Source organism: Peromyscus maniculatus, chromosome 12 (genome assembly GCF_049852395.1).
Source record: "Peromyscus maniculatus bairdii isolate BWxNUB_F1_BW_parent chromosome 12, HU_Pman_BW_mat_3.1, whole genome shotgun sequence".
Classification (NCBI taxonomy): domain Eukaryota; kingdom Metazoa; phylum Chordata; class Mammalia; order Rodentia; family Cricetidae; genus Peromyscus; species Peromyscus maniculatus.
The window spans coordinates 6029399-6101487 of NC_134863.1; positions in this window are offsets into that span (position 1 = coordinate 6029399).

Sequence of the window (72089 nt, forward strand, 5' to 3'; positions counted from 1 at the left end):
TCTTTCTAGTGAATTTTGTGAGGGCTAAAGTGAGTTACTATGTCATGGGGAAGGAAGGCCAGAGGCACAGAGGGATAGGCAGCTGGTTAGTTAGGAGAACATAGAACACTCAGCACTGAGGCTGGTGAATAACATGTCAGAGGTTAGGTAAGCTGGAGAGTGGAACTTGGGATTCACTTCCTAGGACAGGCAGAAGAAAGGATCCCCAAGCTCCCATGGAAAGCCATGAATAGAGCAGTAACCAAGCCAGAACTCAGGAATTTTAGTAAGGAGAAGAAAGGTAAGGGAGCTCTGGACACAGGAAGTCAAGAGAGAGAGACTGAAGCTGCAGTTGGGAAGCTGGGTTCCTGGGTCTCTCTAAGACACTGGTTAGGAAACAGAGCAACTATGTTCACATAGCTCTGGTCCTGATGCATGAAAATTACACAACTCATCCAGAGAAGCGGATCTCACCTCAGTCTGCAGAATGAAAAACAGTTCACCCAGATCCATGCTACACTGAGCAGAGGCCAGGGACCTACAAGGCACAGATTTGGGTGAAAACAAACTCCTATGTTTAAAGTTTAGACTCAGGACAGGTTTTACCTCAGAACTGTCTTCAGAGTGGGACAGACAGAATGCAGACATATGTAAAAAACAGAGAGAAGTTTACTAGGGCAGGAAAGTGAAGGTCAGGTATCTTTGTTGAAGGTCAAAGTGCAGGGAGCTATCAAGTGAACTACTGCACAAATATGGGGTGCATAATTTCTAAGAACATAGGGAGTGTATAGAAGAGATGCATACCTCATCTTCTGTACTCTGTGTGTTCAAACACGGTCACTAAACTCAGGAAACTTAACACACTACCTCCAGGATTCTTGTTGGGAGACTAAGATTCTGAGCTTCTCTTTCTCTATCCTGCAGGTCTGCCCAAGGCTACACCTTCAGTCACCCTGTTTCCACCACCATCTGAGGAGCTCAAGAACAAAAAGGGCACACTGTTGTGTCTGATAACTGACTTTTACCCAGGTGTTGTGACAGTGGCCTGGGAGGCAGATGGTACACCTATTACCCAGGGTGTAGTGACCAGTGTACCAGAGAGACAATACAGTTACAAGTACAGGGCTAGCAGCTACCTGACCTTGAGAGAAGAAGAACTGAAATCTATAAGCAGTGTCAGCTGCCTGGTCACCCATGAAGGGATCACTGTGGAAAAGAGTTTGTCTCTTAGAGTGTTTTTCTAGGCCTTTCAAAGTTCATCTTACTCACAGAGGCTTGGATTCGAATCATGCACAAGTATACATTACTGCTCTTACCTGCCATAGCTCTTCTCCTCGCTCCTGAAATGCACAATAAAATGTCCATTCGCAACTTGTAATTCTACTCTAACTCATTTGTTTTAGTGTATATTTCCCTGAGATTCAGAGTAGAGTGGGGATGTCCTGGTAGTCTGTACTCTCACGCAGGGTTATAACCTGCATCATCAGTAAAATCAGGCTGAAGATAGAGTGTATGTTGGGTTCATGAAGGCTGTAGTACGGTTGCAGTCAGCCTTGATGTGAATATGAACTAAGGCAAACAAGACATGATTTCCAGCCCAAATATTAACTAAGGCATTCAGTGTTGAATGTGAGAAACTATGAGGTTTCCACTTCACATTTTGATTCTGGGGATTGTCGTACAACATCAGGGCTGATGGTTCTAGGCATTACTAAATATCTGGGTACCCTACAGAGAAGAAGATGTCTCTAGAATCTCCATCCCACCAGATCTCATTCTTTCCCTAGCTCAAAGCATAATAGTTCAGGGTGCACCTGTATCCTGAAATTATCACAGGCCCCTACTAGGGGACGAGGTCAAACCCCTAGCAATGCAGACCTTGTTCAATACCATTGTTCTATAGTCCTCAGGACTTAGGGACACATGACCATGGTCTGTAATAAGTTTATTCTTGAGGAATCAGCCTGGAGACATGCCCTAAAAGATTAGGGAGTATTCAAAACAGTGAGTAAGGCAAAGCTACATCCTCCTAGCCACACCAATTCAAACCTTAGTTTCTGCATTAAAAGGACATTAAGGGGATTATGTTGTACAGCAACTGACTTTAGTTCATGGTGGAGATTCATAGTTGAAGTTGTGTCCTTGGCCATATTGGATTCAATGAAAGTTCCACCCTCACTCCCCAGCTACTTCCTAGAGGTACACATTTTCATCACTTTGTAGTAAGATTTTTGTTTTTATTGCTGTTATTTTTTTGAGAGAGAGGGTCTCTCTATACAGCCTTGGCTTCCCTGGAACTCAGTCCATACACCTTGCTTGATTCCAGCTCACAGAGTTCTACCTGCCTCTGCCCCCAAAGTGCTAGATCACAGCTGAGCACCACCATGCTCTGCTTGTTGTAGTTTAATTTCTGAGAACACTGAACTAACGATTCAGGAGCAAAGGTAGAGATAGTAAAGTTCTATTCCCATCAACTAGTGGTTGCATAATTTTTGCAGTGTTGGTTAATGAACTCAGGTTCATGCTAGGCATATTTTCTACGCTGAACTACCTCCCCAAACTCTTTTTCTAATGATGGTTACTTTTTATTTTTTACTGCTGCGTAGTCATTGTTCAATGGTGACAGGTTTCACAAAAATATTTTCATTCAAGTTCACCATTTGCTTTGACCATATACACCACCCTGTGCCTCATCTTTTCCCTAATTCCTGAACACAACATACTTTTGTTCTCCTTCGCTGAATAATGCTTCATTTTGTATGCAAAACACTTTTACTTTACCTTCTTATCTATGTCTGGGCTAATCCTACACTCTGGCCATTGTGATTACTCTTGCATAAACAAGAATGTGCATCCTCTCAGTAGTCCTCTGTCTGTGTGCATAAGAGGCCCTAAAGACCCCACATGAAAAGTGTTGGAACTATAAGCACCATATACTAGGCACGAAATCATCATACAAAAATCACTAGCCTTCCTGTTCACCATTAATTCTCAGGCTTAACAAGGAATCAGGGAAACAATTCTATTCCTAATAGCTTCCATGTAGTAAAATAATTCCTAGAAGTAAACCTAATAAGTGCAACAACAAAAACAAAAACACTATTCACATGTGGTCCTCATCAACCTTGGTCTCCCATTCCTTGTTCTCCCTCTCTCTTCTTGATCCAGCTGGGATCTCCTGCTCTCCCAAATTCTCCCTCCCTCGACCCTTGCCCTTCACCACCCCCACTCATGTCCAGGCTGTCCATGCAGATCTCATCCATTTCTCCATCATTGTGTGATCCTTATGTCCCTCCTGGCATCCTTCTTTCCAGGCAGCCTCCCTGGTGTTGTGAGCAGCAATCTAGTCATCCCTGTTCCACATCTAGTATCCTCCTATGAGTGAGTACATAGCATGTTTGTCTTTCTGAGTCTGGGTTACCTCACTCAGAGTGCTGGAGAGGCCCACAGAGATCCACGGAGATGCTCCCACATTAGACAGCTGGCAATGGTCGAGAGACAGCCCGTCCTGACCTACTCTTGTGATAGGATGGCCAAACACCCTAATTGTCCTGCTAGAAACCCCATCTAATGACTGAGGGAACCAGATTCAGAGAACCACAGCGGGGCCCTGGGTGGAGCTCCGGGAGTCCAATTGGCGCGAAAGAGTAGGGTTTATATGAGCGAGAATTGTTGAGATCAGGGTTGGATAAAGCACAGGGACAGGTAGCCAAACTAATGGAAACACATGAACTATGAACCGGTGGCTGGGGGGTCCCCAGCTGGATCAGGCCTTCTGAATTGGTGGAACAGTTGATTGGCTTGGTCTGTTTGAGGGGCATCCAAGCAGTGGGACCAGGTCCTGTGCTCAGTGAATGAGTTGGCTGTTTGAAGCCTGGGGCTTATGCAGGGAAGCTTGGCTCAGTCTGGGAGTGGGGACTGGACCTGCCTGGACTGAATCTACCAGGTTAAACTCAATCCTCAGGGGAGTCTTTGCCCTGGAGGGGATGTGAATGGGGGGTGAGCTGGGGGATACAGAGCGGGGCGGGAGGTGGGAGAAGGGAGAATCTGTGGTTGATGTGTGGAATTAAATTATATTGTAAAGTGAAGTAATATAAATTTTAAAAAATAGAGACCATAAAAAATAAAAAAATCATTTTAAATGTACAATAGAATAGTCTTTTCCAAATAATAATAATAATAATGATAAAATCTATAGGTGTAGTAAGAGAAAAAAACTAAAACACTGAAAAAAAACTTTCATTTCTTTATGAGATAGATTTTTGCTTTGTAGCCTAGTTTGACCTTGAACTTCTTCATTCAAGCTCCTTGGTGCAAGAAAAACAGCCGGTATTACCATATTTTCAACTCTTTTTAAAATAAAACTGTGAAAGAGTAACTCCTTGCTTAAGGATATTGATATTTACTTTTAATCTATTTTTAATTGACAGTTTGTATGTACTGTCATCTTACAAATTTTCTCTCTGTCTGCTCTCCAAACTACTCCAAATGACCTCATTCTTTCTAACTAAGCCCCTTCCTGGCTGCATGCCAGTCCTTTCCATATATATGTATGTATATTTTTTATTTTTGTTTATTTCTATTAAGAAATTTTTATTTATTTTACATATCAACCACAGATCTTGCTCTTATCCCTACTCCTGCTGCCCTCCATAATCTCACCCCCATCCCACTCCCCATCCCTTCCTCCAAAAAGGTAAGGTCTCCCATGGGGAGTCAGCAAACCTTGTCAATTTATTTGAGGCAGGCACAAGACCCTCTCTCTGCTGGATCAAGGCTGTCTATGTCTGGTTCATAAGCTGGCTTTGTGGAACCTGTTACCTATGGTGGGACACCTTGCACAGCTTTTTTAGTTTTTTCAAGTCTCCTCCAGGCAGTTCCAGCAGCTGTGATTTCATGATTTCAATGGCCATGTGATATTCATAAAACAGGGCTCCATCACACCCTCTCTATTCTTAAACTCCCACAGTTCTTCTACCTCCATTCCCACAGTGCTCCTTGAATTTCAGAGCAGGGCACTAAGATGAATTGTTTGGGTGCCAAGCAGTCCGAAGTCACTCATTCTCAGCAGTTTATCCAGTAATAAGTCCTGGCATTGACCATCATGAACTGGGGCAAATAAGGCTCTTCTGACCAAGATTGAGAGTGGTACTGGTCTATAGGGAAAGCTTAACATGTCTCCTTGGCAGAACATCCATAGTATGAGGGGAAGGGTGATTGGAGAACATGGTATGGAGATGTGGGCTTCTGAGTCTCTTAGTTCTGTGCAAACAGGAAGAGATTCTCATTCTAGAGATGGACAGATGATAATGGTCCTGATATTCCTCCTTTCTAGGCCCAGTCTCTTCATTTTACCTCCTCTCCTCTCCTCTCCTCTCCTCTCCTCTCCTCTCCTCTCCTCTCCTCTCCTCTCCTCTCCTCTCCTCTCCTCTCCTCTCCTCTCCTCTCCTCTCCTCTCCCCTCCTCTCCTCTGGTCTCCTCTTTTCTCCTCTCCTCTCCTCTTTCCTTCTCTTTTCCTCCTTCCCCCATTCTCTCTCTCCCTCCTTCTCTCCTTCTCTCCTTCTCTCCTTCCCTCCCTCCCTCCCTCCCTCCCTCCCTCCCTCCCTTCCTTCCTTTACTTTGGAAAGATCTCTTTAATTTGCCACAGCTTAATAACGAACTGATGAAAAATCTTGCCATGTTCTGCTTCTAAGTCCAAGCATTACAAGACTATATGATGATGCTCAGCTTTTTTTAATTGCTACAAATTTAAAGAGAAAAATAATTAATTCTCTGAAACTTTGATTAAAATAATTAATGTTCTACAAATCTTTCCTGCATTAGGTCACACCACTGTCTTCTCTCCCCTCTGTCCCACCTATAGACCCTTACTACCACACCTCTGCATCTTCCCAGCACAGAGTTTAACTCATTCCTTGGGGACACCCTCATGGTCACATAGGCATGCCTCACATCACTTATCACAAGATTCTTATTATTTTATTTGAATATGACCCCTAACAACATCTCCCCTTTTGATGCTCCTGATATACGAATTTTCTGTTTTTATGATGTGTTAAAACCTTAATAGAGACACAAAGCAGCTCTGATCTCAGAGGGTTAGTCCTAAGTGCCCAGTGGTCAGATGTCTTTTGGTTGTCAATGTGGTAGAGCATGATTTTTGAATTCAACATTGGCTTATGCCCAGATTCACAGTGGGATGTTATAGGGTAGGAGGCTGTATACTCCTGAGACATCTGGGTTCTGTTCTTCCCCAGTCTTGGCAGAAACACTCCAAATAAAGTAAGAGAAGTGATTGAACTGAGGATATTAATATATTGCAGAGAAAATAAGAAGCAGACAATGCTGTGGGATAATCTGTATGTTAAATTGCTCAGATTGGTCAATAAATAAAACACTGATTGGCCAGTGGCCAGGCAGGAAGTATAGGTGGGACTAAGAGAGAGGAGAATTGGAACAGGAAGGCAGAGGGAGACACTGCCAGTCACCGCCATGACAAGCAGCATGTGAAGATGCTGGTAAGCCATGGGCAACGTGGCAAGGTATAGATTTATGGAAATGGATTAATTTAAGCTATAATAACAGTTAGCAAGAAGCCTGCTATGGCCATACAGTTTGTAGGCAATATAAGTCTCTGTGTGTTTATTTTATAAGTGGGTTGTCAAACTGCCGGGGCTGAAAACTCCAGCTACAGGACAAAGAAGTGCTTCCCATGAGAAAACAGGCCCTTATACTGTTCCCAGGACAAGCTTGACACCTCAACTGCCATGTAGCTTGTGATTCCTAAGTCAAAAAGTGGGCATTCTATTTCCTACAACTGGAATTCTTGGGGGTAGAGGAAGTCCTGATAGGAACTAGTGACAGGGAAGTGTTGACAGAAGAAACTGTCCTGATATGTCAGATCTCCCCAGAGCCTTCAGGATGACATTTGAGCAGCATCAGTCCCAGAATAAAATAAACCTTGATGTATGAAAACTTTTGGGATCAAGGTCCAGGGCCTGTCAAGTGTTCAGCACAGCAACTGCACAGGTTCAATGCAGAAAGGGCCCCAACACTGATAGGAGAAAACAAACATGATCTACCATATCTAACAAAAAAGCTATCTCCAGTTGACAACTGCTTGCAAAGAAGAAAGTAATTTTCACCAATGGAGTCTCACTGGAGGGTATATAACCCACATGCAGGGTTGGCCTTGTGTCCAGCAGTAGATGGCCAACAGGAAACAAACTCACTGGTGATTTTCAGGATATTTCATCTCATATTGATTTGGCTATTCCTTATCTCATAGGTCCTTTGCTTTGTTTGTGTTTTATGATTTCTGATTATGTGTTTTTATGACTTTTGTGTGTGTTGTGCTTTTTAATTGATTTCTTTAAAAAAATCAGTTTTATTTGCCTCTTTGTGTAGATGTAACCAACCATCTTATTAAATAAGAAACACAGAACCAATGTAAAAGAGAAAGCCGAGAGGTTAGAGCTCAGAGCTAAAATCTTACCCTTCCTCCTGCGAGCTCCTAGCTCCCCGAAAGAGAGCTATTTCTTGTGTGTTTGTCTTTTCATAGTCTTTTGTTCTGCCTTCTCATTGGTTATGAACACAAACATGTGACTGCCTCATCACTGTCTGTAGGTACAGCCCCCCACGTCTTAAAGCCATATGTCTCCAATGCTTGCTGTATCCCTGAACACACAGAGATCTACCTAGCTCTTCTACCAAGTGTTGGGATTAAAGGTGTGTGCCACCATCACCACAGTCTTGCTATGGCTCTAATAGCTCTGACCCACGAGCAACTTTATTTATTTACATACAATCAAAATCTCATTTCAGTATAATTAGAATACCACCACATTTCCCCTTTTCTATTTTAATAAAAAGAAAAAAAGCAAAAGGTCATAACTAACAAAAGAAAAACTATATACAAAAGTAAAATAACTACATACAATATATACAAGTACAAATACCTAAATGATGTCTAGTCCATTTGTATTTTACAAATCAGAGAAAATAATTCCCTTATCTATCCTATTTTGGTAAGTCCAAAATGTATCTAATTCACTTTCTATCTTAACTATTCTTCAACTATAGCTAACTAATCTTTAACTATAGCTAACTAATCTTCAACTTCCTCAGAGACCCAAGAAGGAAATAATATTAGCTAACAAAAATAAAACCAGGAAGTGCATGCAAGCAACTTCCGAAAAATTTGTGAGTTGACAGAAATAGCCAGCTGCCTGGATAGTCACCTGAGGTTTCTCCGCAGTGTTGGGGAATTATCTTCAGGCTTAGCGTATCTGACAGACACATTTGTGAAGCAGGATTTACATAAGGTCAACAGTTCAACCTCACATTGGGTGAGCAGTCCATGTACTAGAAACACGTGAATTCTACTAGCATCATGTCATGATTCAGGATTTTAAATTCTGGAAATTGTTGATGTTTTTTTTAATTCAGCTGTTCATTCTTCTTGGCTGTGTATATATGGCTTCATCTCAGCATCCCCTTCTTCTCCACATCCCTCTATTAAATGCCAGTCTATTATTGAGAGGTGTGAGCTTTCAGCTGCTGTACCATTTCACAACAGAAGCCATCGGCCCACTGCCTGTTCAGGTGCCTTCGAAGTAAAGTACCTTTTCCAGATTGAAAAGGCCACTTTAGGGATGGTGCCATATTGTCCTGGTCTCAGAAGATACCTTTAGATAAAGCCATAACCACACTTGTTTTGGCATAAAACAGTAGTCCTTTGTTTCATGTTCAGTCTATCCATTTTGTCCTATTGATTCAAGGATACTTTGTTGTCCAGTGGCTAACTTTTGCCACAATGAAAGTTGATTCCATATGCAGTTTCTTCAATGCCCATATTTTCTCTGAAGTAGATTGGTACTGCCAGGAGCCGACATATCTCAAAAAAAAAACTTTTCTAAGTTATTAAAACATTTTAAATGCCATATTCTGTAGATCTCTGAAGGGTTTGAAGATGACCTTCTAAAACATCTCTGCTCAATTTTTAAAACATATCTAACATGACTACAAGTTCTATTGTAATGTCTAACTACTAACTTTCATTTCTTTATATCCTAATGGTTGGTAATAATAACATTCAAGGATCAGAAAATTGCTTTGCATTGTTAAATGAATGGTATAAATACAATGAGAAATACACATATAGCATTTTCTAACAATATCAATTTCAAATTTGTATACAATATAAAACAATCCAATCCAATGTAAATTATTTAAAACTAGTAATTGTCTTTTTTTCTTTCTTTCTTTTTTTTTAAACAAGAACATTAAATCTAATCTCCTTTGCTTAGCCTTTTTCCTAACCCCTGACAACAACTTGTAACCAACCCCTCTAAACAATGAAAATTATCCCAGACCCAAAACCCATTAAAAAGACCAAAAAAACCACCCACCTTACACGACCTCTTTGGGAATGTGCGCGTCGTATTCTTAAAATTGCTTCCTGCTGGGTATGGGCAAAGTTTTCTTTATCCTGAGAGAAAAATTTTAGGTTAATTGTCAAATTCTAGGAAAGGTAACTATATCCTTCAATATCCAGTGTGTGTATAATGCCAAAGTTCAGGGTTTATCTCAAGTCCTTATTCAAGTAGTCTTTGAGACTGGATCATCTCAGCTAGTCATCTCAAAATTGCTCTGAGCACCTTGTAGTTCAAAGCTGATCTGTGGATGATGTTTGTCAGCTTCATGATATTATTATTGTCCACGTGGAATTGTTGTTGTTGTGGGGCCCCATCTTCTTTCTGTAAAAGCAAATCTTTCTCTGTCTTTTTCTTGTAAGGGTATTGAAAAGAAACAGTCTTTTAAATCAATAACTATGAGAGGCCATCCTTTTGGTAACAGAGCAGGCAAAGGAATCCCAGATTGGTGAGAGCCCATTGGTTGAATTACTTTGTTAATTGCTCTAAGGTCTGTTACCATTCTCCATTTACCAGATTTCTTTTTAATAACAAATACAGGAGAATTCCAAGGGCTGGTTGATTCTTCAATATGCTGAACATTTAACTGTTCTTCTACCCGCTCTTCTAAAGCCTGGAGTTTCTCTCTTGTTATAGGCCATTGCTGAACCCATACAGGTTTGTCTGTTAACCATTTTAAAGGTAGAGCTGTTGATGTCTTTGGAAGATTATCAGTTGTTGTGCCCTGTTCTTGTATAATATGGATGGCTGGTGACCACTCATTAGAACAATATCTTCTAATATTTCTCTCAGAAACATGTGTTTGTTTATGATTTGTTTCTGAGATTGGAGGGATGTTATCTGAGTATTCCATTGTTGCAACAAGTCTCGACCACACAGGTTCATAGTTATGTTAGCCACATATGGTTTTAATTTTCCTCTCTGTCCTTCTGGACCTATACATTCGAGCCATCTTGCACTCTGTTTCACCTGAGATAATGTCCCAATTCCTAACTGTTGAACATTTACCTCCTGAAGAGGCCAAGTTGGATGCCAAAATTCTGATGCAATTATGGTAACATCCACACCTGTGTCTACCAGACCAGACAACAAAACACCATTTATTTATATCGTTAATTTTGGTCTTTGTTCATTAATAGAAGTTTGCCAAAAATTTTTTTATGTTTTCTCCTGAATTTTCTATTTCTCTGTTTCATCATCCTGACCAGCATGATTTATTCCAATAGGCATTTGGTTATTTAATCGCTCTGAGCAGGGATTTCCTTTATGGCTGCAGGAAAGGTTTGAACTGGATTTGCTATGGGGGCCTGCATGAGGCCTCTCTAAAAGTTTTCCGAAGACTGAGGCAAAGGATTACCCTGTCTGTACTTTGTTGATTTACATTCGTTGGTCCAATGTTTTCCCTTACCACACCTTCTGCATACTCCAGAAGGAAGGGTCATTCTGTTGCCATTTTTCCTTGAAGAAAAATTGTTTGTAGGAATCACCTGTTTACAGTCCCTTTTCAAATGTCCTTGCTTTCCACATCCAAAACATCTAACATTTCTCAAACCTTTTGAAATTGCTTCTCCTACCCATATATCTTCATGCTCATCAACCTCAACATTAACTGTGTCTCTAATCCAATCTTCCAAAGGTGCAGATCTTGCCTTTAATGGCCTGATTATTCTTTTGCATGCTGCATTCGCATTCTCAAAGGCCAAAGATTCAATTATTGCCTTACTAGCTTCTGAATCCGAGAACATTCTCTTTACTGCTGAAGTCAGGCTTTGTAAAAAATCTGTGAAAGATTATTTTGGGCCTTGCATAACCTTTGTAAATGACTCCCATTTTTTCCTGGTTCTTCAACTCTGTCCCATGCATTCAAGGCTCCCGTTCAACATAAAATTAGGGTTTGGACATCATATAAACATTGTGTTTGTACTGAAGCATATTGGCCTTCTCCAATAAGCTGATCCTGGCAAACTTGTATTCCTTTATCCCTCCATTGTTTTTCTATGTTTTTAGCCTCATCCTTGAACCCCGTTAGAAATTGAAGTCTCTGGCTGGGTTCCAGAACAGCTTGTTCAAGGTCCCACCAGTCCTGTGGTACAATCCTATTATATATTGACCAAGAGTTTAACATTTGCTTTACATATGGGGAATGCATGCCATAAGATACTATTGCCTCCTTAAACCTTTTTAAATCCAACATTTCAATTGGAGCCCAAATATTTTGTGTAGTCATTTGATCAGGTATCTGCTGTACGGTTACAGGATAAATTAAGGGTGACTGTGTGAAAACAGGCTTACTTTCTGTAACCTTATGATCAAAACTTGAAACAACTTTGCTGTTAATTTCTTCTGTCTGAATTTTTACAGGTTTAACAAGTTTTTCTAAAGCTGTCATCCTGACACTTAAATTGACTATGTTTTTAAATTGTAAAAGGAGGATAAGCATAGTGATAAACTGCATAATTTCAACAATACTAATCTTCTCATATAGTTGTTCCATTGTCAGACTGCGTAAAATTTCAAAGAAAACACAATTTTCTTCAAATGTACACATAAAACCCATTTTTTTAATGCAGAAAAAATTTCTCTTTTGAATAGTTTCCTTTAAAATATCTGATATGTTGTGACTTACCAAACTTACTGCATAGAACAGTAGAAATCCAAGGAGATTTTCAAAACAGCCACCTAGTGTCTGAGGTATAATCCAGAGAGAGAGAGAGAGAAAGAGAGAGAGAGAGAGAGAGAGAGAGAGAGAGAGAGAGAGAGAGAATGCACAAGAAAGTATAGCCAGCTAAAGCTTAAATCCAGCCACGTGTTCCCTCTTGAGCCGAGTCAAGGCTTGGCTCTGGCTTCCTTAAGCTCCGACCACTTGCATTGGCTTCACAGGCAGAGGCCCTGTTCGGCAGGGCAGGCCGGAGTTGTTTGTAGCACCGGCTTTAAGCAAGCAGGCTTTAAGCAAGCAGCTCACAGTTAGTCCGGCCTGAGGCCAAGCAGACCTAGGCCTGGGCTAGGAAGCCGGCCGACTGGTCTGCTGCCCTTGTGGGAAAGCAGACCTGCCACCAAGCCAAGGGCTTTTTAATGGATTCTTATAACATTGGGCGCCAGATGTAGATGTAACCAACCGTCTTATTAAATAAGAAACACAGAACCAATGTAAAAGAGAAAGCTGAGAGGTCAGAGCTCAGAGCTAAAATCTTACCTTTCCTCCTGCGAGCTCCTAGCTCCCCGAAAGAGAGCTATTTCCTGTGTGTTTGTCTTTTCATAGTCTTTTGTTCTGCCTTCTCATTGGTTATAAACACAAACATGTGACTGCCTCATCACTGTCTGTAGGTACAGCCCCCCACGTCTTAAAGCCATATGTCTCCAATGCTGGCTGTATCCCTGAACACACAGAGATCTACCTAGCTCTTCTACCAAGTGTTGGGATTAAAGGTGTGTGCCACCACCGCCACAGTCTTGTTATGGCTCTAATAGCTCTGACCCCCGGGCAACTTTATTTATTAACATACAATCAAAATCACATTTCAGTACAATTAGAATACCACCACATGTTTGTTTTGGAGAGAGAGAGAGAGAGAGAGAGAGAGAGAGAGAGAGAGAGAGAGAGTGTTTAGAGATTAATGGGTGTGGAGATGAGGATCTGAGAGGAGATAGGGGAGGGAAAACTGTGATCAGAATATGTTATATGTATTTTCAAAAAAGAAAAGGAAAATTAAATCATGCTAACATGTTTTGGATAGAGTATGAATAAAGTTGTTAATGATTGGAGCCTGGACATGGTCAGTCTATGTGAGTATAAGATTCAAGTCAATTTGGAAATGACCCCAAGATTAACGCTCAGGAACTCTGATTAATAGAACCTGTTTCAAAATAATTTCAGGACTAGACTCAAGTCATGAAAGGCCAAATCAGAGTGAGTGTGGCCTGAGAACTGTCAGCAAGGTCAGGTGTTCAGGAAGTCTCAACTGGGCCATGTGCTTCTTCACTAGCTCATGTCCTTTCATGTGTAATTTCATCTGGTATGGACATCAGACTGATGTCAGGAGTGATCCTTAACACAAATCTGCCTTCCTTGGTCTAGTGCTTATCCAGCTTGTTTGGTCCATCATGTTCAGGTCCTGTGTACAACACTGTCTGTTGTTAACAAAGGACATGGCAGTTGCCTGCACCAGAGCTCCTGGTCAACCTGTCAGCTAAGTGACACACTCTGAAAATCAGGAGACATCCTCAATGATGAGACAGAGTGACAGAGAAGGTAAAAATAATGTTTGATCTTGGCCAGAACATTCCAAACCTCAGCCTCTGATACAGAAGAAATTTTGGAAATGTGTATCTCACAGTATTTGTCTGATTCTAGTTGGAGGGGATTACTTTGTGGAAGAAAGACATTGAAATGACGTTGGGTATCATCATATCTCAGTGTGTTATAGGCTATAGAACACTGCCACCAAAGTAGTAACTCTGCTGAGGGCAAAGTCAGAACCTGCTGAGTCCCATCTGCTACCCAGAGACAAGACTCACCTTTTTTTGCATGGTTTTATTACAGAGAATACAGAACATAAAGAACAGAGGCATGCCAGCATTTCTATTGATTAGTCACTGAATGAGTTATTAATTATTTCAATTGACCTTTGACAGAATAAGTCTTCCCTTACATAATATCTTGACAGGTTGTCTTTGTGTGTATATTCCACCACAATTATGCATTAGTAATAACTAAAATGTTCAGAAAAATCAACTCTAGATTGAAATTATAGACAATCTTTCACATTAGAAAAGAGTAATGTTATCATCACATATCCATGAATATCTTAAACCCATAGTATTTTCCACACTGGCATTATTCCTCCTTGTTTCTTTATCTGTATATATCACAAAGATCGATTCTGTTTTTTAATCTACTCAACTAACCTGTGTCTTTTGATTGAAGATTTGACAGCATCAACATTTACATTTACTATTAAAAGGTGTTTGTTGATTGCTCTTGTATTTTTTTACTTTTATGTTCTTAGTTTTATTTTGTGTCTCACTGAGCAATCTCTCTACTCAGCTTCAGTAATTACAGCTTCATTTCTCTGTATGTATGAAATTGAAAGATAACTTAAAATAGTTAAGATGCATGCATATGTTCTAGGCTGTTGAAAACTGTAGGGTCCACAGGTCACTCTGGTTCCCAATTGTCAGAAGGTAAAGGAGGAGAGCTCCTGATCCTAGGATTCTTTTGTTCCTGTAGCTGCCCAATATTTTCCAAAGTTGTTGTTGGTAGCAGCTCATTGCTTCTTACTCCATGAAAAATTGCTCTTCTGTACAGTTATTGAAAAGGATCAGTTTACTTTGAAAGAGGATAATTCCAAGGACTGGTAGCATTTTCTTTTTCTTTTTCCTTTTATTTTATTTTACAATACCATTCAGTTCTACTTATCAGCCACAGAATCCCCTGTTCTCAATGAGAGACTTCCAGTACCACTCATTTTCAGTGAGCTCAATATCCTCTCAGGAAGACAGTTACATGTATGCGTTCCCCTAGCACAACTGCAACCAAAGGCTGCTGCACCCATGACTTTGGGCAAAGCTCACACATTGTTTTAATGAACCTGTGTCACAGTATTGGATGTTTGGCAGAGTGACCAAGCTGGCCACCTCAAGCCAGTGTCTATTTTCCTTGTTTTTCTAAAGGCTCAAATACATTTCTGCTTTGTTGTTGTTCTTTTTTCTTGTTATACTTAGACATGTTGAGTGATATAAAAAGAAGGCCAAGGCTTAAGATAGTCTCAGGAAGTTACATACAGGTATCTTGGCCAAGAAATCCTCAGTATGTGGGGAACAATTAAAGGAAATTTAGCCTACATTCCATATTGTGTATTTGTCAACCCAGACTCCAAATGGAGCCTTTTTAACACACTGAGCTCACGAACCACAAGCATACCTCTGACGCTTCATAATTGTCACATTATTGGTCAGCTCAAAAACATATCTCTATCACTCTGTCTTTTGAGGGACTCCAAGTCAACAAGATTACTATATGTATAAGATCAGTGACTTCTACTCAAGTATCATGAGTGTGTCCTTTAAGGCACATAGAATGAGAAAGCCACACAGCTTTCCAAACACAACAAATACATGTCCAGCAGTTATAAGACTCTGGTACCTGACCATGTGACCAGTGGAGATCTTATAGGGTCAATAGTTTTTAGATCACCCATAAAGGGATTATAGTAGAAACAATAGTTTTCCCTATGGAGTCTTCCTACTTTTCTAATATTTGCATTACAATGTGGGCTGGAGTTGTGGGCCCTAAGAAGGAATTTTCTCTCCTATACTTACTTATTCTAGTCCAGGATTTCTCAATCTATGGGTCTTGCCCCCTTTCAAGGGTCAAACAATTCTTTCTCAGGGGTTGCCTAAGACCATTGGAAAACACAGACATTTATATTATAACTCATAACAGTAGCAGAATTACAGTTATGAAGTAGCAATGAAAATAATTCTGTGGTGGGGGCAGTCACCACAACATGAGGAACTGTGTTAAAGGATCTCAGCATTAGGAAAGTTGAGAATCACTCACTGTTCTAGCCCTTTACTCTGAACCCAATGAATGATAAATAATACACACATTATGACCCAGAAACCCTTCTCTTACTCATTTTTTCTTATTTAATGTTTAATTTAAAATGACCTTTAAGGTTCCCAGTGCAGAAATCAGGGAATTTTTTTATCCACTGTCGGGAATCCCTCAAGGCATCATCATGAGTGGGGTCTTCCTCAATCTACTATCCCTTCTCTTAGCTCTTCACTATACCCAAGTCTCTGCCACACAAGCTCATTCCAGGCAACTCTCTCACACTTTGCTATCTATATTACTAATCATGTATCAGCCCATACTTCTAGCATAACTTGACACCCAGTCATGTCTCTAAAGGCTCACATCAAAGAGTCAAAAGAACTTGCACTGTGAGATGTCACCTCTCCATTATCCCATTTGCTCAACCCGCTAAGGACACAGATCATTTCTTTCTTCTGATGGAGATTGTGATCCCGAGGAGCTCATTGTCTCTGAAGATCAGCCATGAGATGAAGTCCTTTTTAACCTGGGAAGCAAAAGTTCCCTTCATAGAACTGGAAATTAGCCATAGTGGGGAGTAGAAAATTTGGAGAATTTGGAGCACAGCTTCCTGATGAAGGCAGATACTTACAAACAAGTTAACCCTGGGGCCAAAGCTACACTTTTCACATGGGCACAAGTTGAAATGTTCACTTACAACTGAGGCACACAGGCAGAAGAACATTTAGGAAGTGGGAGTTAAATAAGTTGCCATCACTAAGGAACTATGAAAAAGTTTGTGAACCGCATGTCTCATATTTTTGCAAAATAATAATTCACTTTTGAATGACTTTGGTCTACCTAACACAGAAGATACTTTGAAGTTAATTCATGTATTTCATCTTTTGGTTATATTCTGAAAAGAAGACATAAGGAAATATGATTACTATTCCTAAACAGGAAATACCAACACTTCAATGTAAAAGTAATAAGTGGGGTCTTGTCAAGCCATTCCCAAATGACATGCATGAATTTTTTTGGTTATTTATGATGCTGTTGTTACATTTGTCCTTGAGTGTAGGAAAACAAAAGGAACTTTGAAATTTGTGGAAGCCCACAAAGGTTTCCCAGTGAGACCTGAGTTTGCTTTATCCAGCAGGACTGCATTAGAGGATGGTTTGACCACATGTATGGTTACCAGGTGATTGAAAAGGGTCTGCACTTGGCTGTTCTGGGGGGAGGTGTTTCGCTCCACCCCTTGGCATTCCTATAAAGGGCCCTTTAGAAGAGACAGAATGGGCCAATGGATAATGATTCAGGCCCTCCTGAGGCAATCCTGTGTATCTAGTACTGAATCCTCTAAGACTTTTAGATGTCAACAAACCCTTAGCAGAGTTTCAGCTCAGGATCATTTCAAGCGCCATGCAAACTTTTGATCTATAGTGTTCCGGAGATCCAGCCAGAGTCAATCTCATGCTGTAATGTAGCACAGCTGTGGCTCTGTTGGCAAAGACTGAAATGAGGGACCCAGAGAAATATACTGGTAAGAAACCAGTCACCAAAATGGAGGAGAAAGCAGAAGTAGAACAGAGGCACTGCATGGTGATCAAGAACACAGGATCTGGCAGAGCATGTCCTGAACCATGGATGCCCAGAGGACATATGAGTTTCCATGGATTCTCCAGCCAGCCTGGAAAAGAAACAGAGGTGATAACACTTGTGCTGGATGATAAAGCCAAGATTGGAGACAAAGGATAATAACTTCACTCCAGTACTTTAAATCTCTTATTCACTGACTATAGATCATTAAGAGTCCATCTTCATCTAGGGACCTGTACCCTGCTGTAAGATTGGAACCAATACACATCGGTCCTCTCAACTCCTCCTCCATTGCTCTACATTCTAGCCCATAGCCCCTGCCTGAACTTTCACCCTCCCCTAAGGAGCTCCAGCTAATGTTACACTGGGTATTTGATCAATTATTTCTACACAGGTACTACTACAATGGCCCTGAAAGCAGTTGCCACCTCTGCCAACCAAAGCAACAAGTACATGTTCACCAGCTACATGACCCTGATGCTCCAATATGAGACATCTCATAGGACATGCAGCTGCCAGATCCTGTGCAAACAGAGCACCATGGAAAGGATGATGCCATTAAGAGTATTCTGGGACCCACATCCTTCACAAGGACCCTTTTAGTTACTACTATGACTTCCACCAGTAATTAACTATTGTCTGGGGGTTCTATGTTGAAATAAACAATTTCCTCCTCAAGTTAGTTTTGGTTATGGTATTTTACCAGAGCACAATAGAAGCAAACTAATACAATTTGAAATGGTTAACATTGTTTGTGTTCTTAGCATCCTATCACCAGATTGGGTTCCCTGATTACTTTACATGTTCCTTGCCAGGCAGGTGATACAGGAGCAGAATGTCTCCTTCTGAGATATTCCAGAGCCCTTCTTCACAACCTCCATGAGTTGCTTCTAAGGACTTTACTCGGCTCCTTCTTTTCCAGTCAATTGCTTATTCCACAAAAAGTATGAAAAAGCTTAAAAGGTAATTTTTGTAAAAGATTTATTTGTTTTATGTGTTTGAGTGTTTTGCCTGCATGTATATATGCACATGTGCCTGGTGCCAAAGGAGATCAGAATTATTGCATGGATCTCTTGGAACTAGAGTTACAGATGGTTATGAGCCACCATGTGTGTGCTAGGAACAGAATCAGGCTCCTCTTCAAAGAGCAACAAGTGTTCTTAACCCCTGAGCCATCTTTCCTGAATCCTACAGGTGATCTTTATTTCTTTTTTTGTTGTTGTTTGTTTTGTTTTTTCATGAGACCACATCCCAGAATAGTAAACTGTTAAGAAAATCATTTTTTTCCACTAAGGAATCAATATCTTTCAAAATTCTTCAGGATGTTTTGCACACACATGCACCACTACAGTATTAGGTGCACAGCAGTGATCCAAGGTGACTACAAGGTGTGAGTGATTTTTGTTTTCTCTTCTTTGCTGCTCACCACAAACTTCGGAGTAATGTACCAGGTTTTGTTTTTATCTGTACACCACCTCTCTATTTAGGGTCTTGCTTTGTTGCGGCTCTTGATCCTTGGGCACTGAACTCTTATTTCTCTGTGTAGACACCCATGCTTCCTTCAGCTTTTTGCCAGAAGGCCTTAATTTCTAAGCCCAGAAGTAAGGGACTGAACCTAATAATAACTAAGGTTCAATAAAGTGTATTTCTGGGTGCCATGGTCTCTCAGAAGTCCTCTCTTCTTACAACTTATGGCATTTAGTCTGTCTGATGAGCTTTGTAAACTAAAGTAAACTAAGGCTATATATCATGGAGAAGTGAGAAAGATGACTGGTGAAAAAAGAAAAAAAAAAGAAAGACCTGGAACATGCAAAATTGTGACTAAGAAGCCAAATGTCAGAGAATTAGACCAAGTCCCATGGGTTATAGGACCCACTATCAGGAAAAGGAAGCAGATAGGATGTTTAAGAATTCTCCTGTTTCCTGGTAAGACCAGGCACACAACCAACAGCAAATCATGGCTGGAGAATTTTTCGTCAGGAGGAGAAATGAGGAGATGGCTCTGAATGAGACATAACCAGTGCATTGTTAAGTGAAGGGCATTGCTGTGGATTAGGGTTCCTGGTTCCCCATAGGGCACCTGCTTAGAATCAAGAATCCCTGAGTGTAAAGATGACCAAATCCAATGTACAAAATCTTTAGTGTGGTAAATAAAAGGTAAACTCTAACTAGATTCTACAATAGGATAGAATCTGACCAGGTATACTGAGGCAGTAATAAGCAACACCCTTCACCCTCTGTAGAAATTCCAGAGGATACTGGTTAGGGTTTTAACAAACTTTTTAGACTAAAAGTAATCATACCAAAGCAGAGACAGATACAGCAGAACTGGTGGACACAGATGGGCACAGCAGTACTGGTGGATACACAGATGGGCACAGCAGAACTGGTGGATACAGAGGTGGATACAGCAAAACTGGGGACACAGAGGTGGTTACAGCACAATTGTATCTACTGTGTCCATACTGGAAAAGTTCTGGAGAGCTGAGAGGACAGAGGCCACAGGAGACAGTTGGCAAGATGTTGCAAGGAAAAGAAATTGGTGTGGTGATATATTGTGTTTCAAATAAAGCTTGCCTGAAGATCATAGGACAGAGTTAGCCACAGAGGTCAGGCAGTGGTGTCACATATCTTTAATCATAGCACTTGGGAGGCAGAGACAGAGATACATCTGGATTTCTGTGAGTTCGAGGCCACACTGGGCTACAGGAGATTAATTCAGTCTAAAAAAGAGATAGATCCAGGCAGTGATGACACGCACTTTTAATTATAGCACACACCTTTAATGCCAGCACTAGGAAAATTGAAACAGAAAGCGATATGGAGCAGCAGAGAAAGTATAAGGCAGGAGGAGACAGGAATTCACTCCCTTGGAGAGGCTCTGTCAGGCTGAGGAGTTGGTGAGGTAAGAGGTGGTAGCTGTGGTTTTCTCTGCTTCTATGATTCAGCTTTCACCCTGATATCTGGCTCCAGGTTCTTAATTAAGACAAATTAGGATTTATGCAAGAAATTGGGAAGTTGGCAACAAATATATGTATGACATTAAGGCCATGGAGGTACTAGAAGAGATGATAAACAAGTGCTATAGCTCTTAACCCCAAGAACAAGAGAAATAGTTTGAGGAAACAAACACCTCCTCTACATCTTGGATTCTCAACAAATAATGCCTGAACCGAGATCCCTTGTCACACACTGTGTGAGGGCTCCATGTCTTCGATCTCCTTCCTCTCCTCTAACCCAAAGGTCACCCAGAGTTACCCCATAAGTCACCCTAAACCCACGCTCTTCTTAAAATCTCCAGGCCAAGAAAACCAGGCCCATGTGTCAGATCTAGAACTTTCCCCACAGTATTGATAGTGGACTGGAAGGATATGGATATCTAGCCCTCTGTTCTTAGCAAAGAATACAGGCATAAGAGCTACCTTATCTTAACATGATTCATAGACCTCTCACAGTAGATACAACTGACAGTAGATAATTCATGAAGAGAACCCTGGGGAGGAGAGCCAGTCTGATGAGAAACAGTCCTAGATTCCCTGTCCTGCCTGGTAGACTTTACAAAAAAACATCACTCGGAGGTGCTTTCTCTACAAGTTTTGCCCTCACAGACTTTCTTTCTGAATATAAAATATTTTTTAAAGTTTTTCTCTTTTATGAAACATAGATTCATTTCTCATACAATGTAATCTGAATAGAGTTTCCTTTCCCTCTACTCATCCTGGTTCCTCCCCCACCTCCTTTTCCATCCAGATCAACTTCCTTTCTGTCTCTCATTAGTAAAGAACAGGCTTCTAAGAGATAACAACAAAATAAAATATGAGAAACCAAGCATTATATTTACATGGGACAAGCCAAGCCAACCTAAAGATTAAAGAGCCCCAAGAGAAGACACAGGAATCAGCGACCCTCTTGTTTACACATTCAGGATTCAAATGAAAGTACTAAACTAAAAGCTATAGTTATATATGCAGAGTACCTAGTGCAGACCCATGTTGGACCCATGATTGCTGCTTCATCCTCTGTGAGCCCATATGAGCTTTTTCTCAGTTGTTTCAGATGGCCATGTTCTCTTGGTGTCCTCAGTCCCTTCCATCTCCCCCAATCCTCTGTCTTTACTTCAACAGGGGTCCCTGAGTTCTAAAAGGGAGAGATTTGATGGAGACATCTCATTTAGAGCTGTGTATTCCAAGCTGTGTACTCTTTCTTTCTTTCTGCGTCATGACTGGCCATGGGTCTCTGTATTTGTTCCCATCTTCTGCAGGAGGAAGCTTCCCTGATGATGGCTGTATAAGGCACCAATCTATGAGGATAGCAGAACACGATTAGGAATCACTTTACTAATCCATTTTTAGATAAGTAGTATTTCGTATTACCCTAGGTCCCTGGGCTACCTAGGGGCAGAATAGGGGAATCTGTGGCTGTTATGTAGAAGTGAATAGTATTGTAAAAGAAAAGAAAAAATAAAATAAAATAAAAATAGAAAAAAGAAGTTACAAAAAGAATTGGTATGGGATCTTCTTGAAAGTTTGATAGATTTTAGCAGTGAATCTATTTGGTCCTGTGCTCTTCTTTGAAGGGGGGGCTTTTGATTACAGATTTGGTCTCATTTCTTGTAATGAATTAATTTAAGTTATTCATATTTTCTGAGTTTAACAAACTGTGATGTCAATACTGGACATCCAGAATAATGCAATTTGACTCAGATCTTTCACCTCATACCAAAATCACTTAAAATGTATCAAAAACATTAATTTAAAGCCTGAGATGCTAAAGTTTCAAAAAAAACATAGAGAATACGCTTGCCAGATATTGTAGTAGGCAAGAACTTTCTGAACAGAATATCAACAGCACAAGAATTAAACTCAGGTATGAACAGAAGAGACTATATGAAAATAAAAGGTTTCTAATAGCAAAGGAAGTTATTATCAGAACAAACAATACACAGAATAGTAGAAAATCTTCGCCAGTTATTCTTCAGACAAGGGAATAATATCCATAATTTACAAAGAATTGCAGAATTATATGCCCAGAAAATAAATCTTCCATTCAACGAATGAACTAATGAATTTAATGATTTTTAAAGTGAGAAGTGCAACTGATCAATAACTATTTTCTTAAAGTGTTTGATACCCTTGGTCATTGGGAAAAAGCAAATTAAACTTCTTTGAGACAGCATGTCACTGAATCTGATGGAAGAAAGGGAGGGTTAAAGTGATGTAATTCTATTTCAATTAAAATGTATTATAAAAATGAATCTTAAAAAATAAAAATAGAACTGATATATTACCCAATTATTTCACTCCTGAATATACCTACCATAGAAATATTTGCACCCTCATGTTTATTGATGATTTATTGATTGCAGCAATAAAATGAAACCAAAATAATTGTCTATTAACAGATAAATGGATAATGAAAACCTGGCACATATATAAAATAGAATACAATTTGTCTCTGAAGAAGAATGATATCAGAAAATTTCCAGCTAAATTTATGGACTTAAAATGTATAATTTTCTAAGTAAGTAAGGCATACAATCTCTGAAAGAACCCCCCCACATTCTCTCTTATATTTTAATCCCAGCCTATAGTATATTCTTTATATTTATATTATTAACATTTATATATTATATATGTAAGCGAATGTATATGTGGGCATATTATAACACCAGGAAAGGGTAGATACCAGGCAGTGAGGAAGGACTGAATGCATGTAATGGACATGAGTCAAGAAAAGATATAAAGCCACTTGTTTTCCTGGTTTCAGCTCTGTAATGTTTTTTTTTTTTGTTTTTTTGGTGATAAGTGCATAAAATGCATTTGTTGCTCAATGACTTCAGACTGGCTATATGAAAGTTCATTGAGATGTATAGTCTTTAGGATATCTAACCTCATTGCATGCTCTTTAATTTGTAATTTATTATAAAGTTTTAAATAAAAGTGCTATTGATTTGTTTAAATAAAATATTTTAGAAACTAAAAACAGTCTTATAAACAGGATGATGAACCATGTCTATAATGAAATCATCATAATTGCTTTATGACTAAACATAGCAAATGTTGCTGTGACAATTTTCACTTGCTTTTGTCTTTGTTCAAAACTGGACAATGCATCACACCAACTGCCTCTTAATCTGTTTTACAAAACAAAACCTCTTTGGAGGAAAATAAACATATGAAAAGATTTCATACGAAAAGATTTTTACTTTATTGTGTAAGTGTAGGAATAGTTTTTCTCCTTTAAACATTCAAAAGATAAAAACAACCAACCAAACACCACCTATGTAGATACCAGTACGGTGTTAAACCTAATCACACACTCATTATTTGGGTTTGGACCATGGGCCCTGCATATGCTGCTTTATCTCTGAGTTTCATCTTCATTGCTGTGCTTTACTTTTATTTTTAGACAGTGTTTTGCTACATTGCTTAAGTTGGCCTTGAACTCCTACCTTTTCAAGTTTAGTTTCCAGTGTATCTGGGAGTACAGGCATGTGCTGCCATGCTCCGCTGGGACTCTTTCTTGAGAATACCACACTCATATCTTGGGTATATGCTTCTGTCTTTTTCTTAGTAAATCTCAACTTTTATTTTATGCTGCCTAGTCCTTAATTTTTTTTTTCTGCTTGGTGAATCACGATCCCAGTTACCTCTGAGTAGAAGTCTCTGAAAAGAATTTCCCAGTACACAAGAAAAGAAATACCAAGCTGTATCTAACAGTTGCTGGTGGTAACTGTTGTCCAGGTGCGTGATGTTTCAATAAAACTGCAGCCTCTATTTATTCTTTACAGCAGGGTGGATTCCCATATCCCTGCAGGAACCATTGTGATGACCCACAATCAAATCTCCTATATTGTTCCTAAATTAGATGTATATAAAATGTTTCTAAATCTGCTCAGTCACCATGCCTGAGATTCTTTGATCCCCAAACTAGCTTTAAACAATATTTTAAGGAGTGGAATTTACCTTTAGGTGGTGACTTTGTTTTTTTTTTTTTATTTTATTTTACAATACTATTCAGTTCTACATAACAGCCACAGATTCCCTTGTTCCCCCCCTTACTGCCCCCCTCCCCTTCCGACCAGCACACCCCCCATTTCTACCACCTCCAGATCAAGACCACCCCTGAGGACTGAGATCAACCTGATAGACTCATTCCAGGCAGGTCCAGTCCCCTCCTCCCAGATTGAGCCAAGCGTCCCTATATAAGTCCCAGGTTTCAAAGAGCTATCTCATGCAGCGAGCCCAGGACCTGGTACCACTGCCTAGATGCCTCCCAAACAGATCAAGCCAATCAACTGTCTCACCTATTCAGAGGGCCTGATCCAGTTGGGGGCCCCTCAGCCTTTGGTTCATGAATGTGTTTTCATTTCATTCATTTCGTTTGGCTATTTGTCCCTGTGCTTTATCCAACCTTGGTTCCAACAATTCTCACTCATATAAACCCTCCTCTTTCTCACTAAGGAATAGGGGACCATGGTAAATGAAGACCACATGAGAAAAGGAAGAAACAAAGTGCTAAAGAGGCCCACAGAAATCCACAAAAGACTGCTGGCAATGGTCGAGAGACAGCCGGGACTGACCTACTCTGGTGATGGGATGGCCAAATACCCTAATAGTTGTGCCAGAAACCCCATCCAAGTACTGAGGAATCTGGATGCAGACTTCTACGGCTAGGCCCCGGGTGGAGCAATGTCTTTGTTTTTAAGGGAGCTGATAAGCTCTATTGAGGCTGGTTCACCTTTAAAACAATGTACTTTTCTTTCCCAGGCTTCCTTCCCCTAGTCCAGTCCCTAGATTTAGCTAGGTTGGCCTTACTAAGTGAGAAAGATACAACTGTCCCTTTTCTTCTCTTCTTCCTTTTCCTTTTAGAGCCTTACTGTGCTTTTACACCCTCAACTAATACTTTGGACTTGTTGCTCTTTTTATTCCCTGCCTCAATGTGGCTGATCTTTGTGCCAGCATGTCTCCTCCATTCTCCTTCAGGCAGCTTTAAGATGTACAGATGATTGCCCTGTTTTCCCTTTAAACTCTAGTAGGCTGTCCACAAGCTTCTGTTGTGCCTGCTCTTTAATCCTTTAAGCAATAAGACTAAGAACCCTGAGAGTGGATGGCAATCTCCCAATGTCATATGGCCCTGCTGGGACTATGCTCTAGACTTCTCTGGATTTTAGTACGTGTTTCTTGCTTGATATTGTTTTCATTGTTTGTAGTTCCATCCTATGTAGATCATTATCCCTCATTACTTCTGGACAATTTTTGATAACCATTCCTTTCTATATAGTCTTATATTAGGTTAGAACCTTCTTATTTAGACAAAAGGGGGAGATGTAGTGGGTAGCCATTCCAGGTTTGATCTGGAAGTTCCAACCCCCTTGAGGCTTCAGTAACTGTTATGAATACAAGGCAGGGCCAAGAGAGGACCTTGAAGATCTGAGATCTGGATGAACCACCTCTCTTGGTTACTGGAACCTGGACTCTGGAGGTAGAATGAACAGAGTTCTCCAGAGAACACCTCTGGACTGCACCATTCCTTCCCTAGACCCTGAAACCTACCTATCCCTTCATTAGTAGCTTACGCCACTAAATAAACCTCCCTTTTATCTACGTGGAGTGGCCTTAATAATTTCACCAAGAGTGTTGCATTTGATCCACAGAGCCCTTCCTCTATTTCTTGCCAGGCTGGCCACCCAAGAATTTTATGAGCTTCATGTATCTTGGTGATGTCAATGTTGGCCTTAGTTCTGTGCTCAGACCCCAGAATAGGATCCTTAAGGAAGGGTCAAGGCCTGCAAGAACAGAGGATTCTGCTTCTAAAGTCAGTCACCCATTGTCTCAACATTCTGATTACCTAAGGCCTGAGAAAGGGTACCAAGGGCAGGAAGTGGCTTAGTGCAGGGCCATGAACCCATTTTCCAGCTGGAACTGCATCCTGGGCCCTGCCCTAACACAACCAACAGAGTTGAAAGCACTTAGTGCTAGGCCTTGAGCTGGGTGTGGTTTCCCAGCTAATTTTGGCCTCTGAGATTCTTAGTTTCATCAGGCCAGCTTCACTGGATCAGGCCTACAGGGACCCCAGAAGGGGCAGAGAGTTTGGTCCATTTCCAGCTGAGGTGGCAGAAGCATAAGAGTTGTATGAGGATTCCCCCAATTTTCTTTCTGCCAGATGTGCCCACCCATGGAGCTGCAGAAGTTTGTCTCTCACCCTAACTATGGACATCATCCAATGTCCCCAGCTTATGCTCACACATGTTTCATCCAGGTCACATTTTGGAGAGATGCTGCTGAAGCTTGCACTACAGGACAAACCTACAATGTGAATCGTATACTGTAGGTCACACGTGGTGGCAGCAACAGGCTAGAGCAGGGACCAGGAGTTTTACCCTAAGACAACAAGACAAAGGGATACAGGGCGTCTTGGGTGACTGGAATGATCAGAGGAATAGAGAGTGAGTACTATGCACCTTCTTGATCTGCAGCTGAAGCAGTGAATTCAACATCACTGGAGCATTCTGGTCACTCCACCTCTATCCACATTCTCATGTCTCCCACTATGCCTGATCTACTACCCTACTCTCCAAACAGAAAGTCCTGAAGCATTCTGTACTATGGCTGGTTGGTGTTTAGAACCAGTTCACACATGGGGCAGGAAAGAGAGGAGAGTGGAGATGGGAGCCCTATCCCTACAAGGAAAGATAATTCAACACAGACAGTTAAAACAGGCACAGAAGGATGGAGGAGGGGTAATTTGAGGTAGGCCTAGGACAGAATTCAGTGTGTAAGAGGTTTGATGATGATGAGGGGTAGAACTTGAATGTGAATTCTATCTTGGGACAGGGACCAGAGGATAACAGACTTTACAGCCCAGAAGACTGGTGGTAGCAGGGCCCAGAGGCCAAGACATGGCATAGAAGCCATAAACAACTTCACTCTGGCCACATATACCATATTGAAAGGCATCAGTACCCCAAGCTTTATTGTCTTTTATGCCATTTACAAAACATAGGGACACTAGGAATTAGAACAGGCATTCATGAATTCTTTTAAAATTCCCAATACCTGGGATATTTATTCTACTGCAGTGAAATACCCAGAATAAGATAGAATGTGCAATTGTCTTCCAGCCCAGAGTCTTTCATCATGGACCAGGGAAACATAGTCATGAAAATAAGGCTGTCTTCTTCCAAGCAATAAACCCATTCACAAAGAGGAATTTCTACCCATCATTCCAAAGCCTAATCCCGGCCAGCCACGAGAGCAGACATTGAGCAGAAACTGAACTATAGGTACTGTGACCAGTCATCCACCAAAAGCTGTGTGAGGAGAGATAGCAGCAGAGTCTAGCAAAGCCCAGAGATCTCTTCTTTCTGTAAAAGACTCCAGTTGACACACACAGATGACTGCTACTTGCTCAGTCTTCATTGGCCCTTCACCCTGAGTAATTAACTTCCCCTCTGTGTATCCCAGTTTCCTTGTTTGTACTAAGGTATGGTTATCAATCTTTCTGTGACAGTGTGGGTTTGGAGATTAATAGAGAAGATGACTAGAGTGTTCCTGACCAATGGAGATCCTCATTAATCTACAACTACTATGATCTTCTCCTGAGATCTTATATAGGCCTGCAATTTTTTTTTGCTGTGGTCCTAGATTGGTAATTTCTATTCACTGGAGTTGCACATTCCCATCTGAGCAATAAGCAGTTGAATGTCAAGCCATAAATATCAGCAATCTGGGAGACCATAGATTTCCTATATGATGGAATTGGCCAGGAAACTAGATTCTCGACTTGGTAAAGCAGCAATGCCTAAAGTGTAGCATATGGTAAGAAAGTAGTATGAGCTCAGAGTGGGGGGTGGGGAGGGAAGGATGGACCCAGCTGCTTTACTGAACCCACTGTGACTGCAGCTGGCCACTCTTGAGAATCCACAATCTAAAATTAGTCATGTTTTGAAACAAGAACTCACAGTCACAGAAAAAGAGAAATAAGAAATGAAACCAAGCCCATGACCAGCAAGCCATGGCAAACAGGGTCAGATGTGTCATTGGAGTGACAGGGGCCAGTATTGGGAGTGTAGATGAGTAGTTGTGTATCTCAAATTAGGGGCAACAGATTCCCCCCCCTCACACCTCATCCCTACTTTCAGTCACATTCCTAGGGTCTGATGCTGCTTCTGTTCAAGCAAGCTCAATCCTGAATACTAGAATCCTGGAGAGCCATAGCCCAAAGAGCTTCATAACCAGGCAGTAGATTATCTGAGAAGTGGGCAACTTGGGTAGAGCCCTGTAGTTATAGCCCAAGGCTCTGTTCTGAACAGGAGTGAGCAAGCACAGGAAGTCTCACTTCTTCAGAATCTGAGGTTCAGAGGCACATGATCCAGCCTTTCAGGCATCCTGACTTTGCCCCTTATGTCTCCAAGGTTGTAAAAACCCTCCCTGTGACCCAGAAATCTTGCTTTTGGCAATTGATCATGGAGCTATCACAGGGCCAGCACATGGAAACACATGGACAGAGTATATTTTTAAGAGGGAACTGGTATAGATTCCAGGTATAGACGCGGTTCTAATGGCTTTGGAGAAGGGCCCTGACAGGTGCCAACAGAAGGGAATAGTGTCCCACAGGTTCAGGACAAGAAGATCTCACTCTTGTTCAAAGACATGATTTCTTGCAGAGACTAATCTGAATGGACCCACACCAACACACTCTCAAAGTGTTTCCAGTAGGAAATGTCTCTTTATGCTTTCTATGTTTTCTGACTTTTTGGTGAATGGCAACTGGCTTTATAACTAAGAAACAAATGAATGAGCTGAAGTACAAAATAAGGTTTTCTACAAATTCTATCTGAGATGAATTTAAAATACATTTAAAAATTTATATACAAAGTATTTCCTCAAAGAGATCCAAAGATGAAAGCAGGGCTTGATGGCAGATGATTATAATTATAACCATTGTAGGCTGTAGGCATTAGGATTGTCTGAGGTGGGAATTCTAGGTTAGCTTGCTCTACATAACACGATTCATCTTGCATACATACATAAATGCATGAATAAAATGTGACTATGGGTGCATACACATCTGCGTCAGGATCCATGCTGACTGTCTGTATGCATAGGTATTCACTGTGAGTACTTGTGAGAGCAGTAATAGTTTTGTTTGCTCATCTGAGTTTTCTTTCATAATAATGTCCAAACATTTATTTTTAATTATGAAAAGTGTTGTGGTCATGTAAGAGTTTTTATTCCAATTCAATTAATATTCAAGAAATGCTTATTGTCTGCCTGCTACAATCCTTCCAGCAAATGGATTTGAGATTGTACTGAGGAAGAGAGAGAATCATCCATCTCTATTTCGAATCACTATAATTTGGGGAACATACACATGGAAATATGTTCTTAAAATCTACATGTGGACACTTTACCTCTAAAGCTTCATTTCTTGCCATAAGTCATGAAACTCAGACAAAATTATGTAAGCTAAAGCAAATATCTGAGAGACCTCCATAAAAACTGAGAGAAGGAATTAAAGGAGTTTTAACTCCCTGGAGGTAGGCATTGGCAGAAAGGGTTAGTGCACAACAATCCAAACCCAGATCAAATAAAAACAAATGTTATTGCCAAAACAGGAAAGGAAGCAATCGCACATCAAATTCCTTTTATCTTTCATTTACTCAGCGCTAGCCATAGAACCTGGGGCACTGCACATAGTAGGTAAGCAGTCTACCACAGAGCTGCATCACCAGCCCTTTCTGTGTTTTTATTTTTGAGACAATATCTCACTATGCTTCCCAGATGTTCTCCAGACCAGCTGAAGTTCCTAGCTTGTAACTGGGCCTGACAGCTTCAGCAATTCCTGCAAAGAATTTTAAACTCCTTTATACCCATTGAGACTACAACTGCTGGCAAAGATGTAGAGAAAAAGGTTCACTTTTTTGCTGCTGATGAGAGTGTGCATGGGTGTACACAATGAAAATTAGCATATGTGTTCCTCAAAAAGTTAGAACTAGATCTACTATATAATCCACCTATCACATTCTTGAGCATATAACCAAAGGACTCTGTATCCTACTACAGAGATACCTGCTTATCAGTGTTTAACACTGCTCTTCACAATATCCAGGAAATGGAAATGGCTGAGATATCCATCAGCTGGTGATGATGAAAATGTGCTACAGTTAGGCATGGAATATTACTCAGTTGTTAAGAAAATGAAATTGTGGGATTCATTCAGATTGAGCTGAGTGAGGTAGATCCAGAAATACCAGGATCACATGTTCTCTCTCATATGCAAAAATGCATCTTCTCTCATATATGTATCATTTAGAGTACCAACAGAATGCAAGAAATCAGTAAGGGGCCTAGTTGGGGGTCTGTCAAGGGAGGGGAATAGAACACAATTGTATAAAGGGTTAAAGTGGAATAATGAAATGGGAAGATTTAAATCAGGATTGGGGATGGAGAGGCAAGGAAGAGGAAGCAATAAGGGGGGAGATAAATAACACTAAAGATCACATACACATATACACAATGTACACACACACACACACACACACACACACACAGGAAGAGAGAGAGAGAATTAAATGGGATTACAATATAACTGAATGCCAATGCCCATACTAGACACCACAGGCAAAAATGTCTAGTTCTTCTGGAGGTTTTGGCCAATGAGGTCTTATATACCCTGAAACACTACAGACTATCCCAGAACTTGATGGTAAAACCCTATTGCTGAAGATACTACATGCTTGAATCTTACCAGATGGAGAACTCAAGCTGGAGCTCACCTGGAAGCTTAATCTCTTACTGGATAGCTTTCATTGGGCTATTAATGCTACCAGAGGAACAACATAATCATCAATCTTATCTGGCTGTGATGTCCATGAGCTACAGTAGTGATTCCTGGAAAGGTATGTCCACCGGTGCAATGTCGTAGAAATAGCACATCACTTTCTGTTTGGATCTAGACTCAACATGATGTAACTCATTCTTAGCACCCTTATCCAGAACAAGAACCTGTGGCTAGGCAGGTCACTGTCCCTACTGGAGAAGCTACTATTGCTACTCTGTTAAGTGTGCCTAGTATTAAATCAACTCCTAAGTGATGTATCCTTATATCCACAGGTTTTGGTGCATGTCTCAACCTTCATCAGAGAAGCTTCTGTTTGCAGTAGATGACAATTGACAGAGACTTACAACTGGTCCAGATGCAGAGAATACTAGTGTTCAGAGCTAAATGTGATAGTCTGTTTCACACCCCTTTACCCAAGGATCAGGGATCATTGAGAAAGGGATAGAAAGATTGTTAGAGCCAGAGGTGATGGTTGACTACAAGGAAAATGTTTGTTTGCTTGTTTGTTTTTCTGGACTGAACAGAGCAGTTGTACATATGAACTCACAGTGGTTGTGACAGCATGAAGAAGTGCAAGCTCAAGGGAGAAAAATCCCAACATTAGGTAGGTATTAGATGATCACAAATCCTGCCCCTAGCTGAGCAGCTACTTGTAATTGATAACTGCTGGGGGAGTGTTTTCTTTAAGGTATAACTCCTGGTAGGTCGATCATGCTCTAGTGGATGGCCACACTCCCAAGGGTATATAGACAGCACTAATTGGATTTGGTGGATTAAAAAATAAAAATAAAATTTAGGGAGTTAGGAATGAGGATTTCTCTGAGAAGAGATGGGGGATAAGTGTGAGTATGATCAATGAAATATAGGAAATACTCAAAGGATCAATAAAAATATTAAGAAAGGGAAGATGCCACTATTCATAGTGAACTAAATTACGATTTCACTTAGGAAACTGATAACCAAAGACCACATGTGGTCATTGAACTGGAGCATAGCAATGTAGAAGCATTTTGTGTCCTGAGAAACTCCCCATTCAGGAAGAGGAGCCTACCTTGGACTGGCAGGCTTTCCTTAGCTTTACCTAGAAAAGGTTTACCTAGGGTGAACAGTCCCTGGCAGAGGATGCTGTTTGCATGGATCAGAAAGGTAATGGGAAATCTTCAACCTTTATTTTGGACTAGTCTCTCAATCTTGTTATCAAAAGGGTTTTGATAGTAAATAGATGCTGAGAGAAAGAAGGAGTATCTAGTGGCAAAAACATGTTGATGCATTCTCCCAAGGGAACACAAGTGTGCTAGCTCAGTAACTGACGCTAACAGTAAACCAACAATAAACATGGGCTGAAATAAAAGGAAGTCAAGATTGTTACATGGGTGTGAGACATCCTGATGGCTGAGGAATCACCAGTCCTAAGAGAGATTTCTTTTCTGTCACTAGGGTCTTCCTCAAAAGAGGTCTTGGTCGCCTCCAATGCCCCCAGATTCCAGGCCCAGGTGAAGGAAGCCAGGCACAGATGAGACTCAAGAACACAGGTGTCGGAACAGACCAAGGGGAATCAGCTTGTTTGTTTTCTCACTTCGTCTAAGAGCAGGGACCACTGGTCCTGGTTTTAGCTTCAGGATAATAAACTGCTCACTGTTCACAGCATGAGAAACAAAGGAGCACAAACAAGAGAAAAAAATCATGCAGAGGAGCCATGGATTATATTTCTGTATGTTCCTTTGGTTGTAGCTATGAGCGGTAACAAGCTTCAAATGAGCAAATGAAATGCATTTGTAAGATGTAGAACACAGTGACACTGGCAGTGACGGTAGCAAAGCACAGTGGATGTATTAAATGTCACTGAGCTGTTCACATAAGGATGGTGATGTGATGGGATGTGAATTTTCCCTCCATTAATCACTGAGGCTAAGTATACACAGGTCCTTGGGATCCCCTGAATTAATCATCTCTTTTGTCCTCTACTTACTTTTGCTTTTCATTCTGCTTTCTTCTAAGAGAACTGTTTTCTCTGCCTAGCCAGATTCTGAATTTCATGGAAAACTAGATAGGGCTGGGTATATTTATTATCATTTGGTTCTTCCTATACAGTGTGTCTTTGGCATCCATTCACAAGGTTATATTGCTCACTTTTAATTTCAATTACTAGAAGTGTCAGCATCTGGTTCTCCATTCTGGTCTCCACCATGCTGTGGGTAGCTGTTCTCTGCAGCAGCGCATCCAAGACACCAGCCTGAGGCTTAGTGCAAGAGTATCTTTGGAGTCCTGTCCTTCTATAACACTTTAAAAAACAGAAATTACTTATTTGTTTCCAATTATAAAAAGCAGTGAAAGATTCTTTTGAACAACAACAACAACAACAACAACAACAAAAAGCAGGGAGAACAGTATGAAGAAGAAACATCTATACACACCCTGGTAGCCTGTTTTGTATGTCTGAGTGTATCTGGACTTAACCTTGGCTTTCAAACAGACCTAGGAGTTGTCTATATGGTATCTGAAGCTCAGAGCTGCATTAGGCCCTGAGGACATGGTGGTGGCCATAGGACCCAGCCCTGAAGCAGTGTCAGTGGATGACACAAACCAAGCACAAACACATGTTGCTCTAACAGGCAGTGTGGTGCATTCTAGAAGAAAGTGGCAACTGCTGGCTTTGCTGGCTGGTCAAGATGAGCTTGCCTTCCTCCCCAAAGGAATGGGAGAGACACTGTGCAGAGAGTCTGCCAGGGGAAGAGAACTCCCTTTAAGAAAGTACACTGTGTTCAAGAAAATGATGCTGAAAAGTATACATAAGAAAGTACAGGAATAGCAAGAGCATCCAAGAAAGAGAGGGGAGAAACAGGAGACCTGAGCCTTGCTGGTAGCACTGTGTAATTTGTGTTCTGCTTCCAGTTTTCAAAGTTACCTGATCATGTGGGACACACTGGGTTCCTGAGTTTTTAGGATTAGGACATCCTACCTGGTGAGATGGAGTGTGCCAAGTGGCTCCTGTGTGAACAGAGGATGTGAACTAGGCCACTTGGTGTGTGGTTATTTGAGCTGATTAGGTTCTGTTTCCTTTACAAAGTACTTAGTAAAGTACTCCAGTTCCCTTACACACACTGGCCTTGGGAGACTGTCAGACCCGGATCTCTTGGGACCTGGTTTATGTGGACTCTTAGCTATATTCTCTCTCAGAGCAGAGGGACCAATTCAGCAGGGCCATAGCCCATCCCTGTGGCCGCATTGCATAGAGACTGGATAAACAGGTGTTGGTTTATTTTTTTTGAACAGCCTCTTCCACACTCAATGAGAACCCAGGTAAAGTCCCCAGGGTCCCCAGGCATCACTCTGAGGTCCTTGAACTCCTCTGTCTACTCCCCACCCCGACTCTGAATCCTCCTGTGTAAGTGTGGGTTCACTGTATTGTCATTAGGAGGTTCCTCTGTTTATAGGTACCACTCCTTTGGGTCTTCATGGAGTGGGCCTCTCTGCTAAGGAACTAGAGTGAAGGCATAGAGCCCCCTTGTGGCCAAGGATGGGACCTTGCGGCTAGGTTAAAAAGAAGCCTCACCTAACCCAGTGCTCCCTGCTCTGGAGCCTCTCCACTTTTCATGATCTTTAGTTGCCCAGGTGATGGGAAGAAAGGATGGCACTTAATTAGAACCATCTGAGAGTCTCATAGAAGCATTAAAAATACATCTAACTCCTAGGTGTCAAAGTATAGAAATTTAGTACCACAGAAGGAATTCTGAGACCTGCCCTGGAGTACCCAGTGTGACTCCATACCCAGCAAACTGATTTTCCCTCTCCAAGCAGGTATCAATTGTAAATAGCTTCCTGGTTAGAGTTGGGACTCTGTGCTTCCCCCCACACCCCCTTCTCCATGTTGGAATTTTATCTGGCTTGAACTTGTGCAGGTCTCTTCTGTGTTGTCACAGTCATTGTGGGCTCACACAAATCATTCCTGTTGTGTCTGGAAGACAGTTTCCTTAGGATCTTTCCACCTCCTCCTATAGATCCCTAAGGTGAGGAGTTTGATAAAGACATGTCATTTAGGGCTGAGTGCTCAGAAGCCTCTCACCATCTGCACATTGTCCAGTTGTGCATCTCTGTTTTAATTTCCGTCTACTACAAGAAGTTTCTGTGATGAGGTGTGAGTGATATACTGCTCAAATGTCGTTAGAAGTCATTCTATTTTCATTTCTATTCATCAGAATAATAATAGTAGGTTTGCCTGTAGGGCCCATAACCTGTCTAGTCTCAGGTGCTTGGCCAGATTAACAGTGTCAATTGTTCAGATTTTTGAGTTCTTTATATATGTTCTCAAGATTAAACTTTTTTTCAAATGTATAGCTGGTAAAGATACATTCCCCATTCACTCAAATGATAGTGTTATTTATGGTACAAAAACATTTTAGTTTTATGAGATCCCATTTATTAATTATTGGTCTTAATGCCTTTATAATAAGAATCCTGTTCAAAAAGTCCTTTACTGTGCCAATGAATCAGAGCATATTCCCTACTTTCTCTCTATCAGACATAGAGTATGAGATCTCATGTTGAGGTCCCTGATCCATTGATCCATTTGCAGTTGAGTTTTATACAAGAGACAAAGGTCTAGTTTAATTATTCTATAAGTAGTTATCTAGTTTGATCAGAACCATTTCTTGAATATGCTGTCTTTTCGCCTATGTGTATTTGTTGGCCTCTGTGACAAAATTCAGATGACTATATTTGTGTGGGCTTATATGTGTGTTTTCAATTCTATTCTGTTTATCAGTGTGACTTTTTATCTGCCAGTGTCATACAGTTTTTGTTGCTGTAGCTCTGTAACATAACTTTAAATCTGAAATGGCTATACCTCCAAAAGTTTCTTCTTTTTTTCTCCAGGATAATCTGGGCTATTGTGGGTGTTTTGTGTTTTCATATGAAACTTAAGATTACTTTTCAATTTTTGTGAAAGGATTTTATCAGAAATTTGATAGAGACTTCATTGAATCTCTAGATTTGTTTTTCATAGGGTGGCCATTTTTACAATATTAATGCTATCAATCCATGAGCATGGAAAAATCTTTCCTTGTCTTTCTGATAGCTTCTTTAACTTTATTTTTCAATGTCTGTTTGCTACACTTAGTGACTGCATGCCATGTATGTTGATGGCAGAAAAGGCCAGAAGAGGTGCCAGATCTCTTGGGTTTTGAAATACAAGCAGTTCTGAGCAGTCAAAAGTGGGTAGTGAGTGTTGGGAGTCCACTTCATGTCCTCAGAAGAGCATCAAGTATTCTTAACTGTTAAGATGTTTCTTTAGCTCCTTTATCTTTAAATTTTTAGCTTAGATTGAAACAAATTTACAAAATAAAAATTTCATTAGTTCAAATATTTTTCCAAAATATCTGTCTTTTAAAATGTTTGTCTCTCCATGGTAAATGAAGACCACATGAGAAGGTGAGAAGGGGAGGAAGCAGAGAGCTAGGGAGGCCCACGGAGATCCACAAAGATACCCCCTCAAAAGACTGCTGGCAATGGTCGCGAGACGGCAGGAACTGACCTACCCTGGTGATGGGATGGCCAGACACCCAGATAGTGGTGCCATAAGCCCCATCCAAGGACTGAGGAATCTGAAGGCAGACATCCACGGCTGGGCCCCTGGTGGAGCACTGGGAGTCTAATTAGTGAGTAAGAAGAGGATTTATATGAGCGAGAATTGTTGAAGCCAAGGTTGGATAAAGCACCGGGACAAATAACCAAATGAATGGAAGCACAGGATCTATGAACCAAAGGCTGAGGGGCCCCCAACTGGATCAGGCCACCTGAACGGGTGAGACAGTCATTTGGCTTGATCTGTTTGGGAGGCAGCTGTGCATTGGTGCCAGGTCCTGGACTCGTTGCATGAGTTGGCTGTTTGAATCCTGGGACTTATGCAGGGACACTTGGCTCGGTCTGGGAGGGGGGAATGGACCTGCCTGGACTGAGTCTACCAGGTCAACCCCGGTCCTCTGGGGAGACCTTGATCTGGAGGAGGTGGGAATGGGGGGTGGGCTGGGGGGAGGGGTGGGCGAGAGGGGGAGAACAGGGGATTCTGTGGCTATTATGTTGAACTGAATGGTGTTGTAAAATAATAATAATAATAATAATAATAATAATAATAATAAATAATAAAAAAACCAAAAAAAAAAATAAAAATGTTTGTCTCTGTCTCTGTCTGTCTCTGTCTCTCTCAATATATATTAGTTTTTTTTGAAAGAGGGTTTGTCTGTGTAACAAATCTGGCTATCCTAGATCTTTATTTATAGACCAAGCTGGCCTGGAACTCACAGAATTTGCCTGCCTCTGCCTCCCTCCTGAGTGATGGTATTAAAGGCATGTGCCACCATGCCCACTTCAGTATATTATTAGTAATAACATGAAACATAGTGATATAAACAAAAATGTACTGTTATTAAAAGAGAGAATACACACAGAAATCCCCTAGATGTTAGCTCTGTAATTGCAGTTATAGACAGCAAAGTTGTTTGCTCCCCCAAAGAACTAGAAGTGACAGTTAACAGCTGCTTTGTCATCTAGTGATAACCATTACCGGTTTGATTTGCCAGAACATTCCCTATGGAAGTGTTGCAGGAATGGAAGCAGTCCATCCTAACAGAATTAAATAAGTAAATAAGACAACAGACAAGATCAAAATAGACAGAGACCTTAAACTAGAGGACATACAGGCCACAACCTAGGAAAACAGAAAAATGTCTTTCACCAGAGACCAGATTTGTTGGTTTTTATTTTATTTTATATATATATTTTTTCTTTTTTATTTTCGAGACAGGGTTTCTCTGTGTAGCTTTGCACCTTTCCTGGAGCACACTTGGTAGCCCAGGCTGGCCTTGAACTCACAGAGATCCACCTGACTCTGCCTCCCGAGTGCTGGAATTAAAGGCATGCACCACGACCGCCCGGCTTATTTTATATTTTTACAAAACATGGCAACCAAAAACAAAACAAAACAAAACAAAACAAAACAAAACAAAACAAAACAAAACAAAACAAAACAAAACAAAACAAAACAAGAAACAGCAAATACAGCAATTCAGTCAAGGTGAAGGCAAGAGAAAGTTCAGGGGTCAGAAAAGGGGACGTTCCCAAATGAAATGACTTGACAGTCATGTGGTTGGGTGTTTGCCAGTCCTGAAATTCCAGGAGTTTTGGTCTTAAGTAGCCTGTAGGTACTGCAAGGCAAATTAATGACACCCCAGACAGTTCCAAGACTGTAGTCACCAAGAATGTAAACAGAGGTCCATGCCACCCAACACAGTAAAAACAGGTATTGTGATGGGGATTGCATGGAATCTGTAGATTGCTTTTGGTAAGATTGCCATTTTTACTATGTTAATCCTGCCTATGCATGAACATGGGAGATCTTCCCATTTTCTCTTATCTTCTTCAGTTTCTTTCTTCAGAGACTTCAAGTTCTTATCATATAGGTCTTTCACTTGCTTAGTTAGAGTTACCCCAAGGTATTTTATATTATTTGTGGCTATTGTAAAGGGTGACGTTTCTCCGATTTCTTTCTCAGCCCATTTTTCATTTGTATATAGGAGGGCTACAGATCTTTTGAGTTAATCTTGTATCCTGCCACCTTATTGGAGGAGTTTTTCCATTGTAGGAGTTCTGTGGTAGAATTTTTGGGGTCACTTATGTATTCTATCATATCATCTTCAAATAATGAAAGTTTGACTTGTTCCTTTCCAATTTGTATCCCCTTCATCTCCTTATGTTGTCTTATTGCTCTAGCTAGAACTTCAAGTACTATATTGAATAAGTATGGAGAGAGTAGACAGTCTTATCTTGTTCCTGATTTTAGTGGAATCATTTTGAGTTTCTCTCCATTTAATTTGATGTTGGCTGTGGATTGCTGCAAATTGCCTTTATTATGTTTAGGTATGTTTTTTTGTATTCCTGGTCTCTCTAGAACCTTTTTCATGAAGGGGTGTTGGATTTTGTCAAAGGCTTTTTCAGCATCCAATGAGATGATCATGTGGTTTTTTCCTTCAGTTTGTTTATTACATGTTGTATTACATTGACAGATTTTTGTATATTGAACCATCCTTGCATCCCTGGGATGAGGCCCACTTGGTCATGGTGGATAATTTTTTTGATGTGTTCCTGGATTCAGTTAGCTAGTATTTTATTGAGTATTTTTGCATCAATGTTCATGAGGGAGATTCATCTATAATTCTCTTTCTTTGATGCATCTTTGTGTAGTATGGGTATCAGGGTAACTGTAGCCTCATAAAAAGAATTTGGTAATCTTCCTTCTTGTTTCTATGGTGTGGAACAATTTGCAGAGTATTGGTGCTAGCTCTTCTTTGAAAATCTGGTAGAATTCTGCACTGAAACCATCTGGTCCTGGGATTTTTTTGGTTCAGAGATTTTTAGTGACCATTTCTATTTCTTTAGGGGATATTTGTCTGTTTAAATACTTTAATCTGGTCTTGATTTAACTTTGGTATGGGGTACCTTTCCAGAAAATCATCCACTTCTTTCAGATTTTCCAATTTTGTGGAGTACAGGTTTTTGAATTATGACCTGATGATTCTCTGGATTGCCTCATTGTCTGTTTTGTCCCCCTTTTCATTTCTGATTTTGTTAATTTGGATGCTCTCTCTCTGCTTTTCAGTTAATTTGGATAAGGGCTTATTTATCTTGTTGATTTTATCAAAGAACCAACTCTTTGTTTCATTGATTCTTTGTATTGTTCTCTTTGTTTCTATTTTATTGATTTCAGCTCTCAATTTGATTATTTCCTGGCATCTATTCCTCGTGGGTGACTTTGCTTCTTGTTGTTCTAGAGCTTTCAGTTGTGCTGTTAAGTCACTAATGTGAGATTTCTCCAACTTCTTTATGTGGGCATTTAGAGCTATGAATTTTCCTCTTCACCCTGCTTTCATGGTGTCCCATAAGTTTGGGTATGTTGTACATTCATTTTCGTTGAATTCTAGGAAATCTTTAATTTCTTTCTTTATTTCTTCCTTGACCCATTGGTGTTTCAGGTGGGCATTATTTAGTTTCCAAGAGATTGTAGGTTTTCTGTAATTTTTGTTGTTGTTGAAATCTAACTTAAAGTCATGGTGGTTTGATAAGACATAGGTGGTTATTTCAATTTTTTTGTATCTGTTGTGACTTGCTTTGTGACCAATCATATGGTTGATTTTGGAGAAGGTTCCATGGAGTGCTGAAAAGAAGGTATATTCTTTTGTGTTAGGGTGGAATATTCTGTAGATATCTATTAAGTCTATTTAAGTTATAATGTTTGTTAGTTCCCTTATTTCTCTGTTAAGTTTCTATCTGGTAGACCTGTCCATTTGTGAGAGTGGGGTGTTGAAGTCTCCCACTACTAGTGTATGGGGTTTGATGTTTGATTTAAGCTTTAGTAATGTTTCTTTTATGAATGTCAGTGCCCTTGTATTTGTGGCATAAATATTCAGAATTGAGACTTTATCTTGTTGGATTTTCCCTGTGATAAATATATAGTGTCCTTCCCGATCTCTTTCAATTGATTTTAGTTTGAAGTCTAATTTATTAGATATTAGGATAGCTACATAAGCTTGCTTCTTAAATCCATTTGATCGGAATGTCTCTTCCCAGCCTTTTATTCTGAGTTGGTTTCTGCATTTGAAGTTGAGGTGTGTTTCTTGTATGCAGCAAATGGATGGATCTTATTTTTTATATTTATTCTGTTAGCATGTGTCTTTTTATAGTTGAATTGAGACCATTAATATTAATGGATATTAATGACCAGTTATTGTTAATTCCTCTTATTTTTTGGTGATAGTGTTGTATGTTTCCCTTCTTTGGTATTTGTTGGTATGGGACTGTGTATTGCCTGTGTTTCCATGGGTATATCTAACTTCCTTAGATTGGATTTTTCTGTAGGGCTGGATTTGTGGAGAGATATTGTTTAATTCTCTTTTTATTTTGTTTACAATGTCTATGTTGATTGAGAGTTTTGCTGGGTATAATAGTCTGGGTTGGATTTCATGGTCTCTTAGTATCTGCATAACATCTGTCCAGGACCTTCTGGCTTTTAGAGTCTCCATTGAGAAGTCAGGTGCTATTCTTATGGGTCTGCCTTTATATGTAACTTGGCCTTTTTCCTTTGCAGCTCTTAATATTTTTTCTTTATTCTGTATATTTAATGGTTTGATTATTTTGTGGCAAGGGGACTTTTTTTGGATCGAGTCTATTTGGTGTTCTGTAACCTTCCTATATATTTATAGGCATTTCCATCTTTAGGTTGGGAAAGTTTTCTTCTATGATTTTGTTGAATATATTTTCTGTGCCCTTGAATTGGTATTCTTCTCTTCTTCTATCTGTATTATTCTTAGGTTTAGTTTTTTTCATGGTGTCCCAAATTTCCTGGACATTTTGGGTCATAACTTTGTTGTTTTTAGTGTTTTCTTTGACTGATGAATCTATTTATTCTACCATATCTTCAATGCCAGAGATCCTCTCTTTCATTCCTTGCATTCTGTTGGTTATACTTGCACCTGTAGCTCTTGTTCTTTTACCAAGGTTTTTCTACTTCCAGCATTACCTCAGTTTGTGTCTCCTTTATTGATTCCATTTCAGTTTTGAAATCTTGAACTGTTTCCCTCACTTGTTTAATTGTTTTCTCTTGGCTTTTGAGGCATTTACTGATTTCTTCCCATTTTTGTTTGACTTTTCCTCATTTTCTTTAAGGAGATTTTTCATTTCCTCTTTTAAGATCTCTATTATCTTCTTAAAATCATTTTCATGGTAGATATCTTCTGTTTCTTCTGTGTTGGGATGTTCAGGTCTTGTTCATGTAGGTTCTGATGGAGCCACATTAGTTTTTATGTTTTTGGCTGTATTTTTGCACTGGCATCTACCCATCTCTTTCTCCACTTGGTGCAAGCAGTGTCTGTGTCTGAGGGAGCCTCTCTTGGTCTGATTGATACTCTTGATCCAGTGGGAGCTCTTGGTCTATTCGATGCTGATGGACTTTTTGTGTTAGGGAGCAGCTCTTAGTCCAACTGGCACTAGTGGGCTCTTTCTCAGAGAGTAGCTGTAGTCTTACCATGTGGTAGATGCTGGTAGTCTGACCTGTCTGCAGGAGGTCTGCCTGCCAACTCGTCTCTTAGTCCAGTTGGGTACTGGCAGGCTCTGTCTCATGGAACAGTTGCAGTCTGGGAGTGTGGGTGGGATTTGGGGGAGGTGAGGCTTGGGTTACAGGGTCTGATGGTGGATGGGGGTAGTCTGTCCTGTGTGCAGGAGGTCTGCCTGCCAACTGGCCTGAAACTGGAACTGCAATGGTTGGTGGTGTAGGGGCTCAGGGTTGTGCCCCTGGGCCCAAAGCCTAGGGGCTGTGGTGTTCGGGTATGAGGATAAAGACTCACCTCTTAGTCTAGTCGGGTGCTGGCAGGCTCTGTCTCAGGAAACAGTTGCAATCTCTGAGGGTCTGAAACATTTGTTTAATAATGGTGATAGGAATTCCAACCCCACACCATAGTCGTGCATGCCCAGTGGGACACTTAATTATCTTTGCCTAGTCATTTCCAGGTCATACATTCTGTGTGACCCACCCCCATTTTTATGCGGTCACATAGTCACGGTGATGTGACCCCGAGATCTGCACGTGAGTCTGTGTGTGCAGGTGTATCCTGGCCTTTATAAGGCGGTGCCATGTTCCCCTGGTGTCTCTCTCTCTCTCTCTCTCTCTCTCTCTCTCTCTCTCTCTCTCAGTGCCATGTTCCCCTGGTCTCTCTCTCTCTCTCTCTCTCTCTCTCTCTCTCTCTCTCTCTCTCTCTCTCTCTCTGCATCTCTCTTTCTGTTTCCTCTCTGCCAGGCCTGGCTTCTCTGTCCTATCTCCTTGTCATTCCAATAAAGTCAATTCTAACTCTGGTAGTCATGGTCCTTGACTCTTCATCAAACAACCTGTGCCATTTATCCTTTCAGATGGAAAGATGTGTTTGATTAAATAATGTTCACCTTTGGTCAGAAGACTGAGTGTAACTAGCTGACAGGAAGTGGTAGGGAGGAGCCAGGTGAAAAATGGTTTATAAGGAGGGGTGAGGAGAAGGAGGAGAACTTTTTGGAGGATGAGAGCAAGGAGAGCATGTGAGGTACTTGCTATTCAGCCTCTCTGAAGAGCAGAATTCCACTTTAACCTTTGAATCTTAGTTACTTGGAGGGACATAGGTTTAGTTAAGTTTCTGGTGTAGCTTTGCAAGAGTCGGAGCCCGAGGGAAGAGAATTCCCTCCAGCTGTACACAGTCCCGTGGCCTCACCACTGCTGGTAGCAGTGGAGTTGCAGTTGCTGATTTGGAGAGCTGTGTCTTTGAGGGAAGCAACAATTAAAGGGACAACATAAGTATCTTTGTAGTAAGCTATAAAGTCTTTTGAGAATATCCATGAATAGTACAGCCAGGATACAGGGTAGAATGTTTTATTTTGCATTTTTCAGTACTGATCTCTATAGTATCCATCTGCTCTTGCACTCCCAATAGAAGCATATAGACCTTTCTCTTTCAGTACCTCCATAGCAACATTTGCTGTTATTTCTGCTCCTGATGACTGACATTCTACCAAGAGTGAAATGAAATCTTAAGTTGGTTTTAATACGCATTTCCCTGATGGCTAGGTATGTTGAATTTTTTTTAAAAAGGTATTTACTAACAATTTGTATTTCTGCTTTTGAGAACCTTCTGCTCATCCAATGACACATTTTAATTGGCATATTTGTCTTCTTGGTGTTTAATTTTCCCTTTTTATATATTCTAGACACTATTCTTCTGACACATATAACGGGCAAAGTTTTTCTCTCATTCTGTGGTGGGGTTGTCTGTTCACTAACTTCATAGCATAGTGGAAACAATTAGTTGAAAGGGATCCTTTTATTCTAATGTGCTCATGTCCTTCCCATGGTTAAGTAATTAGCTCATGTGGTTAGTTCTCAGACCTGTTACATATTAAGTCAGGAAAAACATTACAGATTTTAGAAAGATCTAGAGATGCTAGGGATGAAAGGAGTATACTTCAACATAACAAACAAAAACTCCTAATGTCAACTCCTAAAATCATGTTAAATGTGGGAAAATGCAAATCATTCCCACTAAGATCAAGAAAGATAAAAGGGTCTCTACAAACCCACACTATTCAGGTTAATGCTTAAAGTCTCAGCTAAAGCAGTAAGACATGAGAACATAGTAAGAGGGCTAGAAATGGGAGAAGAAGTAAGGGTATCCCTGTTTGCATTTGATGATTCTTTATATAAGGTCCCTGAACACCTCAGAGCTGAAAATTTAAGCAAAGTGGAATGATTACAAATAAACACAAAATCAAATAACCTTTCTATAATCAATGACAAACATATGGCAGTTTAAAAATATTGGAGAATATATTCCCTTCCTAGTACACAAACACACACACACACACACACACACACACACACACACACACACACACCATGGTAATGAACTTTGCTGAGGAAATGTGTCACTACAGGGGCACTTGCCATCATTATTTTGATTGCAAATTACAGCTGATTCCAATTATTATCACTAGATGAGGATATGATGAATGTCTTTGTCCATGTACTGAAACAGTCTTTGACAAAAGAACCACATGTGAATTGTCCCATTAAGTTGGGGTTCTTTTAAGGGTAGATAAAATTCTCAATCTAAAAATTTAGGAATAATTTCTCAAAAATGAGAGAAATACCTATAAACCAAAACAATTATAAAAAGGAAGGTGATGATTATGAGTTAGCTTGGGAAACAAATGTACAGCTGCCTGATAAAATAAGTAAACAGTGGTTCAATGAATGACATACCCCAAATCTGAGAATAATGAAGCCACTAGAATGTACTATGACCCTTTTCAGAAGTCTCAGAACTCAAGTGTTCGAATTCACTGGACCCTGTACAGTTGCTCATTATCCCATTACAGTGTTACAGCAGCTACTTCCTCCCAGGGGCAAACCCACAGCACAGAGCACAGGGCCTCCCTGGATAGGCCTCTCACAGTGTAACTGCTCTGAGCACTGAGGACCAGGTGGTAGAGGCAGTTAATAGCTCATGTTTACATAATCCACAGCAGAAAGAGCTCACAGGGAACAACAGTCTTGTGCTGAGAATCTACAGATAAAACACAGCATGTCAAAATCACAGAACTTAGAAATTAGTCTATGGATGTTTGAATAGATTAAGAGATCAGGTGAGCTGCTAAATGAACATAGACACTTGGCCATAGTGACTGTGAGACTTGTTACCTGCAGAGGGGGCACTATGGGATAGTCTGTTTACAGGAAACTAAGAACCATTTACTCAAAAAAAAAAAAAAACAACAAGAAAAAACAAAACAAAACAAAAAAAACCCTTGGCATTGAGGAGATACCATTGGCTCACTGATTAGGAATAAGTCACTGCATATTCTCCAGCCTGGAAGCAGACCTTCACTGTGCTCAGCAGGCACCTCCTCCTCTGGGGTCCCCAGTGAATAAATAACCCTCCATCCTCCTAAGTGTGTGTGAGCTGAGCATCAGCAGTAAGGCTGAGGGAGGAGCAGAGGCCATCTTGGATGGAAACACAATGGCAGGAAAGGCTCTGTGTGTGGAATGAGGAGGGGATACAATGAGACCTGAGGCAGGGCTGCCCATGATAAGGGTCAGGAGCTGTGTCCCTCATGAGGGGACTGTGCCCTGCCTCCTGCTCCTCCCTCAGGTCACAGGTAGGAATGTGCATCAGCAGGTCTCAATTCCCACTCAGCCTTGTCCAGCAATCCATGGGAGCGTCTGCTCTGGTCTCTGCTGCATGTATTCTCATACTGTTTGCAGGGTCCCTCTGCCATGCTGTGCTGACTCAGCTGCCCTCACAGTGTATCCTCTGGAGCATCTGCCACACTCCCCTGCAGCTAGGCAGTGTGGGAACTCTGCTTCTCTGCTTCCTGGAGAATCCAAGACCCAACTGAAATCTCCTGCAGAACCAGAGACCTGAATTTTTCTTGTGGCTTTTGGGAAACAGTGACTTGTTTGTGTCCAAAGATTTCTCAGATATTATAAGGGTACATGGTCACTCTTAGGATGCAGCCTATGGATGAAGTTGATTATCACTATTCTCAAAGTCATCTTTTTAATTTAATTTTTATTTTATAGTTAATTTAATTTTACATACCAGCCATGGATTCCCCTGTCCTCCTTCCCCCCACCACCCAGCCTTCCCCCGAAATCCATCCCCTATTCCCACCTCCTCCAAGGCAAGGTCTCCCCTGGGGATTCAGCTCAGCCTGGTAGATTCAGTTGAGGCATGTCCAGTCCCCTCCTCCCTATACCAAGGCTGAGCAAAATGTCTCAGCAGAGGCCCTAGGTTCCAAAACACCAGCTCATGCACCAAGGACAGGTCCCAGTCCCATTTCCCGGGGGACTCCTAAACAGTTCAAGCTAATCAACTGTCTCACTTATCCAGAGGGCCTGATCCAGTTCCATGGAGGCTTCTCAGCAACTGGTTCACAATTCATGTTTCCACTAGTTTGGCTATTTGTCCCTGTGCTTTTTACAATCATGGTCTCAAAATCTTTTGCTCATATAATTCCTCCTCTCTCACACCGATTGGACTCCTGGAGCTCCACCTGGGGCTTGGCCATGGATCTCTGCATCTGCTTCCATCAGTCACTGGATGAGAGTCCTATGATGACAGTTAGGGTGTTCAGCCATCCGATCACCAGAGTAGGTCAGCTTGGGCTTTCTCTCATCCATTGCCAGTAGTCTATTGTGCAGATATCTTTGTGGATTTCTGGGGATGTCTCTAGCACTTTGCTTCTTCCTATTCCAATGGGGTCTTTATTTATCATGGTGTCTCTTTCCTTGTTCTCCCACTCTGTTCCTGATCCAGTTGGGACCTCCTGCTCCCCTAAGCTCTCTTTCCCCAGATCCTTGCCCTCCATTACTGCCCCACACATCCAGTTTGCTCATGTAGATCTCATCCATTTCTCTGTCATTGATCCATGTGTCTTTCTTAGAATCCTCTTTACTACGTAGCCTCCCTGAAGTTGTGAGTTGCAGTCTGGTTATCCTTTGCTTTACATCTAGTATCTACTTATGAGTGAGTACATACCATGTTTGTCTTTCTGAGTCTGGGTTTCTTCACTCAGGATGATTTTTTCTAGTTCCATACATTTGGCTGCAAACCTCATGATGTCATTATTTTTCTCTGCTGAGTAGTACTACATATGTATATGTACCACATTTTATTTATCCATTCTTCAGTTGAAGGGCATCTAGGTTGTTTCTAGGTTCTGCTATTACAAATAATGTTGCTATGAACATTGTTGAGCATGTGTCCTTGTAGTATGATTGAGCAATCTTTGGGTATATGCCCAAGAGTGGTATAGCTGAGTCTTGAGGGAGATTGATTCCCAATATTCTGAGAAACTGTCATACTGATTTCCAAAGTGGCTGTAAACATTTGCATTCCCACCAACAGTGGAGGAGTGTTCCCCCTGCTCCACATCCTCTCCAACATAAGCTGTTTCAGTGTTTTTTATCTTAACCATTCAAGCCTCAAACTCATCTTAATGGAACATATATTCATTAAAATGTTTCAATTAATTTAAAGATATGGAAAAACATGGATTCATATGTAGTGAGTAGCTGTTCCAGCTCTGACCTAGAAGTACTACCCGTAGTGAGGCTTCTGGTAACTGCCATGCCTGCCTACGACCTGCCCCTGGGATGGGGCCAAGATGAGAGCCCTGATGATCCCTCGTCCAGATGTGCTGGCTCTCTTGGCTCCTGGTGATCCTGGATGCTGGATAGTAGATCAAGCAGAGTTCTCCAGAGAACCTCGCTGGACTGCACTCCACCTCTCCTGGATCCTGTAATCCAACCCCTTTACTGGCTGTAAGTTACCCCCAAATAAACCTCCTTTTTTAATCTGTGGAGTTGCCTTAATAAATCCCCACAATATTCATATGCCCTATATCTTTTAAGTATCCTTCACTGGCATAGTTCCTGGTTGGCATTAAGATATTAAAATGTCCACAACCAAGTAAAAACTAACAAAAGTCTTGTTCTATAACAAAATATACACTAGAGAGTCTTAAGAAGGCACAGGGAGACTTGATATTCAGTCCAGGGGCACATGACATTTTGTTTGAAGTCATTAACATGAGTGTCTACTATGGTCAGCCTTGTTAACATGACCAGCAGAAGCCAGGCATGATGAGTCACCAAGCAGAGGCCTCACTGTATTCCTTCAAGCCCCAGGGATACATGAGATGTCCCTTTTCCTTTGCTGTCAAGCTCAGCACTGTCTCTAATCCTGTCACCACTACCACATCTGTGTCCATGTGTCGTAAGCCAGGCCTGGGCCCTCAGGCCTCAGCATGCAGTCACTACCCTCCCCACCTCCTCACTGCTCAGGTATAGCCCCTTTCACAGAAACTACTGCATCCACTCAGACACCTGGTAATATAATTATTCCTGTATCAATGGGTGCTTAGAGGTACTATTTTTCTATCTTGTGAATGCTGGATGTTGGATGGGGTCGGCACCTGTGTCCACACCAAGCCAAATCTGACTCTTAAATCACTGAGTTCTGGAAGCTCTGTCATCCCCATGTTTCTCCACACTCAGTCATCTCCTGTTGATACACCCAGTAGCCATTTTCCTTCTTGATTTGACTCTGATTTTCTACTCCACATCTGATTTTCATTGTTCTGTTAACAAGTTAGCTGTGGTTCATGGGCAGAGCACCTTTATCTGTTACCCTGTTGAACAGTCAATTCTTGCCAGCCTTGGGATGCAGATCCTGATTCCAAATATTGATACTGTCTTAGAATAATTTATATATTGTGTGGATCCCAAAACAAAAGGTAAGAGATTTGCATCATTATTCTGTTTTGATAACTATATTTCAAACAATAATTTTTTTTTGGAGACAGAGTTTCTCTATGTAGTTTTGGAGCCTGTCCTGGAACTTGCTCTGTAGACCAGGCTGGCCTCAGACTCACAGAAATCCACCTGCCTCTGCTTCCTGAGTGTTGGGATTAAAGGTGTGGGTCAACACCACCCAGCTTCAATCAAAAATCTTCGGGAAGAGTTTCTAATATGAACTTGTTATTAATATCATTTTAAGAATTACATCATTGTAACATATTTAAAATAAATTTATTGAGCTGGAATTTTTATAAAACATATCCCTATGTTAGATACAAAGTTTGGCATGTGTGTATACACACACATAATTTATATAAATAATTATTTTTTAGTATATTAACACATATAGTATATATGCATAGGTGTATATATATATTTATTATTATTTAACAAATGAAACTTTGGAGTGGCTCTTTTTTATTATTTAACAAATGAAAATTTAGATTTTTTCTTTCACCCTATATTTATACCTCTATATTCATCTGATGAAGCATAGATCTAGTTATCTGCTTTGTTGCTTGAAACTGCATCCCACCTTATCAGAAACAGGCACATAAATTCTGAAATAACAATCTTCAAATACCTGACAAGATGATTTAAAACACAGTTATATGTTGGTGAGGACATGTACTTGATCCTTCCTAGTTTCTGTGCAGGGCATCTTTATGTAGATAAGCTACAGTTTCTTTGTTACTTTACAAACACTTGGGTTATCTGAACCATGAATAATTCCACCTTGCATTAATAATCCTATGTGTTAATGAATTAGCACACTTGAGCAGAATGATAAGCTATATGAGAAAGTGATGCTAACTGTGAAATGGACTGCTTTTGAAATACTTCCTACCTCCAGCAGTGCTCAGAGATCCATTTGAATTAAAGCCCTGCCCCCTTCCACTCTTGTCATTCCATTCACAAATTCTTACATGTGCTTGTGTAATGAGTCATCATGGTAAGTTGATATTGCAGATTTAGACTCATTATACTATACAAAATATCATCTCACATGAGGTGAAAAGTGTGATTAAGAAACTATTGAAGTTCAAGTCATGTTCCCATCCTTACCTTGCTAACTGAGCTCTTTAAATTACTTTGCCTCTTTCTCCTTATTCCCTCCTTTACATTGTCCTGCATCTTCCAATGATTCTCACTGTCAGTAGGGTAAGACTTGGTGGAGCATGGCTTGCACTCTGATGCCCCTCTAGGACACTAGACAGAAGACACTTTTGTCTCTGGAAAATCAAAGGCAGCTGAACCGTAATGCAATGCTTTTGACCTATATTCTAAAAAATATTCAATCAGTAACTTGTGTCAACTCAATAACCTTTATCTGACAGCATATAATCATCATGGAAGAGGATCCCATTTGCATTAAAGCAAAACTGCTCCCATGTTAGGAGTTATATATAGTAGGCACTCTGACACTGTCTTGTGCAGAGCAATCTTGAAAAGAACAGACCTGAACTGAGAGTCATGGCCTGGACTTCTGATTGGATCACACTTCTGGCTCACTGCACAGGTCAGGGAGTCTTTCAGGGCCAGGGTGAGTATGCAATGGTGCACATCTTGTCTCTGATTGCTACTGACCATTGGTTTTTTCACCTGTTTGTATGAGCCATTTCACAGACTGTTGTGACTCAGGAATCTTCACTCACCACATCTCCTGGAGGGACAGTCACACTCACCTGTGGCTCAAGTACTGGGGCTGTTACTACAAGTAACTATGCCACCTGGGTCCAAGAGAAATCTTACCAGATACACACTGGTCTAATAGGTGGCACCAACTACAGAGGCCCAGGTGTTCCTGCCTGATTCACAGGCTCTGTGCTTGGAGACAAGGCTGCCCTCACCATCACAGGGGCACAGCCTGAGGATGAGGCTGTGTATTATTGTGCTCTGTTGTACAGTAGCCAGTTCCACACTGACACATGCAGATGGGGAATTAGAACACAAACACCCTGGTATAGTCTTATAACTGCTGTCCTCTTACATGTGGCTAAATCTCCCTAGGCTCAGAGTACATGTTCTGTTACTAGAGAGAAGGTCATAAAAGCTATTGTCTAAAGCTACAAAATGTTCTATTTCAACATATTTTATTATAATAACATTGTGATGACAAGCTTTAGTTGACAACATAGTATCTCCTAAGAAGAGAGTCTCAATGTGGAGAATGTCTACTTTTCAATGGACCTGAGGAATTATCTTAATTATTTGATGTGGAAAGATCACTTTGAGTGTCACCATTCTTTAGACCGACTGTCCTGCATTCTATAAGATGGAAGTTGAGCTGAGAACAAGCCAGCAAATGATTGCATAATATGTATCCATTTTTAATATTCCATGACCTTACTGATTTTCTAATCTTATATTGCCTGTGTAATGTGCAATGCTCAAAACATGCTCTGTAGGCAATGTTTCCCATGACCCATTAAAAAAGCAGGAATGCTCAGTGCTTAAAAGAGATAGAAAGGGAAGCAGACAGCAAGGAGGAAAGAGGAGAGAAAATCAGACTTAGAGACAGTAGGTAGTAAGAGCAGGCATTACTGCCCAGCAGTGACCTTAGCTCCAGCCTCCCAGACAAGCATGCTGATCCATCTCTGCATCTAGCTGTTACTGGAGCTGGGAAAACTATGATGTTAGACAGAGGGTCCTCTCTATTTCTCCCTTTGCCTGACTGACTGTTGCAGTGGTAAGGATGGAATCCAGGTTATTGCGTTTGTTTCCTTTTAATGCTGAGCCCCACCTACAACTCTAAAGCCAGGCTATTGCTATTATCTTTCCTACCCCCTCATCCAAGTGCCTCCATTCAGCTACTCACATGTCAAAGGGCCAAGAGCCTGATGAGGGATAAGAGGGATAGGGAAGGTATCCAACCAAGAGTAAGCTTCACTGTGGACCTCTCCCAGGTGTATCGAGAATGGAATCTCTTTGATACTTTTTTTCCCTGTAAACTTTTCAGTTCAGTGAGGTCCTGCTTACCAAGTCTCTTCTTCTTCCTTTAAAAAGTTTTTTATTACATTTATTTAGTTACACACATAGACACACAGATGCACAAACATACAAACACATGTACAGAGTTCAGAGTACAACTTTCAAAAGTGGATTCCCCGCCTGCCCCCTCCAACCATTTGGGATTAAACTCAGGTCATCAGACTTGGTGCCACCCACGTCTCCCTCCTAAACCGCCCTGCCATCCCTCTTACCTGATTTTTTTTTTGATAAACATAGTTTAATGATCTATAGGGAACAGTCTAGATACTGAGTGTCATAACTAAATTGTCACCCTCACGTAAGCGTTGTCCTCTATTTCTTTTTTTTAAATTTATTTTACAACACCATTCAGTTCAACATAATAGCCACAGATTCCCCTGTTCTCCCCCTCTCGCCCCCTCCCCCTCCCCCCAGCCCACCCCCCATTCCCACCTCCTCACAAGGTCTCCCCCGAGGTCGACCTGGTAGACTCAGTCCAGGCAGGTCCAGTGTCCCCCCCCCCCCCCCCCCCCCCGCTCCCAGACCGAGCCAAGTGTCCCTGCATAAGTCCCAGGATTCAAACAGCCAACTCATGCAACGAGCTCAGGACCCGGCACCAACACACAGCTGCCTCCCAAACAGATCAAGACAAAAGACTGTCTCACCCATTCAGGGGGCCTGATCCAGTTGGGGGCCCCTCGCCTTTGGTTCATAGATCCTGTGCTTCCATTCATTTGGTTATTTGTCCCTGTGCTTTATCCAACCTTGGCTTCAGCAATTCTCGCTCTTCTTTCTCACTAATTAGACTCCCAGTGCTCCACCAGGGGCCCAGCCGTGGATGTCTGCATCCAGATTCCTCAGTCCTTGGATGGGGTTTATGGCACAACTATCAGGGTGTCTGGCCATCCCATCACCAGAGTAGGTCAGTTCCTGCCGTCTCTCGGCCATTGCCAGCAGTCTTTTGTGGGGGTATCTTTGTGGATCTCCGTGGGCCTCCCTAGCTCTCTGCTTCCTCCCCTTCTTATGTAGTCTTCATTTACCATGGTCTCCTATTCCTTGTTCTCCCTCTCTTTTCTTGATCCAGCTAGGATCTCCCACTCTCTTTCCCTCGACCGTTGCTCTTCATTGTTCCCACTCATGACAAGCCTGTCTTTTTTGGGGTCCCGTTTTTCAGGTAGCCTCACTGGTGATGTGAGTAGCAGTCCAGTCATCCTTGTTCCACATCTAGCATCTTCCTATGAGTGAGTACATACCATATTTGTCTTTGTGAGTCTGGGTTACCTCACCCAGGATGATTTTTTTTTTTAGATCCATCCATTTGCCTGCAAACCGTATGATGTCATTGTTTTTCTCTGCTGAGTAGTATTCCATTGTGTATATGTGCCACAATTTATTTATCCATTCTTCAGTTGAAGGGCATCTAGGTTGTTTCCAGGTTTTGGCTATTACAAACAATGCTGATATGAACATAGCTTACCAAGTCTCTTGATTGAAGAATGGCACCTCAAGCCTTTGCCCTGGTTCTCGAGATTGAAATCACCGTTTACCCTGCTGAATCAGAACCCAAGTCCCTACTCATCATATTCCCAGTGGAGTGTGAGCTGACTGAGTTCCCTACCAGGTAATTGTAGAAGATTGTCTACAATTGTGAAAAGGGACCCTGGAGTGCCACATGGGTTATGGTTATTTCCACAACATTTTCTATAATTTTTAGTCAGATGTAGCACTTTGAGAAGGGGTCATCTCCAGTCCTCGATAAGAGACCCAAAGGTATGTTACTGAGGTGCTGGAAGTTTTTTAGGGAATTGCCAAGGTCATTATCTGGCATGGACAAAAAAAAATTGAATGAGTGGGAAAATAATTGAGTGAATGGACAAAGAACTGGATGGCTAGGGACAATAGACCAAGTTTTGGAAAAGGGGAAAATAATAGCTTAATTCATTCAGGATGGGAAAAGCCCAGGAGTCTCTTAAATAGAAGCATACTTAGGGGTTTTACAGGGTCCCTGAGTGCCCCTTTTCCCCGTTAATTGTGTTTTGCTCCTCTAGCTCTTTCCCCCTGAAGAGTTTCCTGGGAATAAGAAGTGACAGTCTCAGGAAGCATGATTATACTTTCCTTGCCTATCCATTTTCCTTTAATCCTGCTTCAATTCCTTCCCTGGAAGAAATAGTTTCATCCCCAAATACTTCTCATTGACATACTTATATCAACTGGTGGGCAATGATGGGCTGACCTTGAGAGGACAGCGCTGTTCACAAGATCAAGTCATTCAGAAATCACTACTGCCTTCCACACACTTGCACAGCTTGTAATGTTTTTTAGGAGTATTACCCAAGAGCTTCCCCGTGATCTTCTTCCTGTTCCTCAGTCCCGTTGACCACATGAGTAGTGAACTTAACTCTGCTTTATACTTCCTCATTTATCCCTATGGTGTCATTGTCTAGGAGCAATATGTCAACCAACCAAATAATTTCTAGGACAGTACATACTTAGACTCAGAAATTGAACAGACTCAGAAATTAAATATTTTCCATGACAGCAACCTAGTCTCAGCATATACAATTTGATATCTTCTTCTTTATTGCTAGGTTCTCCCAATGCTACAAATCCTTAAGTGTTATACAAGAGATTCTCTTAGAATGAAGTAGAAGATTTAAGCAGGTATGTTTTCAAACTTACATTAGACCTAATATGTAGACAGCAGATGGTCGTCAATCTATATATTGATACTGACTATGTGTGTGTATCAGTCATATATAGGATGTGTGAATCAAAGTATAATCCTTGTATGAAGTAACCTTAATAATTTTCTTCCTTAAGGAAATATATGAAATTCTAATCCAAAAGATCACTACCATGCTACTACAATACAAGACTACCCCAATAATGAGCACAGAAGAAAATACTTAATCAAAGCATTACCAACTATATTCTACATTAACCTGATACTTGTTCACTGTAACCACTAAGAGGGATGAGGTTACAGATTTATATTCTCTTTAGAATGACATCCCTAAACTTTGGGCTGAGAAGAATTATAATATCTGGTCCTTGTATCTGATGTGCCTATTAATGGCAGAAACTTTGAGTTTTTAGTATCAGGTATTTGAGAAACTATTGGAGAAAATGTGAAGTTATGGGACAGCATACCAAAGTACTGAATGCCACTTAAGTCTACCATGAACATGGTCTTTCAAAGATGAAGCATGGCAAAATTGCCAGTATCACGTAAGAACTACACAGGAAGCTACTCTTTCTTGCTTTGACATTTTACTGGAATGATTCTGCCATGACTTTTTCTTCAATATGCAGAATCTCAGGTCATTCAATATTTCTTTCCATGTCCTGTTCAGACATACAGGAAGGAGATTATTTTTCTGTCCCATGGTGCTTTGGGTGTGCTATAGACGGCTGGTAGGGATATCAGAGATACCTGCAGAATCCAGATCCTGGCTGTTAATAATACCATTTTGTTACTCATGAATAGATCTGTAATTGAGGAAGTTTTCTTCATCTATAACATACATAAGTGCTATTTCTTATGTGACTATGCTTCTCATTATTTTCTGAATTTTGCGCACATTGCAGAAGTTTCTGTGCTCACACCTCAATTATATAGTCTTGATTTAAGTCTTAGTCTTTTTTTTGAGACAGAATTGTTCTGTGTAGTTTTGGTACCTGTCCTGGATCTTACTCTGTAGACCAGGCTGGACTCAAACTCATAGAGATCGGCCTGGCTCTGCCTCCCAAGTTCTGGGATTAAAGGTGTGTGCCACTGCTGCCCGGCTCATTTAAGTCTTAGTCTTAAGACTCATTTTCAAATTTTGTATGCCCAAAACATTTAATCAGAAGCTAAGGTGGGTTTTATACAATGTGTATGTGTATAATAGAATTAGCAAATGTATATCTTAGGACTATAAACCAAAAATGACAAAATATTTTTTAAATGCAAAGGTATTATATTTGCATCTATTCACAATTTAGGAGCGAGAAAAAGAATTGTTTTTATTTCCTTTGTTCAGTGTTGTAGACCAAATTTTCAGTTTAATTTTTGCTAATTGAAGGAATCATTTTATTTCTTCTAAATCTTTGACTCCCACAAATACCTCTTACATTTTTTTTGGCATTTATATTGAAGCTACACTTTATACTTGATTCTTTTAAGATTTTTCTTTACAAATGTGTGTGTGTGTGTGTGTGTGTGTGTGTGTGTGTGTGTATGTGTGTGTGTACATGTGCTTGCAAATGTGTGTAGTTATCCGAGGAGGCTAGAAGAGGCCATCTGTTCCCCTAGAGCTGGGATTAGAGAAGGATCTGTGTGGGAGACCAGCTCCTACATTTATTTACCCCAGGGATTGTTGAAGAATGAGGGACAAGAGACTCAGTTAGAAATAAAGAGGGGAGAGAAACAGAGAGAAATGCAGGATAGCCTCAGGTGGGCCCGGATCCTCATCCATTGGTGCAGAACTTTATTCCAATGGGGTTTTTATAACAATTCCAAGGGGAGGGGCAAAACACTTCCCCTTTGCTAGATACAGCCAAGGGTAGACCTTTACAAACAACAGGTACTCAGGCCCGTGGTCCAATCAACCTCTTAAGCAGTCCTGCTGGGTAAAGCCACTAGGAAACCTTGGTGAGCTCCAACAAATCTGAGCTATCTGGCATGTGTGCTGGGAATCAAACTTAAATTCTCTGCAGGAACAGTAAGCACTCTTAACTGCTAAAACTCACTCTTAACTCCAATCCACTATCAAATTCTTACTTGAAAATGTCTACCATTATAGTCACCAATCTTCTAGAACAAAAGAATAGTGTGCCTCTCAAATCAGGACTGTTTCTCTATACAAAAGTAAACCGGTTTGCCCACAGCCTTAATTGACATTTACAAAATTATATTAAGGAACAATTCATAATACACTTAGACTCCTGATAGGGCGCTGTGACTTCCCAAATGGTGTCACTGTTGGCAGGAAGGGGACCTAGCAGTCACACCCCAGATGGCAGGACATAGCTGCATTGGGGACTGATATGGCCAAGCACCTGCCTAGTTCTCCCCAGCTTTTCTTCTGTTTTCCCTTCACAGTTAGGTTTTTCTGTCCTGCCACTAGGTGGAGCCTACATCCTTTCCATGTGTAATCTTCCCACTTCTCAGTCAGACCCAGTCTGAAATAAAAGGAACATACATCTCCAGGAACAGGTGTAAGTGTATGGAGCTAGCCTGCACTTAGAATCCCAGGGACAGATAAGAAGGGCTACGAAGAAATAATCAGTCCATTGGACTTAGGAAGAAAATCTGGGTGTCTTCACCATGAATTGGGCTCATGAAATGATTCTCATGCATCGTTTGATTCTCTCAGGGAATAAATCAGACGGTTTAGAATGCAGCCCTATTCTGAGGTGGGCAACTGTAGAAGGTATTGTAACTTGACTAAAAAGACAGTAGAGCTGCAGATAAGAAAGATGGCATGAGTAGGAAAAGAAATGAACAGTGTAGAGGAGAAGAAATACTGTAAAACTAAAGACTGCGTGGGTAGATGACTTATCTGTGAATCAAGCTGTGGAGAGAAGGAGCTAAGGCTAAAGACGGGGATTAAGAAAATATGCACTGTATTTCAAATCAGTGGTAGGGCACATTTTAGAGAGACAGTACTACATAAAAGAAGGCCCTTCCCTGCTTTGCCTACTCTGATAAAATGTGTGTTGAATGTATGCTAAGATGTTCTGCAGAATTCTTTTGGCTTGAGGGGGAAATTATATCGAGTCAGTACTATGAAGGGTTCTATGCAGTGGGAAACCTGTCAGAGGTGGGGGTCACTTCCTCAGCCAGGATCTCCACAGAGGAGGAGGGTGGTTGCTGTCAATATATAGAGGAACGAAGAGGCACAATGCAGCATCCTGCCACAAGCCCAGAAGATGGAAGTGGCTGCTGCTGTCTAGGGAAGATGCACCCACTCTCTTTAGTTCTGAGATACAGGAAGGCCAGAGGGAGTAATAGGAACTTTGCTTGGTCCACAAACTACACTCCCTGGTTCTTAGGAAAGCTAAAAATTTATAGAAGAAGCTAGATCACCCAAAAGCACCTCTTTTGGGGTGGCAACCACCTGAATAACAAATAGGTAGAATACAACTCTACATACCTGCTCAAACAAATGAATCACTTGTGGAAGAGAAGTAGCTCGCTTTCTTTATTTGATATGCTATAAACTAAACAAAGTTCTATATAGTTGCAGAAGGCATTTTCAATAAAAGCTGTGAAATTTCACATTCTATTTTCCACTTTTTGTATCAAATATATTTTTGTGGTTATCCACCATCCAAACCAAAATTTCCATGACAGAATTAGAACTAGAAAAACATTCAGCCTCATGTTCTCTTTCATTAATCATATCTATTCAGTCTACCACTGTCCCCTTAAATTCTCCTTTATTATCATCTTTTTTCATGTTATTATCTACCCATATGTTTGTTTATATAAATACATATATTATTGGCTAGATTCCACATATGGGAAAAAACTTGTTATTGTGTGACTTTGCCTAATATTGTACATTGTATCATGTGAACTGAGCTCCAGCAGTAGGTCTCACCATGAGTCTTGGCAGCCACAGTGGAAACATATACGAAGGAAAAGCCACTTCTCTGCAGAGGTGAGAAAGGAGGCCTGGGGCAACCTAGACTCCCTATGAAGATCAGCGGTCTGTGTTCACTTATTCTCTCTTGAGCTGTGTCTTTCTCTTTGCAGCAGTAGAGACTGGCCTAAGAGCTGTGGTGTCACTTGCTATATCTGCTCTTGTGCACAGATCACTCAACACTTTCCCACAGAAGCACCTCACCTGTCATCTGTTAGTACCTATTTACTGCAAGTGACCTTTCCCAGTCCACCATCCTGCCCTCTGCAACTCTGCTAACTCTGCTGACTTACCTGAACCTTGAGCATCAAAATCAGTGCTATTGTCTCTAGCACACAATGATGCAAATAAAATAAAATAAAATAAAATAAAATAAAATAAAATAAAATAAAATAAAAGTCAGACATCCTTTCCTCATATCTCCTTGGCTACCCCATGTGTCAACTAATAATGAGTCTCTGAAGAAATACTAAATTCTCAAAATTGACATCAAATACCAACAAACTAACCTTTTCTTTTCCTCATCTCCCATACTACTGAGACTTTCTTTCTCAATCCATCAATATCCCTTTCTACAAACCCACTTCTCCTCAAGGTTTAGAAATGTTTGCCCAACCAGATGTAGCCAACTTCATTTTGTCTAAATATCATCAACAAGAAAAATGTAATGCATATTTATCCAGGAACTTACACTGTCTTCTTCTGCTCCTGGGTGGCTCACAAGCTCTCCTGGGATGTCTTCATGCATGCTGTCCTTGCCTGTCCACATTCATCAGAGATATGCATAAGTGATGCCTCTACCAGAACACATTCTCATACTCATAATATTTTTGTCATGTGTCTGAAATATAAGGTGAAGAAAACACAGCAGAACTGATATATTGAACAATTGTGAAAGGTGATGGTTGCTTTGGAACTTAAAGGAGAGTGCTGATTTCTCTCTGGAGTTTCTGGAGGACAGGTACCCACATGTTGTAACCCTAATGGACATGGGAACCAGTGACTGAGTCTTTCACGTTTTGTGAGGAATCAGCAACTGTCCTAGTGTGGATCTGAAAGAAGTCTTTGCACATGGACATGTCTGTGTTACTACCTGTTTTATAGTCAATGGGAAGAAGTAAATTACTTCACCTGACTTGCTGTTTCAAGAATTCATACTGCGAATCGACCACTAGGAGGAGCTATGAGCACTCATTTGCATGACTAGCCCCTCTTCTGAGAGGTCCCTGGAGATGAGATACTGAGACACCCCAGATAGAAGACCCTGGTCTAAGAAGAAGCTGTGCTGTGCCTACCATAGTTTAGACTCCTCTCACCTTTATGATTCTATCTTACTGTACATGTAGGGACAGGCCTAAGAATACTGGGGAGGGTTCCTAAACTCAGTGAGTCCTTTCAGGTTCAGATTCCCAAGATGTTGTTCCTCAGCCCTGCTGTTCACTGTGATGTCTTCTTTGGCAGGTTCCTTTTCTCAGTCTGTACTGATACAACCACCCTCTATCTCTGAGGCTCTTGAATCAACAGCCAGACTCACCTGTACTCTGTGGAGTGGCATCAGTGTTGCTGGTAAAAACATTTACAAGCAGATGCAGGGGAGCTCTCCTTGGTTTTTCCTGCACTTCTACTCAGACTCAAACATGCAGCTGGGGCCTGGAGTCACCAATAGAATCTCTGGATCCAAAGATACCTCCCAAAATGCTGCACATTTGCACATCTCTGAGCTACAAGCAGAGGATGAGGCTGACTATTATTGTATCATCTCAGAAAGTAATGTTTCTCACAGTGATACAGGCAGATGGGAAAATAAGGCATAAACTCTAGCTTGTGATAAAAAATCAGTTAATCAGTTCTGTGTCTTCATTACCTTGGAATATTTGTACACTACAAAAGAAAAAGATAATAAAAAGTTCATTCAGAAATTTTGTTCCAAGTGTTCACCCAATAATAGAGAAAAAAGAATCAAACTATTAAAGACAACCCTCAGACCTACAGTATATTTGACAACAAACGCTGGTGAAGATGAAGGGGAAGGAAAATCTTCATTCACTTTTGGTGAGCTTGCAAAGTGTAGCAGACACTCTGGAAATCAGTGTGGAAAATTCCTCAAAGGTCTTAGACGGGAAATACTGTATGACTGAGATGTATGGTTCCTTAGCATATGCTGAAAACACATGCTTTTCCACTATAAATGTTCTTCTTCATTCATGTCCCTTTAATCATTGTAGTCACAATAGCTAAGAAATGGATGCAGCCCAGCTATTATTCCACTGGTTAAATGATGATGGAAATGTGGTACAAGCATACAGTTATATTCAACTGTAAAGAAAAAAGAGAAAGATTATACTCAGTTATGTCACCCAGGTGAAGAAAGACAAATGTCATCTCTTTCCACTTATTTGTAGATTCTAGAACCGAATCTTCTTTGTTTGAATATAAAACAAATAATCAGGAAAGTAGAAAGAGAGCACCATGGGAGGAGATGTAGCTTCTGAGAGAGAAATAGCAGGGCACAGGTGCTATGAAGGGAAAAATAAAGGTGAGGCTTGACCAGGGAAGAGGAAGGAAGTACTCCATAGAGAGAGGGAAGGGAAGGGAGAGATACACAGTGAGAGGCAAGAATAGGGAGAGTAGCATAGGGAGAGGGAAAGGGGCATGAGTAATGCTAAGGGTGTTTGAGATCAAGAGCAAAACCTACTATTTATATACTCACTTAAAAATACATAGAAACACATTGTTTCATTGAAGTGACTTCACATAGAGGAAATACTAATCCCTCGGACCTGTAGATTGGGTGAAATCACCCAACTGCATCAATGAAAAACATCCATTGTGTTGTTGGTGACTGGTCCAAGAGACCTCCAAAATGATAGAAACTACTGCTATTGTGTCAGATTCCAGCTCTAGCAGGGTTGTGGCCACAGGACAGAGGTGTGAAATAGGTGAAAAATGAAGAGTCTGACTACCGATATTATTTCAAACGGATGGCATTAAACAACTCAAACTTTTTTTATTTATACACATTCTAATGAATTCAAGCATGAGCAATTGCAACACATTTTTCTTTAATCATTTTCTAAGAATTGACATTTACTCATTTTAGTTTACTTTCCTCTTTCCCACTCCCTTGATGTCATTGTCTTTTATCTCATATCATTAAATTTTATATTGCAAGTCAAATGATTATATCTAGCTAGGCACATTTTATTCATACTGTGCCCTAGCTTGCAGCAAAATGTGGTTACAAAAAAAGAGATTCAAGGTTATGATTTGTTCTTAACAGTGTGATACTTTTATATTTTTGTAATCAACTGAGTATATGACACTACACCTAGGATTTAATTTTCAGTTCTAAATCAATTTCTAAATAATCTGTATATCATATTTTCATGGACAACAGTTATAATCCTATTCTTTATAAACTTTCAAAATGGCAGTGATTACCTAACTCTTTAACTGCTAGGACCAGTTTCTTTTCTTCCTGGCAGTTTCTATGTGTACATTTTACTCCCAAGGGAACGGAGAGTTTTAACTGAAAAGATAACTCACCATTCATGTCCGGGCATCAGAGAGATGTCTGAACTTTGATTTCCTTTACCCTTTCCTTGTGTGTCCCTATAAGTTTTAATGTCATCTTTTAAGAAACTGTTTCCCAAGTTCTTAAGTTCTTTGGAACATATTTATCTCTTTTTTAGGATAGTTAAATCAGCAAGAGTCATTAACCTTAGTGAGTTCCTCCTGCTTATTCAGAATGACTGTACAGATAGGGATGACCAGAGAAACTGGTTCCTATGAATTTCTTTAAAGAAACATTTAGAAAAATTATCAGTTTTGTTTCCAGTAAGCTCATCCACAATCATAACTAAAAAGCAAAACTAAGAATTATCATAAGAATAAGAATAGCGAGCTGTCATTATTACTACAGCTCTTTAGTAGAGTTTAAAGTCAAAGATCATGATGTGTCTAGAGGTTGCTTTATTGTATAGGATTCTTTTAGCTATCCTGAATTTTTTGTTTTTCCATATGAAGTTGAGTATTGTTCTTTACAAGTCTGTGAAGAATTGTGTTGGGATTTTGATGGGGATTGCACTGAATCTGTAGATTGCTTTTGGTAAGATTGCCATTTTTACTGTTATTCCTAATTATCCATGAGCATGGGAGATCTTTCCATTTTCTGATATCTTCTTCAATTTCTTTCTTCAGAAACTTAAAGTTCTTGTCATACAGGTCCTTCTCTTGCTTAGTTAGAGTTACCCCAAGGTATTTTATATTGTTTGTGGCTATTATAAAGGATAATGTTTCTCTGATTTCTTTCTCAGCCTGTTTAGCATTTGTATAAAGGAGGGCTACTGATTTTTTTAGTTAATCTTGTATCCCACCACATTACTAAAGGTGTTTATCAGTTGTAGTATTTCCCTGGTAGAATTTTACTGTAGCAGGAATCTTAAAAGTTCTTATTAATTAAATCAAACCTGAGGCTAGTTATTGAGTTGAATGCTGGAAGATCAGAGAGACAGAATAGGGCACAGCCACCTCACCTTGCCAGTTTCTCAGCGTTTCCTGTTTCCTCAGACTGGATGCCTCTGAGTCCTCATCCTGAATGAATCTCAGCTGAACTGTGCTGCTAGAAGCCTGAATGCTTAACCAGTGTTTGTGTTTGTGTTTGTTTGTGTTTGTGTCAGCTTCTAGTTTCTGGTCCTCACGCCTTATATACCTTTCTGCTTTCTATTACCACTCCCTGGGATTAAAGGCTCACTTTCTGGGATTAAAGGTGTGAGTCACCATGCTTGGCTGTATCCTTGAACACATGGATTTCTGCCTAGGTCTGCTTCCCAAGTGCTGGGATTAAAGGTGTGTGCTACCTCTGACTATCCTCTATATTTAATATTGTGGCTGTTCTGTCTGTGACCCCAGATAAGTTTATTAGGGTGAACAATATTTTGGGGAACACAATACAACCACAAATTGCTTTGAGTTTCTCTCCATTTAATTTGATGTTGGCTATTGGCTTGCAGTAAATTGCTTTTATTATGTTTAGGTATGTTCCTTGTATCCCTCATCTCTCTAGGACTGTTATCATGAAGGGGTGTTGGATTTTGTCAGAGGCGTTTTCAGCATCTAATGAGATGATCATGTGGTTTTTTTCTTTCAGTTTGTTTATACAGTGTATTACATTGACAGTTTTTCATATGTTGAACCATCCTTGCATCCTTGGGACGAAGCCTACTTGATCATGGTGGATAATTTTTGATGTGTTCTTAGATTTGGTTTGACAGTATTTTATTGAATAATTTTGCATCAATGTTCATGAGGAAGATTGGTCTGTAATTCTCTTTCTTTCCAATGGACCCTGACATTAATCTGCATACATATGAAAACCTGATTATTGACAAAGAAGCCAAAACTGTACAATAGAATAAAGAAAGCATCTTTAACAAATGGTTCTGGTGTAACTGGATGTCAACACATAGAAGATTGCAAATAGATCCATATCTGTTGAAAGTCCAAGTGGATCAAAGTCCTCATCAGAAATCCAGTTACACAGAACTTGATAGAAGAGAAAGTAGAAAGTAGTCTTAAATGTATTGGCACTGGAGACCATTTCCTAAATAAACACCAGTAGCACAGACAGGGAGAGCAACAAATAATAAATGGCATCTTTGGAAACAGAACGTTTTGTAGGATAAAGGACATGGTCAATAAGATAACATAACAGCCTACAGAATGGGAAAAGATCTTCACCAACCCCACATCTGACAGAGGGCTGATCTCTAAAATTATATATATAAATTATATAAAGAACTCAAGAAACTAGACATTAAAATGCCTAACAATCAAATTAAAAATTGGGTTACAGAACTAAACAGAGAATTCTCAACAGAAGAATCTCAAATGGCCAAAACACATTTAAGGAATTGCTCAGCATCCTTAGTCATCAGGGAAAAACAATTCAAAACCACTCTGAGATACCATCTTACATCTGTCAGAATGACTAAGATCAAAAACACTGAAGACAGCTTATATTGGAGTGGATGTGGAGCAAGGGGAACACTTCTCCACTGTTTGTGGGAGTGCAAACTTGTATATACACTTTGGAAATAAGTGTGGTGGTATCTCACAAAATTGGAACTCAATCTTCCTTAAGACTCAGCTATACCACTCTTGAGTATATACCCAAGGATTATTCAATCCTACCACAAGGACACATGCTCAACTATGTTCATAGCAGCATTATTTGTAATAGCCAGTTTCTGTAAACAACCCAGATTCCCCTCAACTGAAGAATGGATTAAGAAAATATGATACATATACTCATTGGAGTATTACTCAACAGAGAAAAACAATGACATCATGAAATTTGCAGGCAAATGGATGGGACTAGAAAATATCATCCCGAGTGAGGTAGCCCAGACTCAGAAGGACAAACATGATATGTACTCACTCATAAGTGGATACTAGATTTAAAGCAAAGGATAACCAGAGTAAATCCCACAGCTCCAGGGAGGCTAGCTAGCAGGGATGACCCTAGGAAGGACACAAGGATTGACCAGTGAAGGAGAAATAGATGAGATCTACATGAGCAAACAAGGGGTAAAATGGCTAATGGAGGGCAAGGGATGGGGGATGAGAACATAGGGGAATGGGATGTATGAGCTAGAACAGAGACAGAGTGGGAAAGCAAGGAAAGAGATAATCATGATAAATGAAGACACCATAGGAATAGGAAGAAACAGAATGCTAAGGAAGTTCCCAGGAATTCACAAGGATGACCCCACCTTAGTCTACTGGCAATGGTCGAGAGGGTGCCTGAACTTGTCTACTCCGATGGTCAGATGGCTGAATACCCTAACTGTCATCATAGAGTTCTCATCCTGTGACTGATGGAAGCAGATATAGGGACCCACAACAGAGTGCTAGGCCAAGCTCCAGGAGTCCAATCAATGAGAGAGAGGAGGGATTCTATAAGCAAGGCACATCAAGTTCTGCGGGTTATTTACCCACCAATCCCACAGTTCCCTAGAGTTTTCTTGAGTGAAAACAGCAGGAAATATTAGTTAAAAGGATTTAGAATATGGAGATAACAGATAGAAAATAGAGGATAGCCTCAAGAGGGCCTGGAACCTATTCCAACAAGCCCTGACTGTCTCTGTCCTAGGGTATTTATAGAAATGCCAAGGAGTTCAGCAAAAGACCTCCCCACAAAACAGCCAAGTGCAGACCATCTCAGACACCTGCACTCAGGCTCATGGTCCAATCATCTTTCTATGCGGAAGAACCTGAAAATGGACTCCCACATGTCCCCCTTTCTTAATATATAAAAAAATAACTCAATATTGAGAGCTCACATTAATCTCTATAGTTGTTATACTTCCCAGTATGGGAGTAGAGGATGATAGAGATGGCATTTTTTTTGGATTGGGTCCAAGGTGACTATAGTAGTCACCAAAACTCTTAATGCAATTGCAAACCTAAAGAATCCCTTAGCTTCATCATTACCATTAACAGGTTAACATAAATGTTGCTATACATAGTCGCAATTCTTTCAGTCTTACATCTCAAAGCAAACTCTTAACAGAATCATTTGAATTATCATAAATGGTGCTATATGTAGTTAACAATTTTCTCAGTCTTACAACTTTAACTCTTAATAGAACCATTTGAATTTTCAATCAGTTTTTTATTTATTAATAACCAGAGAGACACATTTAGCATACAGAACATCCCATAGCACTTCCCCTTTTCTTTTTTTCAAAAAGGAAGGTTTTAACTTTCACCTAGTAAAATTACAGATAGCAAAACAATTATCAAGCAGGAATTACAGTTACACTGTCTAATCTATTTATAATATCTAGTCTATTTTTATTTGGCAAAATTAAAGAAGATATCCTATCTATCCTATATTTGTGAGCCTAAGGTTTCATATCTAACTTATCTTTTATCATAACTAAGGAAAATTGTAACTATATAGTCTTCAACTACATCAAAGTCCTCAGAAGGATATACTATTACCTGAGAAATGGGAAAAGGATGCAAGCAACGTTTGGGAGTCTTGCAAGAGTAGACAGAGATAGCTGGCAGCTTGGACAGTCATCCAAAGTTCTCTTGTAAAGTTGGGGCATCTGGTTCAGCCCACAGCCCTAGAGTCTCTCGGTCACTTCTCTCTGTGTCTTGTAGAACGTCTGGCAGTTTCCTCTGCAAAGCAGGAACCTGAAGGACCATTTTGCCAAGCAAAGTTTAGTGGTCACCTTCCTGTGGGTCCTACATGTCCAGTCAATACATTTTTTCAGGCAGTCCAGGCAAGAACAGTTTCTTGCCCAAATGGCTATTTTTGCCAAGAAGAAGATAAACTCCATATAGACTGTCATCAATGCCTATCCTCCTCTTTGAAGTAATATTGGTGTTGCCAGGAGCAGACATGTCTCATTGTTCAGAAAGTCTAAATTTTTAAAACATTTTAAATGCCATATTCTGTAGGTCTTTGATGTGTTTGAAGATTACCTATCTGAAATATATCTATGTATACCTAAAAAACTTAACTAACATGCTACAAGTTTGACTATCATTGAGAATAATTATTAATCTACATTTTAATTATCTATTATAATCTAAATGAATTAACATAGTAAACATAATACTTCAAACGAGAATAGAAATATATATATATATATATATATAGTATAACAAAATTAAGTTTAAACTTGTTTCCATAGACTAAAATCCATAGCAATGTAAAAAATTTTAAACAAGTTGCTCTTTAAAAGTAGGTTTAATAATCTACCCTTTCATCCTATCATTATCTATACTGTCCCCTTTTCTTATTTAGAAAGAGATTGTATTTATAATGAACCTGTTTTAAATAAAAAATATTGACTTTTCTCTGTCCCACACCAGAGGGCTCTTTTGATATGGGACACAAGACTCTCTTAACATTTTCTTTTAGTAATATGCTTGGGTTTAGAGAAGGAGTGAGTCAATTCCAACTCTAAAGCCAGCTTGGTATATTTGGGAATTTGGGCGTAGCTTCTCTTACTACTTCCCACTGGAGGGAGGCACTGTATCTTATGGGAACACAATGAAAATGTTAGTATTGTAGAGCAGTCCATGAGTGTGTATTGTCTGATCCAGTTGCCTTGAAACCATTCTGGATGTTGGATCATCTGGACCATGGGGTCATCAGAGACCTTTCAGGGGGTCTTGGCTGGTCAAACCTGATGTATCTTAATCTGGAACAAATCCATAGCCTCTGGCTTTCTGTGGAAACAAAAGCAGAGCCTCCTTTCTAAAGCAACATATCCTTACATCCAAATTTTGAAGTTAAGTTATCTTTAAAATACACATATTTGTTTAATTCAACAGCTTTTACGATCAAAAGATTTTCTGCAGTTAAAAATCCCAAAGACAACACAATCCAGATTCTCTGTGTATATCCATCTTTACATGGCTTATTGTTGTACTACCTTTACTTTCTCTTTAAAGACTTTATTTTTAAAAAGTATCTATTTCTTTATATAACTGTATATATTTCTTTTTCTCTCTCTTTCAAGCCTACATACATTTTACACACATTGTAAACTATTCCATCTGATTCTGTCTTATTGTGAACCTATTGCTTTAAACTGCAGCATTCTAAAACTGAAAAATTGCTGTGGCTGCTGGCTCTGCCTACCTCAGCTTCCCAACATGGTGGTAGTACATTTACTGCCAGCTCTGGGAGTCATTGTGGGTCTATGCTTTTATCCAAGCAGCGAGTAGCCCAGAAACCTCTTTTTTTAATGCTAGCAAAGGCTAAATCCACCACCACACAGCAGCAGTGTAATGTGGCTCACTTGTAGATGCCTCATTTCTGCCATACTGTAGGTTAAGAGCAAATGCCAGGAATCCGCCATAGTAGCTCAAACTTGCAGGCTGCTGCTGACTTGAGAGAGACAACTAGTGCTGTGGATATCACTCTATATAAATAAAACACTGATGGCCAGTGACCAGGCAGGAAGTATATGTGGGACAAAGAGAGAGGAGAATTGGGGAAACAGGAAGAAGGGGGAGAGACACTGCAGCCACCACCAGGACAAGCAGCATGTAAAGATGCCGGTAAGCCACCAGCCACGTGGCAAGGTATAGATTTATAAAAATGGGTTAATTTAAGATAAAAGAACAGTTAGCAAGAAGCCTGCCATGGCCATACAGTTTATAAGTAATATAACTGTCTGTGTGCTTATTTTATACATGGATTGTGGGACTGCGGGGATTCGTAGAACCTGGAGAGAAGCCCTCCCACAACAAATGGCGCCCAATGGCTCGGCTCGATTTTCCACCTTAATCCTGAGAATATTTAATAACCAATTCTAAACAGAGCCAAAACCAGGTTTCTGCTTCTTGTTTCATATGGCAGCTAGACGCTGCAAAACACAGGTTTGAACACTGGCGGGTTCCTGGCGTGTGCGTTTGACCAGCAGTATGGCAGGAATGAGGCGTCTGCCAGTGGCACATTGTGCTGTGTTGTAGATTTAGTCTTTACTAGTATTAAAAAAAAGTTTCTGGGCTACACCCTGCTTTGATAAGAAGCATAGACCTACTATTTCTGAGAATTGCTGACTCCCAGAGCTGGCAGAAAATGTACCACTGCCATGTTGGAAAGCTGAAGTGGGTGGAGCCAGCAGCCACACTGCCATTTCAGGCTTAAAATGGTACAGTTTAAAGCAATAGGCTCAAGGTAATATAAAAAATAAGCCACATAAAGATGGTTACCACACAGAGAATCTGGATTATGTTCTCTTTGATATTTGTAACTGAAGAAAAACATTTGATTGCAAAAGCTGTTGAGTTATGCCAAAATGTTTATTTTAAAGGTACCTTGACTTCCAAATTTGGATTTAAGGATATGTTGCTTTGGAAAAGAGGTTCTGTTTTTGTTTCCACAGAAAGCCAGAGGCTGTGGATTTGTTCCAGATTAAGATACATCAGGTTTTACCAGCCAAGACCCCCTGAAAGGTCTCCAATGACACCATGGCCCACACGATCCAACATCCAGATCGGTTTCAAGGCAACTGGTTCACACAATACAGCCTCATGGACTATCACATAGGCCTAAAATTTTTTTGCATCCTCATAAGATACAGCACCCCCCTCCAGCACGAAGTAGTAAGAAAGGCTACGCCCAAATTCCCAAATATACGAAGCTGGCTTTAGAGGTGGAATTGGATTACTCCCCCTCTAAACCCAGACATACTGCTTTAAAAAAAAATGGTTACAAGATTCTTGTGTCCCAAATCAGAAGAGCCCTCTGGTGTAGGACAGAGAAAAACCAATGTTTTTATTTAAAACTGGTTGATTATAAATGTGATCTCTTTCTAAAAAAGAAAAGGGGATATGATATAGATATATAGGAGGATATAGAGATGATAAGATAAAAGGATAGATCAATCAACCTACTTTAAAGAACAACTTGTTTAAAATGTTTTACATTGGTATAGATTTTAGTTTATGTTTAAAATGTTTTACATTGGTATAAATTTTAGTTTATTGATACAAACTTGAAGTTAATTTTGTTATACTGTGTGTGTATATATATATATATATATATATATATATATATATATATTCTTGTTTGAGGTATTATGTTTATGTAACTCATTTACAATTGTAATGGATAATTAAAAATAGAATAATAATTAGTCATTTATGATAATCATATTTTTAGCCATGTTAGTTAAGTCTTCTAGGTATACATAGATATATTTCAAATAGATAGGTAATCTTCAAACACTTCATAGACCTAGAGAATATGGCATTTAAATAACTTAGAATTCTGTTGACATGAGACACAATTGCTCCTGGTTGCACCAATTTGATCCCGAGAGAATGTTGGGCTTCTAAGACATTTCCATTTGGAAGTTTGTCTTTTTGGCACAAAATGGCCTACTGGGCAAAGAACTGCCCTTGCCTTGATGGCTAACAGTACAAATGCAATGCTGTCCTTTCTGGACAAGCGGGACACAAGGAAAGCGATCACTGTACTCTGCCAAGACAGAGCAAGATGGTCTTTCAGAATTCCTGCTCCTAAAAATGGTCTGTCAGACACTCTAGGCCTGTAGCCAATTTGAATGCACCAACAATGCTGAGAAACATTAGGTGACTGTCTAGGCTGCCAGCTGTCTTGGTCTACTCTTGCAAGATTCCCAAAAGTTGCTTGCATCCATCTACCATTTCTCAGGTACCATTATGTTCCTTCTCAGGTCTTTGATGTGGTTAAAGACTAGATAGTTGTAATTTCCTCAGTTATGATAAAAGATAAGTTAGATATAAAACCTTAAACTCACAAATATAAGATAGATAGGACATCTTCTTTAATATTGTAACTGTAATTCTTGTTTGATAATTCTTTTGTTATATGTAATTTTATCATGTTAAAGTTAAAACCTTCCTTTAAAAAAAAAGAAAAGGGGAAGTTCTGTGGATATCACTCTATATAAATAAAACACTGATGGCCAATGACCAGGCAGGAAGTATAGGTGGGACAAAGAGAGAGGAGAATTGGGGAAACAGGAAGAAGGGGGAGAGACACTGCAGCTACCACCAGGACAAGCAGCATGTAAAGACACCGGTAAGCCACCAGCCATGTGGCAAGGTATAGATTTATAGAAATGGGTTAATTTAAGATATAAGAACAGTGAGCAAGAAGCCTGCCACGGTCATACAGTTTATAAGTAATATAACTGTCTGAGTGATTATTTTATACATGGATTGTGGGACTGTGGGGATTGGTGGAACCTGGAGAGAAGCCCTCCAGCAACAAACTAGGAACCTGTTTTTAGCTCCGTTTTAGAATCTTTTTTCTTATGTTTTAGGTGGAAACTCTTGACCCACATTGGGCTCCATTTGTAGCTGAAGTTTCCTCCAGTCCTGCCTGGCCCACGGTCAGGACAAATCTCTCTCACCCACGAGTCCCACAGCCACTCAGACCCAACCAAGTAAATACAGAGTCTTATATTGCTTACAATCTGTATGTCCATGGCAGGCTTCTTGCTATCTACTTCTTCTATCTTAAATTAACCCATTTCTATTAATCTATACTTTGCCACATGGCTTGTGGCTTACTGGTACCTTACATCTCACTTGTCATGTCCGCAGCTGGTAGTGTCTCTCTGACTCAGTCTTCTTGTTCCCAGAATTCTCTT